General features: G+C 30.7%; 9 protein-coding genes across 11 annotated transcripts; 2 read left to right on the top strand and 7 right to left on the bottom strand.

The window, feature by feature from the left end:
* Positions 1-917: 917 nt before the first annotated feature.
* On the bottom strand, positions 918-2,511 carry LOC139097606 (myrosinase 1-like). Its single transcript, XM_070649494.1, has 3 exons — positions 2,221-2,511; positions 1,634-2,161; positions 918-1,571 (listed from the first exon to the last, which is right to left on the bottom strand). Exons 1-3 carry the CDS (start codon positions 2,509-2,511, stop codon positions 918-920), a joined length of 1,473 nt encoding a protein of 490 aa, XP_070505595.1.
* A 207-nt stretch (positions 2,512-2,718) lies between these two features.
* Positions 2,719-4,445, bottom strand: LOC139097622 (myrosinase 1-like). Its single transcript, XM_070649512.1, has 3 exons — positions 4,132-4,445; positions 3,471-3,998; positions 2,719-3,402 (listed from the first exon to the last, which is right to left on the bottom strand). Exons 1-3 carry the CDS (start codon positions 4,411-4,413, stop codon positions 2,749-2,751), a joined length of 1,464 nt encoding a protein of 487 aa, XP_070505613.1. The 5' UTR covers positions 4,414-4,445; the 3' UTR covers positions 2,719-2,748.
* A 293-nt stretch (positions 4,446-4,738) lies between these two features.
* Cht5 (Chitinase 5) lies at positions 4,739-8,309 on the bottom strand. The gene is made up of 7 exons (XM_070649481.1): positions 8,220-8,309; positions 7,122-7,196; positions 6,879-7,042; positions 6,604-6,808; positions 6,039-6,544; positions 5,800-5,985; positions 4,739-5,742 (listed from the first exon to the last, which is right to left on the bottom strand). The coding sequence occupies exons 1-7, from the start codon at positions 8,221-8,223 to the stop codon at positions 4,891-4,893; spliced, it is 1,992 nt and encodes a 663-aa protein (XP_070505582.1). The 5' UTR covers positions 8,224-8,309; the 3' UTR covers positions 4,739-4,890.
* A 4,625-nt stretch (positions 8,310-12,934) lies between these two features.
* Positions 12,935-14,683, bottom strand: LOC139097580 (zinc transporter ZIP3-like). Its single transcript, XM_070649466.1, has 2 exons — positions 13,317-14,683; positions 12,935-13,250 (listed from the first exon to the last, which is right to left on the bottom strand). The coding sequence occupies exons 1-2, from the start codon at positions 14,422-14,424 to the stop codon at positions 13,198-13,200; spliced, it is 1,161 nt and encodes a 386-aa protein (XP_070505567.1). The 5' UTR covers positions 14,425-14,683; the 3' UTR covers positions 12,935-13,197.
* Positions 14,684-18,212: 3,529 nt separating this feature from the next.
* On the bottom strand, positions 18,213-22,418 carry disp (RND transporter family member dispatched). Its single transcript, XM_070649528.1, has 4 exons — positions 21,753-22,418; positions 21,461-21,693; positions 19,210-21,382; positions 18,213-19,145 (listed from the first exon to the last, which is right to left on the bottom strand). Exons 1-4 carry the CDS (start codon positions 22,333-22,335, stop codon positions 18,601-18,603), a joined length of 3,534 nt encoding a protein of 1,177 aa, XP_070505629.1. The 5' UTR covers positions 22,336-22,418; the 3' UTR covers positions 18,213-18,600.
* Positions 22,419-22,964: 546 nt separating this feature from the next.
* Positions 22,965-38,705, bottom strand: LOC139097587 (ankyrin repeat domain-containing protein 50). Of its 2 annotated transcripts, XM_070649473.1 has the most exons (9): positions 38,604-38,705; positions 37,982-38,442; positions 27,364-30,963; positions 27,076-27,271; positions 25,868-26,871; positions 25,458-25,800; positions 25,145-25,401; positions 24,719-25,077; positions 22,965-24,655 (listed from the first exon to the last, which is right to left on the bottom strand). In XM_070649473.1, the coding sequence occupies exons 3-9, from the start codon at positions 30,865-30,867 to the stop codon at positions 24,472-24,474; spliced, it is 5,847 nt and encodes a 1,948-aa protein (XP_070505574.1). In that variant the 5' UTR covers positions 30,868-30,963; positions 37,982-38,442; positions 38,604-38,705; the 3' UTR covers positions 22,965-24,471. The 2 variants fall into 2 exon arrangements, with proteins under 2 accessions (XP_070505574.1, XP_070505575.1); XM_070649474.1 differs by lacking the exon at positions 37,982-38,442 and having other exon boundaries at positions 38,604-38,697.
* Positions 38,706-39,083: 378 nt separating this feature from the next.
* LOC139097591 (CCA tRNA nucleotidyltransferase 1, mitochondrial) lies at positions 39,084-40,885 on the top strand. Of its 2 annotated transcripts, none has more exons than XM_070649478.1 (5): positions 39,084-39,230; positions 39,294-40,022; positions 40,082-40,154; positions 40,205-40,424; positions 40,486-40,885. In XM_070649478.1, exons 1-5 carry the CDS (start codon positions 39,174-39,176, stop codon positions 40,817-40,819), a joined length of 1,413 nt encoding a protein of 470 aa, XP_070505579.1. In that variant the 5' UTR covers positions 39,084-39,173; the 3' UTR covers positions 40,820-40,885. The 2 variants fall into 2 exon arrangements, with proteins under 2 accessions (XP_070505579.1, XP_070505580.1); XM_070649479.1 differs by having other exon boundaries at positions 39,108-39,230; positions 39,299-40,022.
* Positions 40,886-40,935: 50 nt separating this feature from the next.
* Positions 40,936-46,127, top strand: l(2)k05819 (transmembrane protein 94-like protein l(2)k05819). The gene is made up of 6 exons (XM_070649480.1): positions 40,936-42,491; positions 42,553-42,700; positions 43,436-43,532; positions 43,596-43,850; positions 43,913-45,732; positions 45,826-46,127. The coding sequence occupies exons 1-6, from the start codon at positions 41,057-41,059 to the stop codon at positions 46,052-46,054; spliced, it is 3,984 nt and encodes a 1,327-aa protein (XP_070505581.1). The 5' UTR covers positions 40,936-41,056; the 3' UTR covers positions 46,055-46,127.
* A 96-nt stretch (positions 46,128-46,223) lies between these two features.
* Positions 46,224-47,662, bottom strand: LOC139097605 (FERRY endosomal RAB5 effector complex subunit 3). Its single transcript, XM_070649492.1, has 2 exons — positions 47,521-47,662; positions 46,224-47,462 (listed from the first exon to the last, which is right to left on the bottom strand). Exons 1-2 carry the CDS (start codon positions 47,660-47,662, stop codon positions 46,270-46,272), a joined length of 1,335 nt encoding a protein of 444 aa, XP_070505593.1. The 3' UTR covers positions 46,224-46,269.
* Between the last annotated feature and the right edge of the window lie 11,796 nt (positions 47,663-59,458).

Below are 59,458 nucleotides of genomic sequence, written 5' to 3'. Positions count from 1 at the left end.
AGAACTTTGCATCATTCTATTCCTTTCTTACATACAAAAGTTTTTAGGAAATTTAGCAAAAATACCGCAGGAGAGTACTCTAATAAGGAAATTTCTCTCCGCACCTGCGCCTTAATTTTCGGAGAGATTCTCAAATAGCCTTTTTTTTATTTCTTGAATAATTGCTTTGCATTCAATGATTTTGTACCAACATCATATGAATGGGAATTTGCAAATTTTATACTTCTTATCTTTTTTAGGAAATGTTAAGATATCAATGAAATAAAAAATTCTGTGCTTTGAAGATGTTAGTGGGTCTAGAATTTTTCTTTTGTGTTCTAGAATCACTCCGTTGCTTTATTCCGAATGTTGTTTATGAGAAGATTATGATTCTAATGTATTAAGTAAAATATGCTAAAGAAATCTTTGAGAAGAAAATTTTGTGCTTTAAAGAGCTTATGAATAAGTTTTTGCGGTTTTTTCGGGAAAAAAGTTAAAAGAGGACTTAACTACTTGACGTTTTTCATACAAATGCTAAAGTTTATGAATTGAAATGAATCCTTAATTCCAAGTTTCTGTTTGTGTAGAAAAATTGATTTTTCAATTCACTTTTTTTTTGGGATTTTTACTAGATCTTTGTATCCGGATGTGACATTGACCCTCCTGTAAATTCAACTTTAGAACATTACTTATGCTTAATTTTACATTATAGTTTACGAATTTTTAAGGAATTTTACATGAGTCATTACAAACATTAATTTTTACAACTCTCGGAAAATGTGCTTGATTTATCCGTTACATATGTAACGGCGGTTTTCATACATAGTTGATAATAGTTAAGTTTAATTCTGTAATTCACACTTTATAACGGTTAAAATAAATTTAAATGGAAAAAGAGCTTTTATTGAGATTTATTCTTTTTGAGTTGATTGACAAAATCATAAAGTGAATTTTCTGTTGATTATTAGATCTTTAAAGAATTTCGCTGACCTTTTTGGAACTCGATCTTTTGCTTCACTGCTTATATTAACATAAAACAGTCCAAACTTTTGTGTATATCCATCAGTCCATTCAAAATTATCAAGTAAACTCCAATAAGTATATCCAACAACATTACAATCATTTTTAATAGCTTTCGAAACTGATGACAAGTGATGCTTTACATAAGCAATTCGAGCAGCATCATTTAAACCGGAAGGATCAGCCAATCCATTTTCCGTTATAAAAACTTTTGGATTATTATATTTATCTCGTATCCAAATAAGAAGATCATAAAGACCTTCGGGAACGACGTACAGCCAACTAGGACTTCCTTTTGGCCATGATTCGTCCTCAGAAAATTCTACATTTACATCATTATAGAAGAATGGAGAAAAATCGCTGTTCATGTCTTTTGGAGCTACCAAACGGCTAGTATAATAATTAACCCCTAAAAAGTCTGCTGATCCTAAAATATTATCAATTTCCTGCTTGCTGAAAATTGGCAATCTTGACCACATTTTTTCATCTTTACTTTTCTTTTTGAAAAGCTCAATCATTTCCTTAGGATAATTGCCTTTACTTCCAAATATGGGATTGATTAACCATCCATTCTAAATAAATAATTATTTATGTTAAATTTGCAGTTTAAAAGCAAATAAAGTTAATCACTTACTATAAAGTCGTGAGCTTGATCAACGAAATTTTTGTCAATCTTTTGATTCTTCGGATAGTGAAATTGAAGATCAAAAGCTATCCCAATTTCTCCTTTTTGTGTAGCATAATATTTTTTCTTATATAAATGATAAGCAGCTGCATGGCATAACAAGGAATAGTGTCCACATAAGTATTCTCCAATTCCAGGAGCTTGAACTGCTGGGCCTGAACTTCCTCTACCATAACCTTCAACGCAATACAATTTTGGTTCGTTGACTGTTATCCAAGTCTTAACACGATCACCAAAATTTTTGAATAAAATATCGGCATAATATTCAAAATAGTTGACAATAATAGGATTAGTGAATCCACCCAAGTTTTGAAGGTATTGAGGAAGATCGAATTGATACATGGTTACAATAGGAACGATGTTGTTTTTAAGCAATGCATTGATTAAGTTATTATAATAGTCAATGCCTTTTTGATTTATTTTTGTTCCATTGATAACGACGCGTGGCCATGAAATTGAAAGTCTATAGTGATGAAACTATAAAAAGTATTATATTTCCTTATCAGTTACTTGATTTTTCGAATTTTTAAACTTACGCCGACACTTTTTATTGCTTCTATATCTTTCTCATATAAATGGTATGAATCAACCGAGACATCACCATTCGAATGATCAACTATTTTGTCTGGATTATTATGAGAATAAGAATCCCAAACACTAGGACTTTTTCCATCTTCATTCCATCCTCCTTCGATTTGATATGCAGAAGTTGCAGTTGCAAAGATAAATGATTTAGGAAAGTCCACTGTCAGATTTTTAGATCCATGTATTAATTGAAAGAACTTGGAATTAGTAATTAAAATAAATAATATGAAGAACCTTTCCATTTTTTCGCAAACTTCTTTTGCTTAAATTTGTATTCATACTAAATAATACATTGCATTTATTTTTGATAATAATGTAATCATTACGCTTTATTAAATTGTGACTTTATGCCTTTTATAAATTTGAATAAAATAAATTAATCTTGAAAATTTTAAAAGCTTTAATCAGTATGACTCTTACGCTGACGTCTGTCAGGCCAATTTTAAGTGTCAAAGAAAAATACTCTTAAATTTTTAAGTCTACAATACAAATTTTTTGTTGATGATTAAATCTTTGAAAAATGCTGCTGAACTCTTTGGAATTCGATCTTTTGCTTCACTACTTGTATTAACATAAAACAGTCCAAACTTCTGCGTATATCCATCAGTCCATTCAAAATTATCAAGTAAACTCCAATAAGTATATCCAACAACATTACAGTTATTTTTAATAGCTTTTGAAACTGATGACAAGTGATGCTTTACGAAATTGATTCTACCAATATCATTCAGTCCGGAAAGATCCGGAAATCCATTTTCTGTGATGAATACTTTTGGATTTTTATATTTATTTCGAATCCAAATAAGAAGATCATATAGACCTTCGGGAACAACGTACATCCAGTTGGTGGATCCTTTAATCCATGATTCACTCACATAAAATTCTACATTTATATCGTTATCAAAAAATGGCGTAAAATCATTGTTGTTATTTTTTGGAGCAGCTAAACGGCTAGTATAATAATTAACACCCAAAAAGTCTGCTGATCCTTTGAGATTTTCTATTTCTTGCTTGCTAAAAATTGGTAATCTTGACCACATGTTCTCATCAGCACTTTTCTTTTTAAAAAGCTCAACCATTTCATCAGGATAATTTCCTTTATTTCCAAATATAGGATTGATTAGCCATCCATTCTATGTATTGCAATTGTAAATTATAATATGATAAACAATTAAATTAAGCTTTAAGAACCACCACTTACTGTAAAGTCAATAATTTGATTTACATAGCTTATGTCAATGCTGTCATCTTTTGGATAATAATATCGAAGGTTTAAGCTGATTCCAATTTCTCCTTTTTGGACATTATAAAATTTATTCTTATATAAACGGTATGCGGCTGCATGCGATAATAAAGAGTAATGACCACATAAATATTCTCCCATTCCTGGAGCATGAACTGCTGGACCTGTTTTACCTTCTCCATAACCACCGATACAAAAGGTCATTGGCTCATTAATTGTTATCCAAGTCTTTACACGATCACCGAAATTTTCAAATAATATATTGGCATAATATTCAAAATAATTTACAATCAATGGATTGGCGAAACCTCCCAAATCTTGGAGATATTGAGGAAGATCCCAATGAAACATTGTCACAACAGGAACAATGTTATTTTGTAGTAAATTATTAATTAATTTATTATAATAGTCAATGCCTTTCTGGTTTATTTTTGTTCCATTGATAACGATGCGTGGCCATGAAATTGAGAATCTATATTGATGAAACTTGAAAATATAGAAATTATCAACAATTTACATATGTCAAAGTCTTACTGATAAGGAAAATAAACAAATAGAGGCTTGTCATCAAAGTTATTGACTTTTAGTATCAGATAATTATTTCATTTCCTATACTTACTCCTATACTTTTTAATGCTTCTACATCCTTTTCGTACAAATGATATGAATCAACAGACACATCACCATTAGAATGATCAAATATTTTTTCAGGATTTTTATGAGTAAACGTATCCCAAACACTTGGACTTTTTCCATCTTCATTCCATCCTCCTTCAATTTGATATGCGGAAGTGGATGTTGCGAAAATAAAATTATTTGGAAAATCAATCGTGACGTTTTCACAATTATATGAAAATGTAAGGAACGGTGACACAAGAATTATTGTAAAAATTCCATGCATAGTCAAATATAGAAGAACAAACAAAAATATCTTCATTAAATTTTAAATGCTCACTCAGTGAAATTCAGATTCAAACTAATTATAGAATGAGAAGAGTCAGCAATTTGTTCTCTTCTTGAACGAAATATGGAATGGTTAGTTAGGGTTATCAGGGTAATGGAAATAAACAAATGTGAGAAATATCAAACAAGTCATAAAAATTAAAGATTTGTGTCAAATATTTACGAATACGTGTAACGTGAAGTTAGTGATCTCATTATCAAGGACATAGAGATTATTCAATCCCAAGCTGCAATTTAAGTAAAAAAAAAAAATATTTTAGTAATTATTTAATGTTGATTAGTTTCATAGAAATTTATTCAATATTAAGGCACAGAGTGTTGAACTCTTCAAATAATCTCAGGTAATTATAAAAATAAATGCAAAATTTAAATCTTGTGGATGGAATAGGTCTTAACTAAAACTAAAGTTTGAAACTTAAACTTCAACTTCATTGTAATCTTTATCATTTGATTCATCTTGAGTATAAATCACTGTAGTTTCATCAGTCTCGGTCGTCATTTCATCATTTTCTTTTAGTTTTAAGAAAGCTTGTTTGCATGTCTTTCTATGTTTCTTGGTTGGCCAGTCACAAACTTGAGATTTTTCATTAAATACAGTTCCAGCTTCACAACTAAATTCTACATGTTTATCATGAGCACAACGGAAGAACTTTGTACAGTCTGTAAGATGAGGATAGATGTAATCTTTGTTGACATTAGGATCTTCACAATTTGGTGCTCCTGTTTCATCAACTGTGTCTGATTGCTCTTCTACTTCATCAACTGTTGGTTGAGCTTCTTCTGGGATTTCTTCAGCCATTTCTTCTGACAATTCTGGCTCAGGGTCCTCGAGTTCAGGTTCTTCAGTTGTGGTGGTGGTGGTTGTAGTTTTCGTTCTTTTGGGCTTCTTCTTCCTTTTAGATGTTGTATTTTCAGTTATGATTGCCTCTGTGGTCGAGGTCATTTCTAATGTAGTGGTTGTGGTTGTTGATTTTCTATTAGGTTTCCTGGATGGTTTTACTGAACTTTCATCGAGAGCAATGTTTGCTTCTGTGGTCGTAGTTCTAGGAGTTGTAGGTTTTCTAGTTGGTTTTCTGGATGGCTTCATTGTTGATGGTTTTGTAACAGGTTTAGGTTCATTAGGAGATGCTGGTGTTGATGGAGGTCTGGCCCATTCTGGTCGTGGAGTTGTTGATACTGTTGGTTTTGGAACTATGTAGTCTACCATATTATTGTACATAATTTTACCAAGAGCATTTTCTTCACCACATACTCCATTGAAATCATCCTACAGATTGACAAAAAATCATTACTTTCATTCTTAAATTAAAATCAATATAATTACCATATCAATTGCCCATGTCATAGCTCCTGCATAACCCTTTTCCTTAATCCAGTCCATTTTGATTTGTAGTGACTTTTCATTTTCATATCCTACCCATTGAGTTCCTTTGTAAGCATATGGTACTTTTCCATGTTCATCCCATTTTACTGTCCATCCCTTTTTAGGGTCTTGAACTTCCTCGCAAATCTAAATTTTAATTTGATTAAACAATGCTTGAAAATTTTATATCCAAAACTTACCTCGTAATATGCTAAGAAACCTGTTGCATTAGTATACGGACCAGGTTTTCCACCACCAGCTTCTTTGTTAATATATGTACCCAAATTATAATTATTATTTCCAGCACTCAAAGTGTAACTTCGACCATAATATGCATTTCCAATAACAAGCTTATCTGGAGGACATCCCATATCAACCCATAACTGAACACCATCATTAACATTTAATTTTTCGTAAGCCCATTGATCATGTGGACGTTTGTAAAGTGGCGTATGAGAATCTGCAAATCCAGCCCAATTACCTCTTAAATCATATGTCATACAATGAATAGCATCAAGAAGTTCACAAAGTTCTGGTACATGATAACCTTCTTGAAGCCTGAATTTGGCAACTGGAACAGCCATTGTAATTTCCCAACCAAGTCCTTCTCTGTCAAAAGCTTTACGAAGTTCTTCAACAAAATAGAACCAGACATCTTTATCTGAAAATTTTCCACCACGATCTGTTGCTCCTGGATATTCATAATCTGAGGATTTAAATAATTATAAGTTGATGTAAGCAAGAATAGAAAATGTAAATGCTTACCTAAATCAAATCCATCAAAGTCATATGTTTTCATGAATTCTACAACGTCTGCAATAAATGAATCTCGACGACTCTTCAGTGAAATCATTGCGGAGTATTTTTCGCCGCCCTCTGCCCATCCTCCAACAGCAATCATAAATTTAACATTTGGATGGTCTTTTTTTAGACCCGTAAAATTTCTGAATCCATTCTGATCAACGTCAAGCTGTTTTGAATAAATGGACCATTAATATGTAAATGGTACAGCATTTATGTAAATTTCAAAGTTCATTTACCTCGGGATCGATCACCAAAACTTTCCATGCTTTATCATCTACACCAATGAATGAATATACGATGTGCGTGCATAAATCAACTGGTATATCGTCTATGGCATAACGTCCCATTCCTGGTCTATAGACAGCCCAATTGCTGAAGTAGCAAACAATTTTGGCTGTGCCTTTATTTGCATATTGCAAAAGAAATTCATTGATTGTTTGGAAGACTTGACAGAATTTACAATAAAATAAATGACTTACCTTCTGCATCAGTTAGTGATGATCCATGTAGAAATGTGTAAATAATAATACCAAGTATTATTCGGTGATAATTACCTGCCAATTTTCATAAAAAAATACATTTTAATCATCTGATATAGCATGAGACATGTTTAATCATTTTTCTGCTAGGTATTTAATTCCATTATAATTATCACATTTTTATTTAATTCATTATTTTCTTTGTTTTACTTGCTTCCTATTGTTATTCAATGAAAGCTTCTGTCATTGAATGTGCATATACTACAAACTGGCTGATTTTGCATGAAATTGTTGCATAGACGCACAGTACGTATGTGAAATAGATTACTAGCATGATAACGTAGCATCATATTAATTTTAGAACAACAAGTTCTGGATTAATGTGAAAAATCCAAAGAATTTCCGTATTTTGGGAGAAAGACAAATAACAACATCTCATCTGCATGATATTAACGACACTTAATATTCATATCTTTGCTGACTCACTAAGTTAAAGAACCAATAAATTTTTTATACTCAAAATTCTAACGAAGATGAATAAAATGTCGATTAATTAAACATTTCGTTGATATTGAGGATTCTGTTTGGGGTCATCCAAATATTGGATCCAGTAATTAAGTGATGATATTTCGATTGGATGCCAATCCATAGACATTTGCTCAGATAGTTTGAGGATAACAGAACAAAGAATTAATTCTGATGCACGTCAGTTATGAACAAACCCTTTGATAATACCCAATAAAATACAAAAATGCAAACTTTTGAGTATCATTAACTTTTACGATTAAGCATCACAAAATTGCGTTTTATTTAAATGCATCACTTTCTATTGACTTCACGATTCAATTCCAAAATAGCAACATTTAATTTAATTAAGGATTTCACTATTTTCAGCAATTGTCAATGTATCAATCAAATAATCAAAAAAGTTCACGACCTCAACATTTTGTCTTTCTAATTTGATTATCATGGAACTTTATCGTCAAATCCCTCATTCACTTCACTTTTTACAGTTATTTTCTTTGAAGTTTTTAAGCAACGCACTTTTTATGATATACCAAAAATAGAAGTAACACCAAAAAAAGAACAAGAACTTACCCATGTCAAAGAATATTGAAAACAACCGAGCTGATCGAGATTCACTTCAACAATAAACTGCGATCGCTTCAGATTCGTTTATTTATACACATGCTGGTTCTCCGTCAACGAATTATTCCTTCTACTGGCAACTTTAGAATATTTTTTTTTCTGTATTTTTTTGTGAGTTTAATACTTAAAAATAACTGGTTGGCTCTTTCACTGTCGCTTCTTTCTTTACCTTAATAATCGTTTGTTATGTGTCTTTATTGGAAAGGTCTGAATGAAAGAGAATTTGAATTATCAATACAATAATTAACTTTTATCTGGTCATTACTTTATTTTTCAATTAAAGAACTTTATGAAACATTGTATTATTTGGTAAGAATTATAAGATTTTGCATAAATTATTATTAATAATGAATGGACTAAATTTTAAAGATTCCGTTAATCAGAGCAAAGAGATTTTGAATATAAAATGAGAATATACAGGAAGGATCGGCTATCTTTCATGCTGAGATAAATTTATGCAAATTTATTGGTTTGTCAAGATCAAGTTCGTTGAGCCGGTATACTTTATTTACATTTTTTTTCGGCAATGTTGAGGAAAGAAGAATCAACAAACATTTATATTTTTACAAACACAACCGTTAACAGTATTGCATACGAATAACAATACTGAAATGCTTTAGAATTTTCACATGCATTTAAAATGAAATTCGAAAAATGCAAAATTAACATTCTAAGGTGTCGATGATCTTTAAATGCCTGTCTATTTAACTTCTGATTATCTAACTGAATAATAGCTATTGCAATTGTTGTTGGATAATTTAATTGTACACAATAAAAATAAATAATTCATTCAGCCCTTCGTGATTGAATTAGTTTATTCGATCAATTGCTTATACGTGCAATTGTCTTAAGTCAATCAACACATTAATTTACCATACAGTCTGTTAATCATGAAAAAAGTAAATCTAACATGAATATTTAATATTGTCTGCTTAAAATTTTAATTTAAATCTGAGGATTAATATAAAATTGAATGAGAACATTGCATGCAAGTTTTCCATACAAGTTTAACATTGCTTCTCTGTATAGAGCTTTTATAATTTTAAAATGTTCTGAACAGTATTGGTAGTAAACTGTCAAAGCTTTTCTTTTGATTCGATCATTCAAAAGCTTTAAAGGATCATTTTATGGTGTTAAGTGTGGCAATACTTCCTGGATTATTTGAAAACATATTGAGGAATAGATCCAACTTAGACAATAAAGCAAACTAAAAATTCTAACAAAGACTCGATATTTCTCAAACTTTTTGTCATTCACTTGCCGTCAAGAATATTTAGCAATCATCAATGCTCTGAGTCAGTTGTACCTGCTGAACTGAATGATAATTAAATTTAAACAGTAATTTCAGAAGCATTTTCGTGCGGTTACAAAAACTCATTCATAGCATTGTATTCTTTTCAAAACCTCAAGCTACTCTTTTTCTTCTTAAAAATTTCATTCATAAATTGCTTTTGACTAAGTAAATTTACAATCGAGATTATGCAATAAAACTCATGAACTGGAAGTGAAAATTTGATTAATCGATTTTAAGCTTTTTATTTAGTTCAATCATTTGATAATTACGTGATAATAGTCACATAAAGAGTTTGTAAAGATTAATTGAAAAGGTTTCGAAGTCCATCACTCAACTTTGTTATTTCATGTCTGTAAATAATATTTAATTGCTTTTATCAGCTCACTTTTATTGACTTAAATCGATTAGGTTTCGAAGTCAGTAACAGCGATGCGAAGAAAGAAATAAGAAAAAGTCAAGTACCTCCATCAGGTGACGATAATGAATTTTATTTTTGTATAGTAAAGCGATAATTTTTTTAAGAATGTGACATCAATACAAAAAATTTGTTACCCAATCGAATCATAAGCAGTTTGATTTAATCTCATATCGATATGGATTGTGATGACGTAGTCTATAGAACGTAATATCTACCCATCAATTTCTTTGTTTTTATTCATCACCATAGTAAAATGCAAATTGTTATTTTAGTTTTCTATTGATTTTCGCTTCTAAAAAAGACTACGCGAATGTTTATAATCTGTTTATTTTTTTGCCGGTTCTTGACCTTGATAACTTTTTGCACGCTTACATTCAAAGCAAATCAATTGATGTCTACCTTATGAATCTTCTTTATATTACACTCAACATTTCTCAAAAGAAATCGAAAGTGTTTCTTTGTTTGAAATTGAAAAGTAAAGAAAAAGAACTTCAAGCTGTTCCATAGATAGGCTTATTTTGATTTAACTTGCTTTCTATTTCCACTAAATCATTTTGGTCCAGAGTTCCATAAGTTCAATGAATTCATGAATATGCATCTTAGTTTGACTTTTTTTTTCAATTTATGACTTCAAAAGATATAAATAACTTTACTTGGATTTTTCGATGTGATGCGCTTTTCGTTAGAAACTACGTTATCAAAATTTTTGTAACAGTTATAATCAATTAGAATTTCAGTTCAATATATTTTTATCAGAAATATTCTATGGGTAGTGTTCATAAATAAGGCTTATTTATGCTTAGAATTTAAACCATTTGTAACATTTTCGTAATCTTGATTTTTCTAGTTACAACTTAAATTCCTCTTAAATTGCATTCACATGTAGCTTCGCGTCTCCTCTAGAAAAATCGAATTATTTTTCAATTCTACAGCTTATAACAGTGTTGACAAACTTATTTGTGCCACGACATACCTTGGTGATGAGCCACGACCGAAACCGCACACGGCATGAGTTTCATGACATTTTCAAAAAATTTCGTCGACATACTAGTTTTTCGCGACATAAAGTTTGAACAACACTGGCTTACACCAATAAATTCATCCAATTACATGAGAAGAATTTCCTAAGTTCCAATATTCTGTGATTTTACAACTGCAATATTCTGTAATTTCTGTATTAAGAACTCTTTATTTCTGTTTAAAAGTTATTTCACTTGTGTAATCACGTTTCTTAGTTTTTAACTTGTTTTTAACCTTATAAGAAATTCTATTCGAAAGTAATTTCAATCACGAACTCTAAGAGATACTTAAGGTCAAAGGCAAGGTTCAATCTTTTTCTTATGAGATTAATATTTAAAATTGTCCGTCATTAATAATATAGTTCTAGTCCGGAGCATTTATTTATTTATCTGAAATTCACAGAAAATTACATTAAACTTACTGTGAATAATTGATTCGATTGTGGTTTAATAATTTTTTATTGAATGAATTATTTAAGAATGAGTTGAAAAACCCTGACTCTGAAAATTAATTAAACGGTTTGTTAAAAATATTTGACTGAAACATTATTCTTAAATGTGATAATTGGCGCTAACTAGAAAATAAATTTACAAAATAAAATGGTTCAACGTTTGTCTCAATTCAAGATGTTGTTTAAACTTGCTTGTTTTTATCGAGGTACTAATTTGTTTTACGCAAATGAATCATGTCGTAAAAGGCACTAATTAAAATATTGTTTGTTTTTTCAAAAAAAAACGTGCAAAATGAAGAAAATTTCGTAATTTTATTAGAACATAAGTATTGAAAATTTGAAGTTAGATTAATATTTTATCAGTAGACAAAGTGCATTGGTACTAAAGTTATGCACACTCAAATCAAACACTCCGTCAATGCATGATAAATCAATGACTTTTTTACAAGTTGGTACACCAATCAATCGTAATTTGTTATTTCAATCTAAGCATAAACAACAGCAGTCGTGTGCAACCTTTTATTTTCGCGGCACACCTTGGTTGTAAGCCTCGACCGAAACTTCATACGGAGTACAGTTCATGGCATTTCCATAAATTTTTGAATCTATATAAACAAAATATAATCGTCGAATGTAAATGAAAATTTCTTTGTTAAAGCTTTAAATTCACCTAATTACTGCAAAAACAAATATTTAAAATGTTATGAGACGATTAGGGGTTTTTTTACGTATGAGGGGAGTACCCTTTGGGACGAGTGGAAAAGTCTCCAATTTTGCAATGATTAAACAACAGGAAAAATTTGTAACAATTGGGGGAGGAATCTAAATTTTCATTTTCTTGTGTCACGAAATTAGTGAACGACCCTTAACTAATGAAGTGGATAAACAGCCTTAGATTTTGATCTTGAAATTTCTTAAAACTTGTTATAGGATTGGCTCATTTCATTCTATCGAAAAATGCAGAATAATAGTGATCACTATACAAAAGCGTGAAGTCCATTGAAGTAAATGACAATTCTTTAGGATATATTACTTTTTATATCTTTCGATTGAGACTTTTAAGTAACTAAAAGAGTAAATTTAAATTATTATTAAATTTTGAATGCTTCATGATCACCTATTGCGTCTTATGTCAGCTCTGTCTTGATCGTTAAGTTGATGTCATAAAGAATGAAATGATTTTATGATGAAAAATTCCCAAAGTGAAATAAAAATGTGTTAGAACTAGTCATTCACTAGACATTACCTTGTCTTTAACCAGTTTCACTCGCAATTTGTATAGCCTGCTTGTTAATCTATGAAAATAGGTTAGACTTGACGATAACATAAGATAAATAATTCTAGCATCATATTGAATAATGTTGTAGCAGAGAAATAGTGGAGCTGCTGAAGGTCAAATGAAAATAAAAATCATAAGCGAAAGGATGGTTTTACTAGCCATAACTTTTAACTGGAAATAAAGCAATAAAAATCACTCAAGATTCTCGTTTCTATTCTTATTTTATGTTTTAAATAATCTATAAAAATATTTTACAATCTGCGTTGTACATTTTGACATACAAATCACTTCTGCATAATGTTTGTGTTTAAAGACAATCTTTTCATAGTCTCTTTTGTTTCTCATTCTTTAACACTTTTTGTAGATGTTGCTAAAGAATATATGTTTTATATGTATGCAATTCAAGTATATGTATTTTATACATCTAAAAGTGAAATATATTTTTTTGGTAGAATTACAGGTTTTTTAATGATCATCGTGTTCGTCTTCATGATCGTCATGAGAATGGCTATGACCGCCTATAAAAGAAAGTTTGGTATATTTCAAAATGCACCAGCACTAGAAAAATAGGTTAATTGACTTACCGATAAATTTAAATCCAAACATAATGAAAAATCCAAATACAACTGCAGTGTATTGTGCAACTCCTTCCTTGTGCTTGGCGAGAATCTCAAAAAATATCACGTATAATAAAGTTCCTGCTGCAAGTCCTTGTAATATCACTGAGGCAATTGAAAATCCATCAGAATCTCCAGCATTAGTAACCCAGATTCCTATGGCAATTCCCAAGGGTGAAACGATTGCGTAGATAAAAACGTAGACAATCAAAAGCCATGATTGTGTCTTGTGTACCATCAATTCAACTCCAATACAAAATGCAATAACAACTTTATGAGCTGCGACAGATGCAAACATGTACCAAACATTTGCCGGTTCGTGCTCTAATCCAACGGCTAATCCTTCAAATAATTCATGAACTGACAATGCCATAACGATTAGAAGACCACGAATTGAAGATACAATTAAGTCATCACCGTCAATGACTGGAATGTGTGAATGGTGATGATGTTCGTGGGAATGAGCGTGACTATGACTATGTGAGTGATCTACATGTTCGTTGTCAATGAGATCAGCTGTTGAAACTGTAATGATTCCATTATTGGTATCTTTTTTCTCATGATCGTGGCGCAATGCCGCACGCTTTAAACTTTCTCTAGCACTATGGCCACGAATAAATGCTTCTTGAGCTTTTTGTCTGTTTTTCTGGTGGTTTCTCAAATAAGCATGAACAAGTTCCTCCACAAGGTAAATAATAAAGAAACCGATTGCCATCAATAAATTTGTAATTGAAAACTCCCAATGAGGTAACTTCCCTTCACTTTGTAAATGACTGATGTTTTCGTCAATTTCTGGTAACAAATGCATAAATGTTGTGGCAAGCAAAGCACCACCTCCAAATGACAGTAATGATGAAACAAGCAAATTTGCGCGGGGATCTCGATTTGGATCTGACCATTTAAAATATTTTGACAAAGTCATCGGAAGTAATCCTGATGTCATTGACAATATAAAAAGAACAAGCATTGTTATTCCTTTTGCAATATTTGTTGCTGTATGATCATGATCTTCATGATCATCACTTAACATAACTATATCTGTGAAATTTGTTTCCATTGTGTCTGTTAAATTCATTTTTTATACTTTATAAAAACTGTTTCTTGCTTATTTTTTCTATCACAGTCAATAAAATTAATTATTTATTTTACAAAATTGGAAATTGAAGTTAAATGCAAGTCTTTTATGATTTAACTTCCTTCTTTAAATGCACTTTAAAAAAGAGCTTAAACCGCTTTTATTTTGTTTTACGAAAAAAACATTTATTTATCCTCAGCTGTGAGGAAATACGTTTTTATACTAGCACGGTACGATGGCAACTGAGTAAACGAAACGTCGTCGATGTTCGTAAATAATTCAGATCTAGCTACTTGAAATTTTATTTTACGCTCTTCATACACCTTTCTGTATATCGCTTAATACACTTCACATTTCTTTTGAATGAATTTTAAGTGGTATGCGTTACGATACGATACAAGTTAAAGTTTATAGTATTGTACAGGGCTCGATATAAACAAAAATTATACGAACGGCCGCAATAAAGATACTTTAATCAAGTTAAATATTTATGTTTATACATCATTACTTGTCCATATGATTATGATCATTATCGAAGGTTACGGGGAAGACGTAAATCATTTAGATAACCGTTATTTCTATACGCACACCTACAACATTTCACATACTTATTCGAATATAATTATTCATATTGCATTAAAGATTTTTAAAATCATGATAAAAAATTTGCATTTTTATTAAACAAGTGGACGTTTAAACGTTGTTGATTGATTCTTCCAACGGCTTCAACAACACTAGTTAGACAAAAACTGTAAATAAGCATTCGGAATATTTTATGAGTTTATGCTAATTTAATTGCGAAGACGCCGGTTTTCAGCTTCTATAGTCTGTTGATTGGGAATTACCTTTTAAAATCATTGCTGGAGATGTTTCTAGGAAGTATTAGTCACTTGTTTTTTCGTTTCCATTCTACAGATTCAATAAACTTATGACATTAAAGAAATATCTATACAAGTGTAAATATATGAATTCCATCGAGTTCATAAAGAAAAATCACACTTATTTCAATGCATTCGATGCACGTCTATAGTGAGATTTTTTTTACAATATTGTTTGTTGTATGAAATTTCCGCGTTTCTTAAAAAAAGTGTTTACATCGACACGATTCACACTTTGTTACATCTTACAAAATTGTTCATTAAATCATGTTTTTAGTTGCAGAAATAAACAATGTAAACAAACATGTTAGAAATCCATAATTGTATTTTCTTAATTTTGAATAGTTTCGCTTAATAGCCCAAGTTTACAGTCCAGCGTTGTTCAAACTGTAGACACCTGGGGAGAAAATAAAAACTTCAAAAATTGGTTATGTTCTTTATAGTCATCTTTGTTTCTAAGAAGGAAAGCAACCTTTTTAGGCGCAAAACATTGTGGAAATATCTCACCTCTGTAATAATGCATAAATCTGCAATATTTGAAGAACAATACTTTCCACTAAAGTGTTTATAATGATGACACGATCGTTCTATTTTATCTATACTGTAAATTCTGTCAATATTTAATGACTTTATTTCTGAAGAATTTAAAGTTGATTTACTTAGAATTAAAGAATAACAACTGCGCATAATTCACTTAAATTATCTTGAATTGATAATACATTTTTAGCATAAACAAAAGACATGAATGATCAATGCATTGTGATCGTTTAATTCCGAATCATGGAATCATTTGCATTCAGCAGACGCATATATTTCAAAAACAAACAACTTGAAGAATTTAATTTTGAATTCATTAACTTTGGAAAGCATTCTGAGAGGATTAAAAAAAGGTATTTTAAATGAATTAGAAAAACCCATTGGAATCGTTAAACACGTTTTTCTGAAAGGTTGACACAGTCGGTTTTTATGACACACGGTGATTCACATACAGGATTTTCTCGTTAATAAATCAATGGAGCATCTGTAAATATTATAAACAGCAAATAATTAAACAATTGTACATCATAAAAAATCGATTAAAATTAAATTCATTACCGGTAATTTACTAGCTATTTAACTGATATTATTGAATCAGTGGTGGGCAACCTGTGTGTCACAGCACACTAGTTTGCCGCCAAGAATCTTTAGAAATGCCATGAACCTTATCTTTTGTGCAATTTTGTTCGAGGTGTACCAACAAGGTGTGCCGAGAATAATAAAAGGTTGTCCACCACTGCTATAGATGAAAATTTGTTAATTTTAAGTGGAAAAATTAGAAGATAAATGAATACGACACGTGTAAATTACTTTTCATTTACATCATCTTTTTTATTTGATTTTTTTAATTCCTTTTTTTGTATTTGACTATCACAGTTACACAACAAAAATTTCTTTTCCATTTTTTTTTTCTTCATTCATGCAACGATAAAGTTCTTTTGTTTTTTTTTTTTTTGTTTAACGATTCTTTTCACATAAATATTTTTGTTTTTTTTTTTATTTCTTTTTTTTGTGTTATATTTGCTTAGTTGATACCTTTTTGCAAGATTAACACTTTTTGTGCTTAAAATTACTAAAATTATTACAAATATTTTCGGTGTCCTTTATTGAAAATATTTGTATATTATGTAATTATTTTATTTAACTTTAATATTAAAGTAACTTAAAATTTGGGATATTGAGAACATGAAAATGATATTTTCTACAATGTTTCTTTTGTTTAGTGTATTGTCATTATTTCATCAATCTACGGACTTTTGTATTTTGAAAAAAATTAAAAATTATTGAGATTTATAAATTAAGTAAGTACATGCATGGTTGGTAACTACTGAAAAATTAATATTTGTTTACTAGGGTTCTATCACGGGTTCTTTTACAAAAACTTTTGCATACATAAAAGACCATTTTAATATAATTTCCAAATTTACCTTCAAACACATTTTTGAGAACTGCTAACGAAGAGAAAATCATTTAATATTTCAAGCAACTCTGATTTTTGGCCATAAGAGTCAACTTTTTTCAAAACAAGTCATGGCTAGTTGTTAAAAATTTAAAACATTGGCACAAATGATTTCTACAATCTTGATTAATTTATAATAAGTTCACATTTAGAAAGACTTTACATTTTGGAAGTTTATATGGAGATGTACATGCAGGACGAATAAGTATGTTTGTTCCTATGAAATAGCATCGTATTTAATTTAAAAAAAGAAAAAAATAATGTTTTTTTTCTTAAGTCGCATCATTAAATATCAAATTAAGTCAGTTTTTGCTTATTTAATGTTAATTTATCGTTAAATTGAGCAAAACGATTTTCAAAAGTTCATTAATTGGCGATATATCAAATTTATATGAATTTTTCGAGCATTTTATTTAAAATACCACCCTTAAAATGTTAGTATTCAAGATTAATCTTAAAGTTTTTGCTTAGACATTTTCAATCAACAGGAATTTCAAAATAATTTGCATGTTCTTGTTAAATTTTTATCTTTCCAAAATTTTCATTGAAAATACCTGAATCAGAGAGTGTCTGTTCGGGTAAGAAACTCTAAGGATATCAAGTGCCAAAGCTATATTTTTCAAATATTTCCGGTGCTTTTTAATTTAATTGCTCGTTTTAAGTAAACTTTAGACATTTTAGAACTGATCCTGAATACTTTCACTCTAGGTTCTTTTTCCAATATTATCTGTTTTGCAGATTAAAAACTTGAAATTTTGTCCCTAAACGTTTTTGGAAACAAAATTGTTTTCAGATCTCCTTTAAGTCTTTAAGTTTGAACATTTCATTTAAAAGTTTCTTTTTTCTTTGTAAAATTTTCGAAATTAACTTAAATTAGGGTAAATATAAAGAATTACTTTAAAAATTTTGCTTTACATTTTCACTAAAAAATGATTAAAAATCAAATTGCTTTAGGTTTTTAATGAAATTCAAAAGAGAATTAAATTTTTTCAGGTTAAAAAAATCAGCCTTACAACATAATTTTGTTCTACAAACTAATGGACGAATAAAGTTTTAATTTTTCAAAATGAGGGTTAGATACTTAGAATACATTCTTAAATATAGAAGCGAATGCATATTTCCATGAGATGTCTTTTTCAATTTTTTTTATAATATTAAAGTATGTTCTATATTGAGCCGTTCTAAAATTGATTTTCTATTTTCTGTATTATTCATTTCTTGAATAAAAATATTGTTGCGCATTAAAATATCTATATTCATTTCCTAAATATATTTTTTTTGTTCATATCATTATTTACTGTTTTAAAGTTTATAAAAGTCTGAGTCGTCATCAATTTGGCAGACAGTTACGGTTGAGTTAGTAGAAGGACTTGTATCCTTTACAAATGCATTTTTCATTTTAAATGATCGATCAAGCGATGGATGTCGCATTGATGATATCGATGGCATGGTTGTTGAACTATTAATGCTGATTGTTTTAACTACAGAATTTGACAATGAGTCCATTTCCATTTCATGATTTTCTGAATCCAAAAAATCACAAGCCGCCGAACTGGAAGCGGACAGTAGTTGTTCATTACTTTGCTGTTGAATTTTATTGTTAATTGCTTCAATTTGACTTTTAATATTTTTAGCCTCATTTCTTCCATTTTTAAAATTCATCGCAGCACTAAATGAAAATTGACCAAATCCATATTCAGGTCCACAAAGGGATAATAGACTCATAAGAAAGAATGTTGAAAAAATCCAGCTAATACTCATTGCCACGACCAAAAATACTCCAATTTGTGTATATGCAAGGACACTTGATGGGAGCATCAGTACACCAGCAAATCCAGTTGTTATGGCTGTAAAAATGTGAAAAATTAGTTTAAAGTACCAGGTACCAATTGAATATTCAATTAAAATTACCTGCCATAACAGTAGGTCCTATCATTTGAAGTGCAAACTTTGTAGATGATTTTCTATCATTTTCCTTTGAATACCGATACTGTACACCATAATGAAGACTAAAATCTACAGCTAATCCTATAGCTGTGGACACTGCTACACTTTCTAAAATATTCAATTTCCATCCAAGTAATACAAGTGTTCCGACTATTGAAAATATTGTTAATGTGACGGTTATAATAGCATAAAGAGATACAAGCACATTCAGGGTGACCAATAACAATACCAAGAGTGCAACGCTCATTGCCATAAGTAATGCACTTGTTGTGCCTTTCGAGAGAGTTTCTTGTAGATCAAAGAAATCTAATTCACTAGTAAAAAATCCATTCCTCATGCCAATAGGCGCTTTTAAAAGTTCCTTTTGAAACCATGTCTGCACATTGTTAACAAATGTTTCCATTTCACTATATGAATGACTAAAAGATTGATTACTATCACATTCTACAACCAATGCTTTTACTTGTGTTATAATACTGCTATTTGTACGTTCCACAATTTGAAATTTAGGCCCGGCAACGCCAGGAATGAAAAATTCCCGTGGCGTCTCGTAAAGAGCAAAAATTGATTCAGGCAAACAGTAGTCAAAAACATCAGGTGCATATGGGAATGTTGATGATTCACAACACGGATTGCGATCTATATCACTCATACTATCTTTACATTTTCGCGCCATCCATGACATTAAATTCTCTATGAAACAATTTGGCACAAGTAATCCAAATGACATTTGATAAAATGGTTGACGTTTTAAGCGACTGCAAAACTCGTAAAGCCAAACTTGACTTTCGGGTGCAGAGACATTAAAAGTATTATCTAATTGTAATTTCCCTCGTGAAGTTGGATCTAAGTAGTTGCCATCATCTTCTGGTTTAACGCCCCAAATAAAGCGTATTGGAAGCTTAAAACTATCAGATGATGTATACATTTTTTCAAACCAGAACAAGTCTCTATATTTAGTTTCATATATTTCAAATGGATGATTATCTACAAAAAGACGAAATGTTGGAGTATCCGGCAATTCTAATTTAGGCCAATATAGCACAAATCCAGCACTTAGTAATCCAAAACTTCCCAACAGTAGAATCCACAGAAGTGAGTAATTGATGACTAATGTAACTATTATATTTTCGATTCTACCACTTAATTGACTGTAGAATTTGAAAATTTTATCTATTGGTGCTGAAAAATATCCAAAATTGATAAACCAGCTCCTGCTAAAGCAATAAATTCTCTCTGATATTGACACTGATGCTGGAAGCCATGTTATCATCAATAAATAATTAACCATCACTGTTGTACCAGCAAATATTCCAAAGCATCTAACGGCGGTAATTGAGCTCTCAAAGGATGCATAAAATGCTGCAGCTGTAGTCAAAGATGTTACAAGCATTGATAAACTTGCATGCTCTAGAGTTTTTGCCATAACACCAATTAATGAATCTCTTGAATCGCCATATGGCTCAGATGCAAATGATGATGATGGTGTAAGCGGCGTATTCTGATTTTTACGGAATCGTTCCGTATAAACACAATGCCATATTTTCATAAATATGAAGGCATCGTCAGATCCAATTCCAACGATTACAATTAATACAAGTAAATTCATGAATGGAAAGAATTTCAGTTTGAATATAATAATGTATATGAAGTAGGACATTCCAAGTGACAAAACTATTGCAATAACTGTATTTAGTGTCACAAAAAATGATGATGTATAGAGCCACATACAGATGATTACAAATAATCCACCAAGTCCAACTAGCCACGCATCCGATAATAAACACTCATCAAAAAGGGCATTTTTAATGCCCATATCCATTGCAACAACACTAACTAAATCTGTTTGCATGACTCTTTCTCCTTTCTTAATTAAATTATGGTAAAATGGTAATGCATCTTTACTTCGTGCAATTGGTAAAAACATCATTGCAGCACTTAAATTCTCCACTGTTTCATTTAATTTTATAAAATCTCGATCAGTCAAAAAGTGTAATATATTGTAGACAGCATTAAATTGAGCACATTCATCAGGAACTCGACACTTTGATTGAGTGCAGTCATAATTAAGTTTTAATCCATGATAATATTGAAAACATTCGAAAAGTAATGATTTAGCTAAAGATACATCTTCATCCTACAAATATTCCAAATAAGGTTGGGTGTAAGAATTTTTAAAAAGAATTTAAGTGATTAAAAAAAATATGTTCCTTACATTAATATCAAAACATGAAGTTTTATTTGAGAGGAGAGCAACGTAGTTCGGCAAAGACCATGGCCGACAACAATTGGATGATGATATCTCTTTTTGGCATAAATCATTATATCCTTCTGTGTCCACCAATTTCTGCTCCAACTCACACATAGAAAGTAGGCTATTTGTATCAAACATTGACTCATTTACATTCCATCGTATCCTTTTGATCACAAAATGAATATATTCCTTATCTAAAAATTTAATAAAGTTATTAGCGATCAGTTTTGTGATTTAGCAATGATAAACTTACTTGGTGACTCGCAAAAATATCCATCAGTGCTATGAAAATCTGTCGAAGTTAAAGGCGGTGGATCTAAGTTTAAAAATCCTTTCCACTTCTTTTTCTTCGCTTCCTTAATTTTATTTTCACGTTGCTCATCGTAGGATTTATTTGTACCATAATCATAGTGATTATGTCCTTCGATGAATGTATCGTTTCCTGTATCATCTTCAGAATTGTAAACTATATTTATATTATAACTCTTATTTGTTGCAAATTCTTTAAGTTTTCTCATTTTTTCATCAAATTTAAGTTTCTTCTTTTGATGCCGATTCTTGTTCTTCCTATGCTTTTTATCAAATTCATGTTGCTGAAGTTCCTTTGGATTTACTACCAGTGATCCTGATGGTCGCGTTTCTTCTAGTAAGTTACGCCAAGTTGTTATTCGTTTTGATATTTCAGTTCCTCTTGCTTCAAAGCCCAATGTTGGATCAGAAAAATCGGGAGGACTCTTCAAAATTAATGTTGTTATAATGCACGAAAGACTGAGTACTGAAATCACAAAAAGCACCAATACTGGACGAAAAACCAGCAATTTATAGTAAGAAATCATTTTGATTTATTTCTATAGGCTCCATGTGATGGAAATTTTAAATATTTTTTCACATTAAGCTTCTCTAATCACATTTTTAAATTAAAAACTTCAATATTTATAAAAAAAAATTCTTAAGAAGTTTTGCACTGCCCTTGTAAAGTTTTATGCAGGTGTAATTTTGTATGTTTACAAAACTAATGAATGATCTTCATTTATTAAGTGATGTATTTATTCTGATTGGATTGTTAGATATGAATTTCATTATCATGTCCTCAAGAAATGCTTAAATAATTAGCACCAGTCAAATATGATTTGAGTATACTTCCAAAATCAAATTATTTCAAGACGTTATTTTTTCAACAAGATTTGATTTTTACGTAGGAGGGAGGATATACGTTTCAGGTGCAAATATTTTGCCTGAAGAAAATAATCATCAGAACCGCCTCAGTTTAATGTTTGACACCTGTAATATACGGAGTTGAGTAGACTATTCCAAAAAAATTTGAGTAGACTCTAGATGCAGGCCTATCCATAGATAATTATCAAAACTATATGTAAATTTTCGAATAAATCTTTTATTTGAAATACAATTTCTCTTCCTTAAAATCTACTACATTCGTTATGTTAGAGTTTTTCACTTAAAATGTGTCATTTTAAAGAGAATAAAAACATAAATAAATAAAATAAAAAAAGACAAAATCACTTCATCATCAATTTTCTCAAAGAAAAGAATTGGAAATAAAATAAAATATTCACTACTAATTCGTGTTTAATAGTAAAAAATAAATATGTGGCATAATAGGATTCACTTTTATGTCATTTGTATGAACATAATCGACTAGCATAAATAAATCAAACAAACTCATTGAACATAATCAAAATTGCATAAAATGTTTCTCTTATGAGTTACTACATAATTGATGTAGAATTTAATATAGTTAATGTATGTTCAAATTTTTTTCCTTATCATTCAAGTAAATGTGTAAATACATCAAATGTCATGAAATGCAAATACTAATCATAAAACGAAATAAATGTATCAAAAAATTAGACCATTCTTGTTTACTTCATTGTTCCAGTTACGTTATATTTTTATCGCTTTTAATTGCTATTCATGTTTTTCTGTTTTTTTTATTATCAAAGTAATTTCAACTTCATATTCTATCGGCTTTTGTGCATGCATATTTTTGTTGAGTGCAAAAATATAACTGATTTTCTATACGTTAGGCTAAGTAAGGTCTATGGCTTGATTTGGTTACTCTCTGTATCATGGGTTGTTTATTAATGATTATGACTCGTAAGAAATTCTATTTGCAAATTGATATTGCTATGAAAATCATGAAACGTACTCGAAAAATATGCTTGAAATACAGACTGTTTATGAGTCTGTCTTTTGCATGCTTATCTAGCGATTATTTTTCCCATAACGAAATCAATTTTTAAAAGACTTTCACGAAAATATATGATAGGCCGGATTCATTTGTGAATTCAATAACTGCATAATTAACTTTTCGTATAATTTGAAGATAACTTTCATTAATGAATATGAAGAGACTTTTCGTAATGAAATGATAAGCTCAGAATTTCCTACTCTAATTTTTGATAACTTTCCTTTATGACTACTCTTTTTGGATGCATAAATTTCCTAAACTCTTTTTCTCTAAATATTTTCGTGCTTGGCGATTTCCAATATTTTTTCAACATTCTAAATGCGAGAATAATTCGAAAAATAATCTAATGTATTTTAGTGACATTATGGAATTGATTGTAATAATAATTACAATAATGTTAAATCTTCTGTAATATTTTTCTGTTTTACGCAATAACACTTGTTTCAAGAATAATGCACAATCAATAAAACTTTATCATTCTCAAAAGTTTATCATTCTCTATTGTTCCTGAATAAGATCTTTGTAGTTTCATAATTAATATTTCTACGAATATCTCTTTATAAAGTCATTCAATTTAAAACTTCTTTTAAAAGAACGAAAAAATGCGAGTATCATTCAATAAAATTTTTCATATAGTATATCGTTTACGTCATTCATTACTTTTAGCTTCCTTATAGAACTGATTTAAAATTCATGTCATGTTTAGCTGTCTTATTTCTTCAACTTTTTGTGTTGCTTCTTATAATTTTAATCATCTTCATGTTTACATTTGGCTCTCCTTTCTCCATTGAAATGTGCTAGATTTCACGCCAATACTAGATGAGCCTTGACTGCCTGAGGTGATATAGTTGTTTGTTCGTCGTATCAGATTTGCTGCTGAATCAATACGATTGCGAATTAAGCGCATTGCTGGATTTGTCGCAATTCCACTTCTTTTATTTGATTTACTAAAATAAAATACAATTTATGTTAATAAATGAAATATTAATCTCACAATAATAATATCTTACGCCTCCTTTTCCTTTTGTTCTTTTATATTATTTCCTAAAATTATTCTCATATGAGTGTCTCTAGCGAAATGTTCTGAGTCAACAGACGTCAAATTGTTAGACATAGCCATATCATCATGTGGTGAGCTTAAATCACTGCTCGGAGAATGCGGTGGTGAAGCATAAAGTGGCGACATGCATTCAAACAAATCTGCTTCATTTACATTTCTTCCTTGATACTCGTCAACATTTGGTAGAATTTGTGTGTGCTTCTTTCCATTACCAACTGATACAGTAGATTGCTGTTGAATGATGTTTGAATTTTTAGAATTATGGTGACGTGAATGCTTTTGTAGCTGTTGTGTGAAAGATATTGGAGCCTATTGATAAATAAAATTATCGTTATTACAAATTTTTTATCAAGTGTAAGTTTTTGCAACTACATACTTCGTTACTGCTTCCCGTTGACTGACTAGAAATCACACTTTTTCTTTTTTTTGCGCTACTAGTATCAGAATGCATAGTGTTTTCGTAAAAATTGCTACTTTGTGTTGACGTTGTTGCATGATGTCCATGACTATGTCCAGTCATATTATTAGCCATTAATAGATTTGGATTCTGAAGAGTATTTGGTGATGGTTGTAAAATTGATTTCTCATGAGGTTTATCTGGTGATTTTAATTGTAAATTTGGATGATGCTCGTCTATAAATACAAGATTATTAAATAGTGTTTATTAAAGTTTTAAATTATTTACTTACTTTTGACATAGTTTTCCAATATTTTGAGGACAGAAGTTCGATTTGATTTGGCTGCTAGTTTGAAAGGCGTTCGTCCACAATGGTCAGCTTTTAAGGGATTCGCTCCATATTGTAATAAAATTGATACACATTCTTCATGACCCTCCTGTGATGAAATTCCTAGAGCTGTTGCGCCTTGTTTACATGCGTGATCAGGGATTGCACCATAATATAGAAGAATTTGCATTACATCATGGTTTCCTTGCCAAGCACAAGAATGGAGAGGTGAACGATTTTCAAGGTCCAATGCATTCACATCCGCATTTCCAATAGTTATTAGCATTTTTACCATTTCAACATGACCCTAAGAAAATAAAGTTGTTTATTTTAGAAATATATCGAGAGTAGAAAATTAATTTATTAATTATTACCTGCCATGAAGCCACATGTAGTGCCGTTCTACCTTCTGAATCAGGAATGTTAACATTTACGTTTGAAAAATCGAGTAAAAATTTCACAACTTTTAGTTTATTCTCGAGAGCTAATATATAAAGCGTGGTTCTCGAATCTGCATCTTTTAAATTGACATCACATCCATATTTCAGTAACGTTTGAATACATTCAAAATGACTCTCTAGACATGCAAGCCTGAATGCAGTTTTACCATCATGTGCTCTTTGATCTATACATGCACTATGGATTTCTAAAATCGCTTGAATCACTGTATTATGACCCTCTTGAGCTGCTAAGTGCAATGGAGTTTTTCCTTCATTATCGCATTCATCAATTTTTGCTCCCGATTCTAGTAATTGAACACAAATATCGGCATATCCTTCAAAAGCTGAATAATGAAGAGGAGTCCAACCAGCATTATCGCGATGCATTTCATCTAACCCACGATCTAATAATTGACGTACTGTTTCGAGATTTCCTTGTGCGGCGGAAACACTTAAGCATGTTCTTCCTTCTGAATCCATACAATCGATTCCACAACCCCAGAAAAGCAATAATCTAACAACCTGTGAATGTCCACTTGTGCAAGATGCCCAAAGTGGAGTTCTTCCCATATGATCAGCTAAATCCGGATCAGCACTGTTTTCAAGCAAAAGTTCACAAATTTCCGCATTTCCTTCAAATGAGCTGACCAATAATGGTGACATTCCTTCATTATCTGTTTGATTTGGATTTGCACCAAATTCCAATAGAGTACTAATAACTTTTGAATAACCACTTGATCCACATAATGCTGCAACACATAGAGCGTTTCTTCCATCAAGATCTGTATGGTTAACATCTGCATTATTTTCAAGTAATATTTCAACGATGTCGTAATGCCCCATATATGATGCAGCAATCAAACTAGTTCTTCCTTGACGATCAATCGAATTGACATTTGCTTTTGCCTCAATCAGAATTCTCACAATATCCTCATTACCTATATATAATAATTTTATAATAATTGCATTAGAAACCTTGAACATCTTCGAGTGTTGAAAACGAATTTAAAAGGATTTTTAAAGAAAGAAAATATAAAATATTCAGTAAAAATCAATGATTTAAAAACAAAAATCATAAACCTTTTAAAATCGAAATTCCTCGAAATATTCTTTTTAAAATAGTCTAAAACATTTCACATTACCCGACCAACTGGCAGCTCTCAAAGCTGTTCGACCTTCTTTGTCGGCTTTATCAATGTCACATTTTTCGTGAGCAATTAATGTCTTCACGACCTCAGTATGACCACCCCATGATCCCGAACGTAATGGACTCCAACCGTCTCGATCAGCATGATTAACGTCAACTCCTACTCTTCGTCGGTTAGAAACCGGATCAACCTAAATTATTAAAAAATAATGATTAAGTTTTATTCTAAAATTTACATATTTTTTGTCAAATTAAAATTTTTAAAAAAATACTAATTGCTTACCCATACAAAGTCTAAAAGAAGTTTAACAATTTCGAGGTGACCGTTTCGAGCAGCAATGTTTAGTGCTGTTTGCCCATTGTGATCTTCAATTTCCAAATCAACAGGGCCTTTACAAGCACGTAATGCTCGTTCCATTAGCACGTGATTTCCATCGTTAGCTAAAACATGAATGAATGCTTTTCCTTTATGCATTTCCACATCTAGTCGTTCATATTGTACTGTCGAACAGTTGTCATTTACTGATGCTTGTTGAGAAGCCGTTGTATCGACATTTGTCACTTTCTGTTCAACATTACAACTTTTTTCGCTTGATATTAATAGTTCTGCCAACTCGGAATCAATTGTTTGAGATTTATCTGATGGAAGTGGTGAATTGACATTTGATGACTCACATGATAATTGTGAATCTAGATTATTTATACCAGTTTCCATTAGAACTTTTAAAATTTTTTGATCAGTTGGAAGGCTTGGTTTAAAGAAGTCACCAATAAAGCTAGAGAAGTCTCTTGACAGTCTACCACTCAGATAGAATTGCATCAATTTACGAGTCCTATAGGATTGATTAATATCAAATTCAAAATCAGTTTCACAATTTTTGCAGCAATTGAATGAATTGGTATAGAAGCAGTCACTTAGGTTTGTCCTCGATTCTAAGAGTATCATAAGTACGTCCAATTGAGAATTTTTGGTAGTCAAATATTCAGCCGTTTTTATCAAGTGAAGAATATAGTCGCGAACGCGATTTGGACATAATTGGTCAGTTATTAAGGTATAATACATTGAAATCATTAAATGTCCTTCATTTATGTCACATAGAAACTTTTTAGTACTAAACTTAACATCAATCAGCCACTCGCAGAATGAATTATGGAAAATTTTTATTGTTCCACGTTCTTCATCTAATTCCAATATATTTTTCATCAATCCTAATCGACGTTCGAATTCTTCATAATCAATCGTATAGTTGTGAGTTTTTAAGCAATTATATACAAAATCTTTATCAGCAGCGTCACTACATGCCAATAAAATGTTGAGAATCGGACGAATTTTCATATATTGCTTTTTGTTAAATGATTTTTGACAGAGATACAAAAATAATCCATAAAGTGTACACGGAATTAATTTGATTTCCCGAAAAGTGAAGAAATTTTCCTTTATACCATTTAATACTTTTCGTAGATACAATAAGCATCCATTAGATTTAATGTAAAGCTGATTTAAACTATCAATAATCTCTTTATTAAGATTGATACCACGAAAATCAGCATTTAATCTGTTGATAATGTATTGCTGAACATCCTTAACAACGTGGGATTTCCTTAAATCGTCTAATGTAAGCTTCTTAAAGCCTGAGAAAAGTTTTACAATATGTTTATTTTGTTTTTTAGCTGTACATACTAAGAAGAGCCATTTTGGTAGTAGGTGGATGTGATTCGAAAGCAATTCAGCAATATTTCTACTTTTTGTGTTATTTCTACCTTTCAATGTCGTTATCAATGTTCCATCATTAAGGTAGTTCTCATCAATTGAATCGACAAGCATTAGCAATGCACTCTTTGGTGGTGTGAGTTCAAGAAGGGGGAAGAGAATAGCTTTTTTGAAGCAATCGTCAGGATTCTTTTCTATATTATCTACAATTAATGATTCAAAAATTTCAGGGTTTTGTGACATCATGTTATAATAAGCATCAGCAAGAATGGTTCGACAATCTTTTTCTCTAGGTAATGGTGGTGGACGTTCTGATAATGGCTCATCATCCTTTTCAATTTCGTTTACGGTTATATTATTATTATCATTACTATTGTTTTGAGTATCAACTGTATTAGTAATATCATCTTCAATGGCTTCTCTAAGTTCATTAGCAATATCTTCCTCTAATTTTTGATCATTAATATCTGCTATAGCTTCTCCTCCACCAATTTGAATCGAATCTTCTGATTCATTTGGTGTGGTTGATGTATTTGTTGCCTCATTAGTAGTTGCTTGATGTATAGGTGACGTACTATTAGAGCTGTTTTTTGAAGATTTTTGCGTTCCTATTTTAACTGGAATTTTCGAAATTTTCTTACTTGGACTATTTTTTTCACTTTTTGTTCCGTCTGTCTTTTCATCTTTGGTAGTTGGGGAAATTTTCTTTTCATTTTGCTTATGTAAGAGCGGATGTGTTGAGTATTTAGACGCATCATCCGTTTGATTTTCATCTGTTGTTGGTTCCGATTTTTGACGTAAAATCTGTTTTTTGTTTTCACAAAACTCAGCAACTCGTTCGTTTAATTGAATTTCGTTTTTGATCATTTCTTCAAGTTCATGATCAACAACGGCTGGTGAGCCATCAATTTGATCAGTAGTTTGCATAATTTTTTTGTCTTGATCTTTCTTTTCATTTTCATCAGTCTCATGTTTACTCCACAAACTTGAGAAACTTAGAATTTGTAACGCCATGTTTCTAATGAATGTGCTCAAACTATGACAATCAGGATTTTGACTGTTTACAAAATAAAATGACATCAAACGTCGATTTAACATTCCTTTGGTACCATTATTTCCATTAATTATATCATTACAAATAGTAGTTTTCCCGCTTCCATTACTTCCTAATACGAGGTAACCAACAACAGGTAAATTTGCATTTTGCATTAATTGCTGCTGATTAACATTTGCTATTTCTGGAAGTGATGGAGGTAATTTCTTATTACCTTTTTGTTCTAATGACATTGCTATTTTTTTTAAGACCCATTCGCGATTGAGGTTTATATTAACTATAGTGGTCGAAGTCAAACGAGATGAAAAATTTGGTGATGATGGAACGATTTGCTGAGCTTGTAAAGCTATCTTATTTTGAAAATCTACAAGTTTATTTATTAGTTTTTCGGTTTCTTCCAGATCTCCACATGGTTCAAACGATTCATCTAAATTTATAAGATCTTTTTCAAGATCTCCTTCAATTTGTAAATTATCTTGAGGCGGTTCTTCTTTTGGTTGATCTTTTAAAATATTTTGATGTACTAAATTTACAAAATGTTCTTTGCGAGCTAAATATGAGAAACTTGATCCGATGTGCTCTTTTCCCGGCGGTTCAATTTTCTTATGCATGTGTGCTGTATCTTTCAAAAAATCTTTTATTCGATTCTCTCCGAGTTCGCTGTTTAAGTATGTTCGGTCCATTAAATTCTTTAATTCTAAATCTTCAGATCCATTTATGTGATGCTTAATATTACTTATTTTCTCACTATCTGGTCCTGGGGATTTTCTTGATTTATGTCGATCAGTTTTTCTCAAAGGTGTCGCATAAAGCGCATCTTTATGTTGCATTAAATTATTCATCGTTGGTGGTGTATCACAATCCAGACTATCAATATTATTATTTACTCTACAATTCTGTGATTCTGATGATACATAATCGTCATCGTTTTCATCTTTTTCTTTATTATTATTTATTATTGCTGCACTATTCTGAGTAATATTTTCATATATACCATCATGTATAGATGGTTTTTTTGACATTTCACTTTGTAACTCTCCTCGACAGCTGACCGATTCTTTATGCCACTTTGGTATTTTTTAAAGTATTATTATTTTTTGATGAACGTGAATGCGTGACTGTAAAAAAGAAGAAAGATTAAAATAGAACATTATGTTTTATATTTAAATTATTTTTTGAATATAAATGAAATGAATGTTTTTTGTATAAAGGTATAGATTCGGATAATTGAAAATTGCTCATCTATAAAAATAAATTTCCAACGATCCATAAATTTTACATACAAAGTTGAATTTAATAAGATTAAATATAATTTAAAATTATCAAAGGAAGTCTGAAACGTTATTTCAAGTGTCTATCTAGCTTACTACAGAGCTCAAATTAATAGTATTATGACAAGAAAAAAGCCGCATATTGAATTTCGGTGTGTATATTACTGAAGCGATTTCTTTATTTTTACACGCTTTTTTAAAATTTGCATTATGACATGATGTAAATAATTCTAGTGCAGGTCAAATAAGTGTAAACAATACATTTAAGTAGCACGTTGATCTGTAACGTGAAATATATTTCCCTCATCCGCCGTTTTTCGACTAATGATTATTCTTGTCTATTTTCTGAGATATGTTCCACATAAATTTTCCTAATGAGAATGTGAAACAAAGCAAATTTTTTTTCAACAGAATGAAAGAATTTTTGAAGAAATTTATTTCAAAAAGAGATTGAGGCATTCTCGTTCATGATCTTCTATTTAAAATTTTTTTCTCGTTCCAAGCATTGCTTTACATAAATGTATGCAAGTATTTTCTCATAGAAAGAAAAAAATCTATGTTGATTGAAAAATATGCTTCACATGCTGCGATATGTTTATGTTGAGTAACCGAGATTGCTTTAAAATGTTACGCAATGCGCAGTATATTAATTAATATAGCCATGCCTCTTTATAATAATGAACTAATAACTAATTATAAGTACAATTTACTAATTTACATTAACTGCCGCGTATTCAAATATTTAAATTAAATATTCAAAATCTTGATCAGTTTATTATGAAGAATTAATTTTACGTTCATTTACTAATGTTTAGTTTTAGAAGCAAATCGCTCATCGCCCACTGTCAATCACTAGTACAAACATATTAGCGTGTAAATTTGTCAGTTTCTACAAAGCATGACATAATGACATGATGTAAGTCACAAAATAAAAGTGGAAGAATAAGATATTTGGCAAAGAATTTCCTTTGAAGAAAATTTTTCCATGACAAGCTGTTCTATCGATTTTTAACTGGAGATTGTCAGAAAATTAGTTGAACATTGCAGAAATTAACTAAATTATTAACAAAAGAAAACAGGCAAACCAGACCATTACGCAAAAAGGAAAGAAAACTTTTACCATCAAGTCTTGACCTTCTGACAATTAGATTTCCCTTTCTATCTATACTAAATCGCATTAACACTTAATTTGGGTAACCAAAAAGTAAGAAAGAACAGAAGAAAAATAAAAAAATCATTCAAACAAAAACAAAAAGTTTCCACTTCGAAAAACTTTATTCATGCTGATATTCCACAAATACCCGTATCTCTTTTATCTAAGTAATAGTACTTGCAAACAAGCAAATGTCATTAGTATAAAAAAGAATTTTAATAAAAATAAATTCAAACTGATAGGAATAGGACACAATTAAATAATGAATTTCTAATTTCTCTTTTTAATTCATTACCAGTTATTATGTGTCTCTGGAATAGCTCTTTTGTTGAATATTCAACAAGTATAGAAATGCATTTAAATGAAACAACAAAGAATGCCTAAAGGTTTAATCATCATCTTCATTTGTTCATTCGTAAAAGTAGATTTTTTTTGTAAATATGGAAAGTGAAAGAAAAAAATGAATCAGACATAAATGTGTAAAGTAACAAAAGCTACTTATAATTTTAAAGGTATTTATGTTGTCATAAAATAAACTATACGTTCCTTACAATTAGTAAAATTAAACAACTAAACATGAACCCTAAGCCTTGCAGACAATGATTATTAGGTGAGTATGATCGTACTCATAAATAAACTCAATTAATATAATTGAGCATCATGCTTGTCTGTTCGGGGAACATGAATATTTTTTTAATGATACACATGTTTATTAATTTGGCATTTATAGGAATCAAGTCGTGTTATATGAAATGCTACTGACATAAATGTTTCAAATAGTTTTCAGGACGAGAATGAACAGTTTTAATATTTCGCAGAGACAACAGTGTAAGTTACGCGTTCTCATTTATAAATAAGTCTACAGCCACACAAAATTCCTGTGGTTTTATTGATGAAACATAATCCAATAAGCATCGGCGACATACAGTTCATGTTGAGTATCATTCGCGTGCCATATATTAAAGAAATCTGTGGCATCAAGAACCATTCAATCAATTTTAATCTGTTTCATCACACAAATAACTTACTCATTGATGCAAAACATCCAAAGAAAAATAAATGAACTAGAAATGTATGTGAAAAATCTCTTCACTGCAATTTGGCATCGAGAGAAAAAATAACAATGAGTTGAGAAGGAAAATATATTTACATATTAAATCCGATGAATAGAAACCGTGACATGATGAAGATTGGGGAAAGAAGAAAAACTTGTAGAATGAAATGAGAAATACTTTTCCCTGCCTATCATACTATAAATTCACATAAATATTTAATGATGCCCGGAAGTCTTTTTTATCTAGGTGAAAAAAAAGAAAAGGTGAATCCTTTGGATGTAGCAGATGTAATAAAAAGAAGAGAAATGATGATGAAAAGCATTTAGAAAGAATTGAATTGTATTAATAAATAAGTAGTTGGGTAAAGTTCTTCAAAAAAGGATCTTGTCACCTGTCACTTTGTTATTTTATGAGACTTACTCTCACCTGTCACTCAACAGCATAAGAAAATAAGAATATTTCGAAGAATTTCATGCCCAATTGTTAGATTTATTTTCACACATTTTCATTCACATGAGCATAAATTTTCCACACATTTACTCAATGAATGAATAATTTTCTTTTTTCTTTCATAAATCAATAAAACAAACAACACAAAAAGTAGAAAGTTACTTTGTACTAATAAAGGGAATGAAGAGTATATAATTTACATCAAAATATCAAGTACCATACAAGGTGAAACCAGGTCAGACATAATGACTAAAAATAAACTGCCTATTTTTTTTCTTATTCTTATGTTATTTATTTTTGCACCATAAAGGAAACAAGGAAAATGAAATTCGATAAGGAAAGGATTTTTTTAATGCATTAAAAAATCTTTCGAACCCTTTCCTTTTCCGTTAGTATTTCCCTTGCAACTATTTTATTGTTAACATGTTACTATTCAAATGTGAATATATAAACAGTTATGTGATTGATTAAGTATGAATGTGCCTTATCGCAAAATAAGGGAGAAATAAATAACAAAGCGATTATGAAATAAAACTAGTTAAGTTATTTAATACAACTTGAATATACGATAACAAATATAGCCATTGCACTCTGGCTTGTGTTTATGAAGAAAATAAAAAAATCCCAAAAACCTCATAAAAAATCTTTATCGACGTAGTTTGGAATTCTAATCGATTGTTTGAATACAAATATTGGTAGACACTAAGGTTTTGAACGTGTCTACATATTTATGCGATTACGGAAAATAAGTTTCCATCTATGTCTGATTTTTTGTTCAATATTCATACAATTTGAAAAGTTTATACATATAAGTAAGTAGATTCAATAAGTTGAGAATTCTAAAGGAAGTGAAACATTCTCGACATTCGATGCTTTAATGATTTCATTTCTTCTTTTCCTGATATTTTGGCATACTATGAATGCCAATTCCTTCTTTCTTTTCTGCTTGAATTCTTCTTCTTCTTCTGTCCTCAACCGACTCTTTCTGCTTCCTTGAGCATGCACTAAAGTATAATAATATGATGAAAAAATAAGAAGAAGAAGCTCATGCAGTCTGGTAGTCTATGAGGTGTATCATCTTCATTTCTTTTTTTGAATGTTTTTCTTTTTATAAATGATTTTGAAAATATGTACATAATGTGATGCATCTCACACATAGTTCAACAAACTGATGTATTTCTCTCTCTCTTTTTATCTAAATTAACGATGCAATCGTGCATCATAAATATTTCTCGTCTCCCACTAGTATTATTATTATTATTTTCTTACTCAATGATATACTATTTAGTGAATTCACATCACATATCAAGTAAAGATTTGAAATTTCTTTTGATGAAAATTTACTGCCATTAAATATAAGGAGGAGCAAGTCGTTTTTTAGAAATATTTTTATCAGCAGAAAGATTGATGACATTTTCTGTGACAACTTCTTTTTTTCATTGACATTTGATAAAAAACATTGAAGTGCCGAAAAGGAAGAAGAAGAATTGTTTACTAAAAAAACTAGTGTATCGGGTAGAAACCCAATGCGGATATATTCACACCGTCCATAAAAAGTCTCGCGGGTACTTCGCTTGGCAAATGTTTGAGGGATCAAGCTCCACTATTCGCTTGGCAAATGTGAGGGATCAGGCTCCAGCGGGTAGGCCAAGCTTCGCTTGGCAAATGTTTGAGGGATCAGGCTCCAGCGGGTAGGCCAAGCTTCGCTTGGCAAATGCTTGAGGGATCAGGCTCCAGGGGTAGGCAAGCTTGGCACATATTTGAGGGATCAGGCTCCAGTAAAGGTAGGCTGCTTCGCTTGGCAAATATTTGAGGATCAGGCTCCAGTTAGTAGGCCAAGCTTCGCTTGGCAAATGCTTGAGGGATCAGGCTCCAGTGGGTAGGCCAAGCTTCGCTTGGCACATATTTGAGGGATCAGGCTCCAACTAGGCCAAGCTTCGCTTGGCAAATGCATTGAGGAAAGGCTCCAGCGGGTAGGCTTTTTGAGGGATCAGGCTCCAGCGGGCAGGCCAAGCTTCGCTTGACACATGTTTGAATTTTCATACAATTTTCAATTTTTCAAAAATCATAATAACCATTAAATTTTTATTGAAATTTCTTATGAAAACGAAGGTTTTTTGCTTTTTTAGAAGCAACGCCTGTTCCTGCCTTGCCCAAAAACTAATCAGCTCTTCTATAAGTAATACGGATCGATTGCAAAAAACTAGAGGTCTCTATATGTCTCGTTATTGAGATTTCTTGCTGATTAAAAGAAAGCGAATTTTTCGATTTTCTCGGCAATGCCTCAACCAATTTCAAATCTGTTTTTTGATTATGATCTGAAATTCCAGGCACAACTTTTTTAGAATACAACTTTCATTATGCTTAGTTTTGCTGGAAAATCCAAAAACTGGTTTTCCAATCTGAACAAAAAACATTGAAGTGCCGAAAAGGAAGAAGAAGAATTGTTTACTAAAAAAAAATATTGAAGCAATACGTTCGTGTTGGCTATAACTCTAAGTACATATTTAATAAAAATGAAACATAAACATAACATTGGAATGAAATTCAATATTCTATAATAGAATATGATACCTGAACAACAACACATGTACATCTGATCCAAGTATAAAATATGAGTGCTTATAATTTTAGATCAATTACATCACACATAATATTCATCAAAAGATGTACGAATAAAAGTCTCAAAGATTTATGATGTGTTGTCGTTAAAGATTAAAATTACATATAACACAACATATTTTAATTGCGCGTCATGTTGTGAGGGGAATCTCTGAAGCTAATATTTATTTCAACTTCTGATTGAATTTTGTAACTTCATTTATGGCCTTCTAAATCCGTCTATCGTTTTTCACATACATATTAAAATAAATTTGATTAGCTTACTGGATTTTTTCTCTCTTTCCCGTTCTGTTTATTCAATAAAAGTACTATATTTTTACATAAACATGAGAAACTTCATAGCTTCCGCAGTATGTTATTTTCTTGTAATAATTGAACAATCATAATCTAATCTATCAGTATTTATCTTCAATTTCTATACAATACTATGTATTGCATGAAAAAAATTGATCAATTTATGATGTTTTCAATTTATAAGTAAAGTAATCAACAAAAGAATTCCTTTAATGTATTAAATTATGAGCGAGCAGAAGCGCCTAATAAAGTATATTTTGACCTTTTCACATAATTCTATTTCAGAACATTATTTTTTGAGTGTCAACATAATTTAATAGTTATATTTCTTTATTTATGGAGTTTGCTTTAGTGCTCATATTTTTTTTTGTCAGCACTAAAAAATCAATAAAAACCTTCAACTGCAAATTTTTTTATTAATTCAGCTTTGTTCCTATTGATTTGGCTATTAAAAGCAGTCAGCTTATAATTAAATTATAAACCTTTCGTTTAAAAAAAGTTGTCAACTGCGAGGAATGTCACAATGCGTGTGTTAACTTTTGGAAAAATTTGTTTAAACATAGCTCGACTCATTTGATCATAAAATGAATTTATTTATAAACTCCATAGATTTTGCTAAAAAAAACATGTGAAAGAGGTTTAGAAGTTGAAAGAATTATTGAAATCATCGGCAACAACTGACTGAAAAATGAATTTTATATGGCGTTTTAAAAAATACTCGTACGAGTATTAAAAAATAGCCCTTTTGTGCTATCCATCCATGTGTTCATCGTCAATTTATGTATGCGAAAAAAATTAAATGAGTATGAAGAAGAAAGTTTGCTTTTACACAGTTGGAGTTTTCATCTAAATTGGCACTTCATTTTATATTTAATTTCATTCAACTTCTCTCCCTCGTTTCAATGCTCTTTTTACAAACAATTTTTAAGCACTTATTTTACATACACACGATGTTGCCTTAGAGCCTATTGATGCGTATGAGTCAATTCTATAGAATTTGTTGACATGAGATTTGAAATGTATTGTAAAATAAATATTTTGCAAACACTTGTGTATGACTTTCTGAATAAAACAGCAACAATAAATAGAAAATAGTTAGTTGAAAAATCTCAGACGTCCGTTTCATTGCACTTCAAATATCAAAACACATAAATCTCAAATGTCTGGTCGAGTTACGATCCAAATGCGCTCAAAATGCACACATTCGGAAAATAATATTGCGGCTTTTCACTTGTGCAATTTTAATTCATTTGACGCGACACAAAAAGGAAAATAGAATTAATGAACTCACCGGCAATTATAATATTGGACAAATTTTTCCCTCTTTAATGTCTCTTTTCTTTATTTTTTGCGTAATAGGGGTTCACTAAATCTCATAAAGCACACTGTGTGACGAATGAGTATTTTATGTATCCTTTCTTTTTTTCTGTACGTACAAATGAATCAATTTCTCGAAGGGTTGGGTTTTTATTAGACATTCAGATTTGCCTTTTTCCAACAAAACTTTAATTTATTCACGGTTTTCGTTTCAACTTTTCTATATTAATTGGCTGAGATCGTTTAAAATATAGTTTACATTTGCACATTTCACAAAAATCAAAAAGATGTATCTGACTTTTTACTCGATAGACTTTTTGTGTACACTTAACATGTCTATTAATTTTTCTCTTCTCTGATAAGCACTCCTACGCAAACTTTTTCTCTTGATTTACACAATTTTCATGTTTTATCGTTTTTCTTTATTTCTTTACACTATAATATACAAGAATATTGATAAGCAACTTGTTTTAATATTTTATCTTAATAATTTCCCATAAAATAAGTATGAATCACTTTGAAATTAGATTTTTCACAAAATTGCAAAACGGATGATTAAAAAAACACAAATTTATGGTACAATTTTTTTATCTTACATTTATCCTTCACTTCACACACATTTTAAACGTTGTAAACTATAGTTAAAATATATTTCTAGCTTAATTAAATGCTTTTTTCTGTGAATAATTTAATTTTTTCTTTAAGAGAAAATTTTTATGTCTTTTCTTATAAACAAAAATGTCAGTACGTAAAGTATTACGTACGTAATTTTACGTAATAAAAATAACGATTTCGAAAAAATTAAAAAAACGATTTCGAAATTTGAATGAATCAAAAGTTTTATGCAACGAACTTTTAAATTATTTGTTTTTTTCGCAATTTTCTTAAAAACCCTGAATTAACATGCTGCAGATAACATCCATTGACATTAATCGTAAATTTGTGAATCGTTTAAACTTATCAAATATTTCGGGACATTCTTTGTTTTAATGATATTAAGGAAAATTTAATTTTTTTGATATGAACATTCCTTATCAATGATGTTTTCGTGAGTAGTTTTTCTGGATCGTCGTGATTTCATTTACCGACACAAATAAAAACAAAAAAATCTAGTTCTAATTCTCCGGTATTAATGCATTTAATTAAGCTTATTTCACAATGAAAGCATGTTAATAACAAGGTATATTTTTAAACAGCATAGAATAGTTAATAAATCATATCTTGTAAGTATAAATTTACAATATTTCAAAATAATAAAAATTTTGATCAAAACATGTCAATTTCAGAAAAGTTTTGCAAGATTATTAAGTTCTAATACATCAGTGAGAAAAATGGATCCAGACGTCAAATATAGAGAAAATCCAGTGGTGAAAAAAATGGATAATGATCTCTTCCGATCTATTTTTACGCCTGAATTAAAATATTTGATTGAAATATTCTCCAAGTACAATTATGAAGTGAGAATTGCAGGCGGTGCTGTACGGGATCTTGTTATGGGAAAGAAACCAACTGATTTAGATTTTGCAACAGTGGCAACTCCTGAAGAGATGAAGAAAATGTTTGATGCTGAAAATATCAGGATGATAAATATGAATGGTGAAAAGCATGGAACTATAACTGCAAGAATAAACAATCAAGAGAATTTTGAATGTACAACATTGAGAGTTGATATTGCTACTGACGGTAGACATGCAGAAGTTGAATTCACTAAAGACTGGTTGCTTGATGCTAACAGAAGAGATTTAACTATCAATTCAATGTTTCTAGGATTTGATGGATCCATTTTTGATTACTTCTATGGATATGAAGATCTTTTAGAGCGAAAAGTCCGTTTTGTTGGCAATGCTGATAAGCGAATTAAAGAGGACTTTTTACGAATTCTTAGATATTTCCGATTTTATGGACGTATTGCTGATGATCCTGATAAACACGATGAGAAAACGATTGAAATTATCGCCAATAATGTAGATGGCCTGCAAAACATAAGCGGTGAACGAATTTGGGTGGAAGTTAAGGTACAAGCTTTTGCTTTATTCGTTATTTACTTGACATTACATGTAAAGTTTATTTTCAGAAAACATTGCAAGGAAAATATGCAGAAGAGTTGATGCTTAAGATGGTAGATTGTGGAATATCTAAATTTATTGGTAAGTTTTTTACGTTTTGACCAACTACTTCTCATTTGACACTTATTCAGGTTTACCAGAAAATCCAAACATTGAAGAGTTTAAACGACTAAAGGAGAATAAAATACCAAATGTCGAATACAATTCAATTACTTTAATATCTGCACTTTTATATACACCAGAAGATGCATTTAAAGTACATGAAAGATTAAAGTTGTCGGCATATGAGAGAGACTTGATGTACTTCATTATGAAATCTAAAGAAAGTGATCAAGACTTCGATAAATTATTGTAACTATGAGATTATTATAGATTTAAGATATTTCAGATTACATATCGAATTTATTTACAGGACCTTCCAGCAAATGTGTATGCAGACATTTGTAGGCAAGCCGAAGGACGTAAAAGAATATGTTGAAGAGTTTTTGAAATTTTTGTGCAAAAAGGATCTCTATGAAAAACTAAAGGAATGGGAAATACCACGATTTCCAATCGATGGCGCAACATTAAAAAAGCATGGATGTCCATCAGGCAAAATAATGGGAGTAATATTCTGCAGATTAAAAGAAATTTGGGCTAAGAATGAATTCAAATCAACATCTGATGAACTTTTAATTGAATTACCTAAAATTTTAAATGAATTAAATATTGTTGATGGCAAGCAGGTAAAAAAAGCTAGAACTTAAAGTTTCTTATGAGAATCATGTATAAAATAACGGAGATAATAAATTTTTTGAACATACTAAACTAAACGTGTTGAACCCTGGATGATGTAAATATTACGTGCAACATAGAACAGCTGATAATCAAGCAACGTGCAATTATAAGTGTGTTAGTAATTTTTCATAATAAACATAAATCGAAAGTGAAAATTCTTTAAAATTTTATTTATTTTATGTTGCATAGACAGTAAAGTGTACAAAATGAATATTGAGACAAATGCAACAGTTGGTTTGAGTACGCAAGATGCTCTTAAAAAGTTACATGAAGACATTAAGAAAGTCGTAGATGCAGAATATGAAAATCAAAAGAGGAAAAAACTTAAAAAGGATCAAAATCATAAAATTCTATCCAATTATTCAATTTTCATTTCACTTTTAGTGATCGCCGGACTTTTTATAACAACTTATTATTTTACGGCAGTGCTCGTTCTATCGTTACTTATTTTTAACATAATTTTTGTTTATCGAGAGGAGAAACTGAAATCCACAGAAATGCTAAGAAAGACACAAGAATTACTAGACGAAATAGAATTGTCAATAAACCTTTCAAAAGACTGGAAAAGCATCAATTATCCCTCATTATGCTCTCCATTATCTCCTTGTATAAGTCTGAGTTGGTGTTATCGGGATCATGAGCTAAGAAATTTACCGACTGCATTACTTGTTGAAGGCGATGTTATTGTCCTTCGAGTAGGTCAAGTTTCTCCTGCAAATGTCCGTGAGATAACGAATAATTCAAAACCAAGAACATTTAAACTAGGCGAGACATATGGACACAGTTCAAATTTTGGAGGTGCACCAACAAAACCGATTGCAGTTCAACCTTTACCGGATTTAATGTGTATCGTTGAGCACACACCATTTATTGATAATTTAGAATATTCATTAGAACATTTTTTGGATCGTCCACCAACATTTCACAATCATCAGCAGCATATATTGATTAATATTTACTTACAAAAATATGTATTTATTATGGTCCTCATTCTTGTCATTGCCACAATCATTCTGAGAGCTTTCGACAGTTACTTCTTCAAAGGAAAAATCATGCATACAAATTGGACCAATATTGGAATTTTGAATTGCGTCTCATCACTTTTTAGTCTGTCGCCATTAATATTTCCTTTATTATGGATTAATTTGCATCATTGGGGATCAGCAAGACTACAGACATTGCTCTCAATACCTCAACCACTCATGCAAATTGAGAAAACTAAAAGTTCACCAGAAATGATGGATACACCAACATCTGATTTGGATATGCCGATTATACCTCGGAAACAAGTATTTTTCAATTATTTGAGAATTCTTAGTGGAAGTTGTGACTTGTTAAGCAGATCAACTAACATAATTCAAGTATTGGGATCCGTATCTGCATTTTGTTGTGTGGATAAGAAAGGACTTTTGTCATGGCCGAATCCAACACCTGAAAAAGTATTTTTTCTACGAGACGCAAATGTCGAAGGAAACTCGAGAGATTCGAGTGATTCAAGCTTGAGTTCGGAATCGACGGATCAAAATGAACAAGGAACAATCGCTGAAGTTTTGGATGTCACAAATGATCAAAACAGTCCCTTTAAATTGGAATTTGATGATCATGAATGGAAGAATCATTTAAGCTCACTAAAACCGTTAGGTATGGAATCAATCAAAATCGACAAATATTCATGCTTTAACATACTGAATTGAAATTTAAGGTCTAGCTATTTTGGTCAACACATGCTGCGATAAAACACAATATGCGTACTCCAAATTCTGCAGTCACATCGCGGCAGCATCAATGATTGATAAAAATTTAGTTCCAGTAACGAATCGGTATGATTTATGTGCAAGCTTTATGCATGGGTATGTATAAGCTTTTTGAATGGTAGTGGTTTTAAATTAATAAATTATGAATAGTAATGCTAGACTTTCTATTGACAAGAAACAGTATTCTACATTGATGGTAATTACGAGTTTGAATTAAGAATTGAATCTGTGTGATGGATATTAAGTCCAGGGGTGTATCTAAAAAGTTTTCTATATTGAAACCGTACATGGATATGCCCTTGGCAAGGAGAATCTATATGATTCCCTGATTCTAATTTTAATCTCAAAATCCGGGTCAGGAAAGTGATTTTCATGTCTTAAATGTTAATTCATGGCTTCTGGCTTCGCAAAAGCTTTGAAAAAATGATAGCTTAGTCTTTCAAAAAATGCTTAATTTTAAGACTTATTAATCACTAGAATATAGGTAAAGTAAACTCATTTGTATTATAACTTTCATCAACTATAACTTCTTTGATTAGTCTATTAGCCGAGAAATTCTCTCATAGTAAATTGGCATAGTTTAAGGAATAAAAAGCACTCATGGATTTCTTGGTATTTCATGCCAAATTAAAAATTTGAAAGCATTTTAAAGCATGCGAAATTTTTAGTTTTGTGTGTTCATTTTTGTAAATATTTTAGAAATTTTGCTGTTTCTGTCTGTTTTATAGCTTTTTAAAGCAACAACTTTCATACTTTCAAGTGGAGGTTGATGTCCCTAAACTTCATATTTTTCCGTAAACTAATATTGTATATTTTCATATTTAACTATAGACGCTGTCTCTGTGAACTAGCAAGACAGATTGGATTTTTGCCACAGGCAAAGAACATTTTTAATTTTGAAGGACAAATATCGAGCTATCGTCACTTGGTAAGCTATTAATTTAAAATTATCAGCCACTCAACATTAAGAAAATTCTTACAAATTTCACAGCAACCGGAAGTAATCAGACGCGATACACGTTTTGCCAAATCCTTGCATCTAGCAACAAAGATCAAAATCCCATTTCCACATTCATTATCAGTTGTCATTAGAGAACTTCATGGCGGTTCCTTTCAACTTTTAAGTCAAGGCACTGCTGACATAATTTTGGATTCGTGTGATGATTTTTGGAGTGGAAAGGATTTACGACCATTAAAGGAAGAGGAACGTAAACGAGCTCAAGATTTTTATCAACGGAATGCATTGGTAAGATAGTTTGATGACCGATCCTTGATAATTACTCATTACTTCTTTTGTACTTCTATTAGACTGCATATTGTACAGCATTTTCATATCGTCCACTACGGCATAGCATTACAGGAATGTTAGCGGGTCCAAAACCAACCGATATATCCTCATGTGATGTGGCATATTTAGAACTTCCTCCAGAGTCATTTGAGCGAGTAAAGCATTCGGAAAAGAGCAACTGTGATTTTGAGGGTCACTCAATGTCACATTCAATCAGTTCCGACTCCTTGCTATTTTCTGATGTTAAAGAACAGCCAGTCAGTGACATTGAAGGATGCTTTGAAATGCAATCACATCAGATTTTCATTGGAATGGTTACGATGCAATATCAAGCACAAACGGACATTGTACAGCTGATTGAAAGATTCGAGAAAGCTTGCATTCGATTTGTGCATTTTAGTAAGGAAAATGAATTAAGATCAAGAGTATTTAGTGAAAAAATGGGTCTTGAATCAGGATGGAATTGTCACATATCGCTATTGGAACCAGATGAGCATACTTCACTTCCCTCGCCGAAGCATTCAAAAAACTTCAATGAAAAACAAAAAGACACTGAAAAAGAACAAGAAATTAAAGACATAACGGACGAATATTCACGACTTCTTCCACATTCAAATTTTGAATCAACAAAAATTCTTTCCTCGTCAGCTCCTTGTGCTATATCAGATCCAAAGGAGCTGCAACAACAACAAAATGAAGTTGAAGATGAGAATAAACAAACGTCTAGAAATAGCTCAATATCAAATCATGATTCCGTGATGGAAGGCTTGCCACACGAGGATATCCATAATCAATCGATTAGTATTACAACTGACAGTTCTGAACAAAGTAATCCAATTCCAATTTACATTTCAAATCGTGCAAAATTGCCGAGGGGAATCAAAAATATTGAGCCGCATATAGAAAATGTAGATAATGTCCCATTACTTGTATCATTATTTACTGATTGCTTGCCAGAGGCAACAAAGGAAATGCTAAGGATTATGCAAGCTCATGGAGAGATTTGTGTAGTCATGGGATCGGCTGCTAATGCTAATTCAAATTGCCAAATCTTTCTTCAAGCTAATTGTGCAATCGGCTGTGAGCCACTTTATCCAACAGTTTGCCAAAATGTACAAGCATATACGGAATCGAATTTGTATAACAATAAGCAAAAATATTTAAGTAATGATCGACCTCGTAAATGGTACGATATACAAAAGAGCGTGACAATATCACCAATTTATCTTAGTCGCATGTTAAATTCACTTCCATGCTCCATTTCTGTACGACGTGATGAGCCTATATCAATTTTGGGACTCATTGAACTGGCAAGAAAATTTTCAATTGGTCTATGGAATTGTGTACAGTTCTATTCATGCACAGCAATTATGTTTTCAATACTAAATATGCTAAGCTGTGCAATGAGCTTACCACCAATTATCCTGCCTGATTTATTGCTTTATCTCATGTGCTTTATTGTAGCACCTTTGGCAATATCACTCGTACGAATTGAATCCGATACAAACATCATGAATCGTGCATGCGGAAAAAAGTCAATGTTTAAAGTTGACTTTAATACATTTCTATTTATTTTGTGGTGTTATGGTGCTAAATATATCGTATCGATTGTCATTCTTATCATCATCTATCTATTCACTGTCGATCACATTGTTTTTGATTTAGTAGCGGCGCATGAAGAAGATTTTTTAAAAGACACAACCTTAGCACGTCAATTTATTCTTTTTGGTGCCGTTTTGCATTTAGTTATCATTTCCTCATCATTTGTACATCGTGATTACTCATTTTGGCAAAAAAGTCCAATGAGCAATTCATGTTGGATGGTCACAAGTCTAATTATGTGAGTACAATTTACATTTACTTCTGTAATGCAATGTCCTGCATGCGTTCCTTTAAAATGCAATTTATGCTAATTTATTTCTATTTTTCACAGACTGGTAGTTCACTTCTTATTATTTATATGTCAAGTGGTTTTCAACGAATATAATTTAAAAGAGATGAATGAAAAGTGGCCAGCATTAATCGTACTTATTGCATCGGTGATTGTTATAGGAGGTGTTGCAGAGTTATGCAAATATTACGAGATAAAGAAGGAGTCGCGAGCGCATCGAAGAGCACGATTAGATTTTGGCACAAAATTAGGAATGAATTCACCATTTTAAGGTCATTTTATGTTATTTGTACTGAATGTGTTAAACTTAGTTGACAGGAATAAACTATAAGTGTAGTAAGTTATGAATTTATTTTATTTCAACTAAATGATATTAACGCTTTCTATTCATGCATGAATAATATACTGTTGGATATAATATCTATTTAAATGCTTTGCATACTTGCAAATAAGATAAAGAGATTCAATAAATAGCCAAATATTCTTTTAAAGAAACTTAGTATTGGCGACTCTAAAGATTGATGGAATCATTTGCGAAATGGACGAAAATAATTCCTCAGAAATATCGGCTGGAAGTAGTAATTGTAATGTACTTAGCTCGCTTCCCGTGGATGATGATTCGATCATAAAACCTTTGGTGCATTTGAGAACAAGTTCAGCTCGACGCATACACCAAGATAAAGTCATTTCCTCTGACATTTCATTTTTCAAGAGAGCAGGAATTGTGAGTTGAGTACAGTCATAACGATTTGCTACTTTCAGGATACTTCGTAAGCCCATTATACAAGGATGTCGTGAATTCATTTCATTTGTCGAATCATCACAGACTAGATGGAAAATTAAATGACATTGTGATAAATTGGAATGTTTTGTAATGAAGAAATCGCCAGGTTTTAGTCGTGTTTCGCCACTTGATTTTAGGTCATGCTGAATTTGGTCTAATTGTTCATCAATTTGAGTGAAATGAAATTCTGTTGATAGATTTGCATTCCTAATAATTTTCTGATTTGCCATAACTTGATAAGCTGAAGCTGAAGGAACTAGACAAACGACTCCACATAATGAGCTTGAATAAATCCCAAGTTGAATATTTCCATTGATCATTGATTCGCTATTTTCATTTACTAATGGACTGCATAAATCTGTTATGTCAGCTGATAATATTCTGATATTATGAGTCGACTTCAATTGTGACCCTAAATGGATAGTAAACGATTCTTCTCGACGATCAGCAGTCTTATGAATATTTGGAAACATTGAAGATTTGTTGCCAATAGCAGTGGTCGGTGAATCGAGAAACTTTTGACTCATTTGTGAAGTAACCCATTCACGATATTCATTCTTCTGATGTCCTCTTTTAGCCTCTAGTTCTGATTCAAACTGCTTTCTCATTAGATGTGCTGTACTATACTGCTGTTTTAATAAATCATTGATATCATCAGGCGTTGTTTCAACGTCTAGTAAATTAATTTTTGTATCCATAACTTCTTGATGCATTTCATTTAATGACGAAAGCTCCTTTTCCATCTTCAACACTAAACTTGATATTTCAGGGGCGTATTTTTGTTCTTTCACTAGAATCTCTTGTAAAGAGCTGGAATGGACTAATTGATGGTAACATTGTGCAAAAATTTGATCATCTGATGGGCAGTTCTTATCGCTGCAATCCAGAATTTCGTCTGTAATAACAGAAAGGCTTAATTAATATTTTTCATTAGCGAAATAATGAAATCTCACCTTTATACAGCTTTTCCAAGTTTTTGATGGTTTCATCCACGTTTATTTCATTCTTCCTAAACTTATTTAATAATTCACTGTCTAATTGATCAAAATCTCGCTTTGGTTTTTCCTCAATTACTATATTTTCCTCGCAAAACATTTTCACGAATATTTTTAAAAATGTAAATAAAACAAATCTGGAATTTGAATCTCAAATGGTCGTTTGAATAATTCAAAAAATATGTAAGCTAATAATCCAAAATAGACAATTGAGATTAACAGCATTAATTTAGATCCGTAAATAATTAATTTTGCAACTTCGCAATTAATTAGCCGATAAAATTAATATTTTCATTTCATCAAAACTTTACAAATGTTTTCAAAACTGTTGAGGTGTTTTGTGAATAGATTTTCAAATTTCTCATTTCAGTTAACTTTTTATGTTTCTTAGAGATTTAAATGCACGTCACACGAGTGACATGTGAAACGTTTCGCGAGACTTTCATAGCATTCTTTATCCTTACTGAACATTATTCTGTTCAGTAATTTGATTACAAACTAAACTTTGCAAATTATCAATAAAATTTAGCAATTAACAGTGCTAATTGTGACAATAGACTAACATTAAAGTTAATAAAAGTCCAAAACGGCAGTTACAAACTACACTAATATAGAATAAATTTGAGAATATGGACAACATTTTTGTCGCAAATTTCACGTCTATAAATCTCTATGCATTGAATTATTAGTCAATAAATTTCAACTATAAAATTTAAATTAAATTTACATTGACAATAAAGATGTAACATGGTACACAAAAAAATATTGGAATACTCTTATCACTACATTAAAATCTCGGCAAAAAAAAAAGACTTTACTCGATCAACAGCGTTTCGATTAGGGATTTTATAAATTGAAAATTATTGAATTGCCTCGTCAAACAACATTTCTCCTTCCTTACTTCCCCACATTCCATCCACTTCCTTGTGCCTACTATAACAATGGAAATTGTATTTTATCGCAATATAAACGGCATGAAGGAAGGGAAAATAAATTTCAATTCTATGTCGACGCATAGTGGTGTGTAATATGATGATGACGATATCACATCGCGCGAAAAATTTACATCACTGAACTCTGTTTGACTCTCTTATGGCTAGAATAGTTAATGTATACTAAATTCCAACAAAAACAATTATTTTTCATTTTTATTCGCCTTCTAACCATCGCCTTAAGAATACTATCTATTTCGTGTCGACTAGCGGGAGGTTAATGGTGATGATTTAACGTTTAAAACTCTAAGCTTTTTTACCTCGAAACGTGTTCTTATCTCCTTCGACTATTTTATTTTATTTTCTTGAAACAGGACAATAAGAAGAGGACAATGGGGCTGTTCTAATATTAAGTAATACCAAAAAAGATTCTTACGAGCTTAGTTCGTTGGTTGTACGGATCAATTTTAATTCTAGACCTCCTTAAATTGCATATGAACCCGATTCTATCGCTGGCTACCACCTGCTATTTCTAAAAGCAATTCCAAAAATCTGAGCGGCACGCTGCGACAAGTTCTATTTTTCATCATCCAACCAAAAATAGGCGTGATTGTGCCTTCAGGACACCTCCACGCTATTTTGATATGACGACGTAGCGGTGCTCTAGTAAATATTTTGTGCTGCTGGGTACTGTATCTTTCAATTGCTTTTATGATTGAGATTTTGGGGAGCATCTAAATATTTGATACAAATTCCTACTTTATGACTTTCTAGGATCTAAATTTCCATTAAATTATTTTTTTTCCGATTCTATTTCTATAAATAACATAGACTATAAATTGATGTATTTCTCATTCCCACTTTGCTCCTACTCTTCTTTCGCCACCTCCTAAACGTTACGATATACCTGAATGACCCGAAATATGCATGCATTTCGTGGAAGAAAAAGACATAAAAAGATAATGTTTATACTCTAATTCACTCATGAACTCAATACATGTCCTTGGTACAAAAAGTTTAGAATTCTAAAATCACATTTCAGACTGAGACGACAACAGATATATTATGAAGAGAAATGAATCAAATATGCTTATGAATAACAAATGATTTTCTGTTTCATGACTCTCTTGGAAATTTATTCTACAATCGTATACTTAACTTATCATTTGGATTGTGTACATGTTAGTATGGGAATTGTTTTGTCTTTATTTGAGCCTCATGTCTCATCCGCGATGGGAATATCGTGATTTGAAGCAATCATGATCACTTTTCATAATTAATATTATCTTTTATCATGAGAATTTCATTTCCTTCCGTAAATAAAATTCTTAATAAATACATATTATTTAAAAGACTCTTATCTGATATGGAAATTTGTTTAGTTTTATTGCTATCTTAATATATGTATAATTCATTCTTCATTCTAGACACTTATTGATTATTTTATGACCTGTGAAATAAATTAATTAAGGGATGTGTGGAAATTACAGTATTGAATGTATTATATTAAAAGAAACCTCTTTTAGGAATCATTCATTCATTATGGTGGCTTTTTAGAGGAAGAAGGGGGTTGTACGATTTTGTAACATTTCTTTTATTGCATACAAAGGAGGGGATTAATATATTTTGAACGAGAAAGGAAGAAATCGCACCACTGCCTTGTAACGCATAAAATGAAATTCTCAAAAATTTCGCCAACAACCCCTAACAGACAAACAGCTTAATTCATGATATAGAATCACCTCTGCGGTTCATAACAGAGGTCTCTTTACCTGTTAGAGAATGCTATTTAAATAATAAGTACCAATGATAGTATATAATGAGCACTGGATAGAGAAGAAAGTTTAAGTGTGCTTTGTGCCATGCTCTCCTCCTACCCCCGGAAGCTCAGTAGGTAAGAACACTTGACGTGTAATTGAGAGGGCGTGGGTTCGAGTCGCACTCGAGCTATGTTGTGGAGAGGAGTACTATTTCTCTAGAAAACTTAAAAGAAGCAAGATTCCTAACAAATGAGCATCTTTAAATTGTTTAAAGTGAAAATTAAATTTGCAATTCCCACTCCAAAAATTAAAGCTTATGGAAGTTAACAAGTCTATATATTGTAGAAGAATGAAATTGTGAATAACATGATTGCGAAATGAGTCAGAAAAAACTTGCTAATTAATATCAGATAACAATTAACACGAGAACTTAATTTTTTCTATAGAAATCCTTATAGTGATGTTTATCTAGTAGAAGCAATATTGAGCATGAATATATCTTTATACAATATTATTCCATAGAGATTTTGCAAAGGATTATTATAATTATTTACATGATTCTATAGCAATAATGTAAAGTTTTTATTGTATTATCTCTTTGAATAAAGCTTGTGCATAACGTTGTATCATTAAGTGTATACACAATAGATACATATCAAAGGCATATTGCTTTTTGTTTTCATTATCATCATTATAATCCTATCACAAGGATCTACACAAAAGCAAATTTGCTACATTTTCGAGGACGTAAAATTAAAATTCAGCGCTCGTATAATCAATCAAAATATAGAGTTTTGTTGTTGCCATAGAAATTTTCCAATGATAACATAAAAAAGGAGATAATTAACATGAAAAGACTGGAGCTGATGAGAATCAGAATAAAACTGTAGGTAAAATATTGAAAATATGTATGTACACGACACAGGGATTTAATATTAGTTAAAGCATACGTATTTTCTGTTAGGTATGATTCCAATTTTTCTATATATGTCAGGTATTAAATTTTTAAGTTTTTATTCCCAATTATTTTTCCTGACGTGAAATAATTACTCACAAAAAGATTAAAGTGCACACTTGTTTAAAACTAAAAATTAATAGTTTGTTGTTTACAGTCACATGCTCATCGAGTTGCATAATAGTACAGCATAGCATACATTAAGTAGAGGAGATTGTTTATACTTATATGTTTTGCTACTGTAATAAAGTATCGAATAAAAACTTTTCATACTCATGTATGCATATATGTAGAATGATTCCCGTGAGAAAAAGTTTTTCCATCGTCTAAACTATTCTGTCGCATAAATTTTCATTGCATGAAGAGAGTTGTAGTTGGAAGCAATCGCAAAAAGTAAAACTTTAAGTCCTCTCCATGTATGTAAAGTATGATGAATGGAAGAAAAATTTCACACAGCATTTCAGCGACAAAGTGTTAAATATGTTATTTTTTTACTCAGTATGGAAACAAAAAGAAATTCTTTTCAACTTCTAAGTGAAAGCGATGCGGAAGAAACTTTCTTGTTTGTCTTCATTTCTAAACTTTATTCTACTGCATTGAATGAGCAATTTTTTATGTATACAAACACATTATAATGATACTTGATACATAGTTTCAAATTCCTGTGACGAAAATTAATTTCCATTACATAATAGTCTTTTCTACAGCTCTTTTCATGATTCGTCTTAATAAAGACAACATGTAAAGTTTTTCCATGAATGAAATTTAAGAAAGCTCGTTTAATTTTTGGTTTAAGGCATTCATTTGAGCATTAATCTCTTCATATCAACTATTTTCAATCTAATTTAGCTTATTAATGTTTTCGTAGAAGTAGAAAAGTTTTAAAGTTTAAAGCTGTAGTTTTAAAACTAACACACAAAAAACCAAAATCATAAAATCAGCTTAAAAATTTTCCTGGAAAATCATCTAAGCACTTACAAGGCTTCATTTTAAAGTAAATCATGAACTACTTAATATTAATCTTATTTTAAAACAGATTAAACATTCTATGATTATGTCAAAAGTTGTTCATAAATGATGATTAACTTTTAAGAACGAACTAGTTCCCTCTTATTCGTGTGGCATTTTACAAAAAAATTAGAGTATTTAAATCAGTTACTTCGGTCTATTGTGTCGAAAATCACACGGCACAGAAATTTCCAAAAAACCGAATCCAAGCTGACTTGAATCTGGCCTGAGGCCGGTTTTCATCGAATCTGAGATGGGACCAGGGTCAAGTCGACTTGGTATTTAATTTTCGATCATTTCTAATCGTGTTCCTTCCAGGAGGTATTTCAACAAAACATCAATAAGCTAATATATGTAGATTATATATCATCATTCATTTTTATGGCATATGTCAATTATTGTTCTAAGAAAAATATATTCATATCGAGTTCAGTATACCCAAAATTACATAGCACATCTGATGTCATTATGCACACCCGATAAAGAAAAACTTTATATTCCTGGAAGCTCTTATACACACATATGTATGAAGTAAAAAATAAACACTTTAACACATCATAACTAAGAGTAAGGAGTATTGAAACCTGATGATGTTACGTGTGCTCCTTATTAAATTACATTTAAGTTCTTCTCAATATAACTTAGGATTACGTACAACATTGTGAACACATAATAAGAATGACCCTTGAATTATGAATCCTTTTTCAATATTTTTTAATAATACCATGAAGAATGTGAGTTTTTAAGCTTCTTGGAACTCATTCATGAGTTAAATATTTTCAAATTTGACGTTAATAATTTTCCATAATCATTAATCTTCCTAAATTTCTTTTCCATAAAAACAGAAATTCCCAAATTAACCGACAATAAATCTTGTGCAAACATTTTTTTTTCTGTGCTTTTATAAAAAGGCAAATTTTTTACATGTCCAATGATTCTCCCACTGTGATAGCATGTTCGAATAAAAGACTTATTTTTTTTCTTCTGTTCATGTGAAATGTTCTTCTTATTTGCCAATGATTATGTGAAATAACTCTTATATCAGATACACACGTCCTACAAATAATGGTCTTTCTTGACCTTCGTGTTACTTTATTTTATTATCCTATTCCTAATACATATTTGATAAATAGTATAAATAGTCTTTGAATAGAGTCGTGTGTGACGTTATTCTTATATATTCCTTGTGTTAATGTCTTTCTTGTGCTTCTCCTTCCTTCCTTATTAAAAAAGATTTCAATGAAGAAGGCCTTGGAGCCAATAAAAATGGAACTGAGCCGTTCTTTGACAATTTCCATCTAAAATGTCACAACATACTGCCCAAATAGATATCTTTTCACATTCAAATATTTATGTCTGTATGTGGTGTTAAAATTATGTCCTTAGTGGAAATTATACATTCATTTTAATATCACCAGCAACATTTGCTTCCTTTTTTATGTTACATATATTTGTGTGCTCACATACGTACATATACAATTTTATATTATACTTGAGAAGATTTCTTTCAATTGTCTTGTCTTTCCCTTTTGCTGAAAAAGGTCATTTTTATCATGTCATTCGGGTTTGACTTTTTCTACTGTCTTTTTTTTTTTATTTTATTTTACTATTTCACTATCACTAAGTTTTCTATTTTGTGGGGGAATAAAGAGGGAAGACATACATTAAAGTATTGCTGGTGAATTTTTAGGTTTACCACATACAACCGATTGTTCGGTTGAAAAAATATATTTTTTTCTTCCCTTTGCTATTTGGACCAATTTTTGACCATTTGCTGCCATTCGCAAGGAGGATGAAAAAAAAAGAGGAATTTATGTTGAAGGGCAATTTGTGCATTAAAGCGGGAAGCCTTGTGGATATAAAAATCTTTCCTTCTTCTTTCCAACTATTTCGTATGTATAAACATACACAGGCTTGAGTGTAAAGCTCTTTCATCTTCGTGTCTTTAAGAGAAATTCCCATAAATATTTAATGAATATAAAGTGTTACATTTTATGGCACATCATGGTATGCTCTAATTTCAAAATGCAGAAAATGTAAGCAATTGATTTTTCTTGTCTTATCGTATCCTAATACTTTTAACCCTCAAGCCACACGCAATGGATATTTTTTTATAATAACCACAGATTTACTTCAATACTTGTCCTTGTTGTTGCCACAACATTTCAAAATGATTTGTTGACATTCTAGTTCATTGGAAGGTTTTTGAAATAAATTGGATTTTCTTCTTTCTATTAACTTTGACTTCATTTTAGATTTGTAACATTATTTTTAGGTACGATAAGAATTGAAGAATAGAATTTTTTTTCACTTAACTCATGAGATGTTTTTTTTTTCGGAATTAAGATGCAGTGGTGCATTAAGGAGTTTCTTAAGGTCAAAATGGATGATACCTAGAAAATTCTTTGACTTCAAGCTTGATTAGGATATTTATTGATTAGTCGTTACCTAGAAATTGAAAAAGGAATTTTGTGCGTTCATGAATTTAAAATTAAAGTGCTTTTGAGATATTTCATTTAAAATAAATCTACCGATTCAAATTGACTTGTCATGTAAATTTATGTAAGATAAGCTGATATACGAGATGCATGAATAGGCTAACCATATACTTTTTACCATTAAATAAAAACCATTCTAACTTCATAAAAAGAATAAACCAAGATAGGTTAAAAACCATTGTTATTACGAGATATCTTACTGCAATCAAAGGTTATAAAGCTTTATAAAATCTGAACTATGTCGCTCTAACAGTGTGCAGATGTACACCCTATATTTAAATCAAAATGAAGTGTTAAAAGTTGAAAATGAAGGGAGAATTTAATGAAATTTTGCTGTAACCAAATCTTATCTGTATTAAATTTGTGTGCGATCAAATTCACATCTGCGGTTTATTTTTTGTTGTGTTTTCTTTGGAAGCAATAAGAGGAAAAGTGAGTTTTTATGTTTTTTCTTGTATCGGCAAATAAAATAAAATAAAAAAATTGTTTTCCACTTTTACGCCTTCTCGTAACGACAAATTCCCCTTATATCTTCGACATGTATCTCTCTCATGGGTAAATGAAACCAAAGTGAATATGGATGATAAATGACAAAACGATTTCGTTCAATTCATGCATATAATTTCCCTCAAAAGCAGTGGTGTGAATTGAAACAAGCATCAATCAAAACCTTTTTCATGTTTTCATTTTAAATTTATTTACAAAATATTTCAAATCATGCTATTTTTGTTTTATAATCGCATATATGTATAAATAAATAAACAAATGGTTAAAATATTGAATGTGACATGAAATTTCTGTTGACTCCAGTTAAAAACTTTCCACTTAACTTTTTCAATTTACTTTCACGGCACAAATACAACTTTTTTATTTTAAAACAAAATTAAAAATTTATAAAGATGGAAAGTTCATTTCACTCCTCATCCCTTAAAAAAGTTAAAAGCTTAAAACTACAATGTTTGAGGCTAGCAGGTTGAATTACAATTTGGTTTTCAATTCTACTCTTGCTGTTATCTCATAAATTGCTGGAATTTATGTTTTTGAGCATAGCGTTGAGGTTTTTCTACTAGCCCAACATTTTGTTCATGTAGTTTGTTTTTTTCTTATAAATTTTTTACATTCTCATTGGGAAATATCCCACGACCCAAAAAGTGAAAAGTCTACCTTTAAGATTCTAAGAAAAAAAAAATATGTACTTTTTTTGTATCTTTTTCAACCTTCAACTTTTTCCTTAATTGAATTCGATTCAAAATCATTTTAAAATTTTATCACTACATCCCATACCTATCATGGGAAATTAAAAAGTTCTTGTCTTCTTTACATCTTTTGTTCAAAGACCTTTGTTCAATTGTCAGTTTATTTTGGAATTGTGTCTGTACAAAACCGTGTTATAAGTCATTATGCATGCATACTATCTTCTGTTGAAATCCATTAAGTCTGCGCCGTGGAATTCGCTCCTGAGCTTCGCCCCAAAAATTGCAAAAGTTTATTCTTGAACTGCACTTTTGAATTTTGAGCTTACATTCCTTTTTAAATCTTATATGATTTTTATTTTCCTTAAATCAACAGAAGCTGTTTGAAAATTGCTCTACATTTTTAACTTGCTATAAAGAAACAATTGTACAGAGTTGTTTTATTATTTCAAACAAAAATAAGAAGCTAGCAAATTCTTATGCCTACTCATTAACATTAGCTTTTAAATGTTGGCATCATTCCATTTAAAAACTTTATAAGCGCTTCATTTGTTAAGTTTTCTTAGATTATTTCTTTTATACTATTCAACGTCAAATGCCTTTTTATCTCATGTCCATTCTATTCCCTTTCATTCTTATTCTTATTTATTTATTTATTTACTTGAGAAAAAGTTCTTTATTCTTCTTTTGTTTTGAAAATGAAAATTTTAGCCTCAGGTAAAGTTTTTCTTTTCCTTTTCATGTTTTGTTCTCATGCATCAAAGCCGCTTCTTACTATTTGAACCTTTTTTTATTTCTTTTCTTTTCTTTGCTTTATATATATGATGAGGAGGAAGAGCTAGAAAAGCTATTTTGAAAGCATCAATAACTTGAAGGTAAAATAGATGATTTCAAAGGAAAGAAGAGGAAGAATAAACGAGAAGAATATGAGAAATGGTCATTTAGAGAAGGTTGGAAATCAAAAATAATAAAAAGAAAGTTTTAATTTAATCACATTTTCTTCAGAATTCAGAAACTGGAGAAAAAGAAAAGCAAATTTTGATCTCTTCATAACAATTCCCAAGTAACTCATCTTATACTCAGGTCGACAAATACATTCATGTATATATCTTCTACACTTACTATACTCACCTGCAAAAAGGGCAATTCATTGAGCGAAAAAAGGTTGTTTGTTTACTTTTCTGCAGAGATTAGATATGATAGGCATGAAAAGGATATTGTTTAATTAGGTCGCGTTTGCTCTTCATTAGGGCTATAAAAATTTTTCCTCTCCCTTCTTTTTAAGCTGTATTATTTTCTCTGAAAAATAAGAAAAACTTTTGCTTACAGCACTCATAGCTGTGTGAAAAAAATATTTTTAAACCTTACGATAAAAATGAAGATGAATGAATGAATTAGGAGTTTGAGGAAGATAAAAATTATTTGGAATAGCTGTCATGCAGATTAAAAGATAGAAGCAGAAGTGATAAAGATGATTAAAGTGTGAAGCAACATCAAGTTTTTTTGTTTCACTCGGGAAAATATTTTCTATTGTGGGAAAAAAAGGGTTGAGATTATTTTGTTCTTCTTAACATTTACTACGATAGTTTTATTTACTGTGAGTACACAAAAATATTTAGAAATCCTTTGGTTATGACGTCTGTAAAATTAACGAAAGTAAGAGAGTTCTTTGAGAGATTCTTTGTCAATCTGTTTAATACAAGAAGGAGCTTATCCCTAACAGACTAAGATCACACTCAGCTAAATGTGGGTTTTCATGAGTATACTCAGTCAACTGCTTGTCTGTTCGGGTAGATCAGTGTTGGCAACCTTTAATTTTTCGCGGCACACCTTGGTGGTTAGCCTCGATCAAAACCGCACACAAACTATGGTTCATATTGTTTCTATAATAGTGGTTCATAACCCGAGAAACCAGTAGAGGAAAGTCGATTTTAATGTAGTGTCTCAAGTACTAGCGTATGAAAATTACCTTTAATACATCAACTAATATGTGACACATAATATAACCGTTTTTGGTTACTTCTTATGCATCACATAAAATATTTTCAGGATTGACTTCTGACGATACTTGAGGGTAAAGTTGGGGTAACATTAAGAATTTCAAGCAAATCTCGACAAAAAGACACTTAAGGACATTTTTGCAATTTTTAATTTTTTTTAGTTATTTGTTTACAGAAAAACATGTGTTTAGTGATTGTGATGTAAAATAGTTAAAAAAATAGTGTTATATGTCTTTATGTAGTTTAAAAGTGAAGTGAATAGTTTTTTGATAAGTCAAAGTGAAAGAAAATTAATAAAACGGGTAAGTAACATTAATTTCAGATTCTTAAACTTTTAATATTTTTAATAGGTTCAAATTATTTCATATTTTTTTTCATTTCTGTAGGAATTTCTCTACTTTTTTTCGTTTCTTTAGGTCTTTTGATAGTGTTTTTCAGTTTTTTTAATTATAATGAACCTTTCATTTTTCAGAAATTTATTTAGGTGATTTAATAATTTATTTTTTAGTGATCCAGGAATTATTCTGCAAATGTTTTGAATTTTCAGATAATAAAGTTGGTATTGCAACTTTTACAGTTAATTATATTAAGTGTTTTTTAATTTATCATTTTTATGGGAACATGCTGGAAAAAGAAAGTAATGGGTCATGACTTTAAGTTAACTTGCAAGTCGGGTTGAAGTGATCATTAGAAATCAGCTTGAAGTTGACTTAGTGTTACCTTGAAGTTACCTCAAGGTTACATCATAAGTAATTCTTATGACATACTATAGGATAATGTATTGAAGTCTAGCTTGCGCGCGGACAAAGTATGTCTTGAGGCAGTACATCAGACTGCCTGTTATCATTTACTTCTTGACTTTTAAACTTTACTTGAAGTGTGACTTTTACCTTACTTGTGTTTCTCGGGTAAGATAAGTCTAGTTTTCAAATCGCACTTTCAAAACAATGAAAAACGTAACCCTAGCGCCAAAATGGCAAGATTTTTGGACGATATTGCCAGAATTCGAATGCAAGATTTTTGCCCGAGAACGATTTTTGCCAGACTTTGCAAGATTTTCCATACATTGAAAATCCTTAACTGCACGACAATGCAAGAAAACAGCTATAAATCGGACCGATTTTTTTTATCGGTCCGATTTTTGCATGATTTTGCCAGACAAATCGTCCATAACTTGACTAACTTGCATGCAAGTTTTGGACGATTTTTGCCAGATTTTGGACGATTTTGCAAGATTTTTAATTAAAAAATTTTAAAAATTATATTTTTCCCATCTTTTTTTTCTCTTTCTCATATACTTCACAAGCTTATTAATCTTTTTAAAACCTTTTATACTCGTCCGATTTTTACCAGATTATGCCAGATTTGTCTTGGGATTCGAACCTTGGATCGCATGTTTTGAAAATTGTTTGATGTCCTACACTTAACCGCTGAGCTACCGCTATCTGAAATTATATAACTTTATGTATGGCAAAAGACATATATAAGTTACTAATGAATTTCAAGTATGAAATATAGTTATATTTTGATTTTAACTTTTCGAATTAAAT

This window comes from Chironomus tepperi, unplaced genomic scaffold, assembly GCF_022539635.2.
Source record: "Chironomus tepperi strain 1889 unplaced genomic scaffold, CSIRO-AGI_Ctep_v1 contig_425, whole genome shotgun sequence".
NCBI classification, from domain to species: domain Eukaryota; kingdom Metazoa; phylum Arthropoda; class Insecta; order Diptera; family Chironomidae; genus Chironomus; species Chironomus tepperi.
The sequence above is the reverse complement of the archived record's forward strand: the minus strand, read 5'-3'. Positions and strand labels throughout refer to the sequence as shown.

Bases quoted from the DNA above. Each gene is read 5' to 3' on its own strand.
- LOC139097587 (XM_070649473.1), bottom strand. From the start codon at position 30,867: ATGTCAAAAAAACCATCTATACATGATGGTATATATGAAAATATTACT. The intron at 26,872-27,075 runs GTAATGTGAAAT...TATTATATATAG, and splicing joins GAGAGCTGCCAGTTGGTCGG to GTAATGAGGATATTGTGAGA. The intron at 25,402-25,457 runs GTAAGTAAATAA...TTGTATTTATAG, and splicing joins ATTGGAAAACTATGTCAAAA to ACGAGCATCATCCAAATTTA.
- Cht5 (XM_070649481.1), bottom strand. The intron at 6,809-6,878 runs GTAAATGAACTT...TATTCAAAACAG, and splicing joins TTTTGGTGATCGATCCCGAG to CTTGACGTTGATCAGAATGG. The intron at 6,545-6,603 runs GTAAGCATTTAC...TTAAATCCTCAG, and splicing joins CTTTGATGGATTTGATTTAG to ATTATGAATATCCAGGAGCA.
- LOC139097622 (XM_070649512.1), bottom strand. From the start codon at position 4,413: ATGCATGGAATTTTTACAATAATTCTTGTGTCACCGTTCCTTACATTT. The intron at 3,999-4,131 runs GTAAGTATAGGA...TATATTTTCAAG, and splicing joins AAGCATTAAAAAGTATAGGA to TTTCATCAATATAGATTCTC. The intron at 3,403-3,470 runs GTAAGTGGTGGT...TGCAATACATAG, and splicing joins ATCAAATTATTGACTTTACA to AATGGATGGCTAATCAATCC.
- disp (XM_070649528.1), bottom strand. From the start codon at position 22,335: ATGATTTCTTACTATAAATTGCTGGTTTTTCGTCCAGTATTGGTGCTT. The intron at 21,694-21,752 runs GTAAGTTTATCA...TTAAATTTTTAG, and splicing joins ATATTTTTGCGAGTCACCAA to ATAAGGAATATATTCATTTT. The intron at 19,146-19,209 runs GTAATTTTAATT...ACATTTTTACAG, and splicing joins AGGACCTACTGTTATGGCAG to CCATAACAACTGGATTTGCT.
- LOC139097605 (XM_070649492.1), bottom strand. From the start codon at position 47,662: ATGTTTTGCGAGGAAAATATAGTAATTGAGGAAAAACCAAAGCGAGAT. The intron at 47,463-47,520 runs GTGAGATTTCAT...CTGTTATTACAG, and splicing joins CTTGGAAAAGCTGTATAAAG to ACGAAATTCTGGATTGCAGC.
- LOC139097591 (XM_070649478.1), top strand. From the start codon at position 39,174: ATGTTAATAACAAGGTATATTTTTAAACAGCATAGAATAGTTAATAAA. The intron at 40,023-40,081 runs GTACAAGCTTTT...GTTTATTTTCAG, and splicing joins GAATTTGGGTGGAAGTTAAG to AAAACATTGCAAGGAAAATA. The intron at 40,155-40,204 runs GTAAGTTTTTTA...ACACTTATTCAG, and splicing joins TGGAATATCTAAATTTATTG to GTTTACCAGAAAATCCAAAC.
- LOC139097580 (XM_070649466.1), bottom strand. From the start codon at position 14,424: ATGAATTTAACAGACACAATGGAAACAAATTTCACAGATATAGTTATG. The intron at 13,251-13,316 runs GTAAGTCAATTA...TTTCTTTTATAG, and splicing joins GTTTGGATTTAAATTTATCG to GCGGTCATAGCCATTCTCAT.
- LOC139097606 (XM_070649494.1), bottom strand. From the start codon at position 2,511: ATGGAAAGGTTCTTCATATTATTTATTTTAATTACTAATTCCAAGTTC. The intron at 2,162-2,220 runs GTAAGTTTAAAA...TACTTTTTATAG, and splicing joins AAGCAATAAAAAGTGTCGGC to TTTCATCACTATAGACTTTC. The intron at 1,572-1,633 runs GTAAGTGATTAA...TTATTTATTTAG, and splicing joins ATCAAGCTCACGACTTTATA to AATGGATGGTTAATCAATCC.